At 42.2% G+C, this 72,089-nt stretch overlaps 2 protein-coding genes across 2 annotated transcripts; both read right to left on the minus strand.

Annotated features, from left to right (window-relative positions):
• Nucleotides 1-2,703: 2,703 nt before the first annotated feature.
• On the minus strand, nt 2,704-8,385 carry LOC139464264 (transient receptor potential cation channel subfamily V member 4-like). The gene is made up of 2 exons (XM_071245787.1): nt 8,328-8,385; nt 2,704-6,123 (listed from the first exon to the last, which is right to left on the minus strand). The coding sequence occupies exon 2, from the start codon at nt 6,095-6,097 to the stop codon at nt 3,821-3,823; it is 2,277 nt and encodes a 758-aa protein (XP_071101888.1). The 5' UTR covers nt 6,098-6,123; nt 8,328-8,385; the 3' UTR covers nt 2,704-3,820.
• A 5,939-nt stretch (nt 8,386-14,324) lies between these two features.
• LOC139464265 (uncharacterized) lies at nt 14,325-29,365 on the minus strand. Its single transcript, XM_071245788.1, has 8 exons — nt 29,264-29,365; nt 26,367-26,401; nt 25,088-25,246; nt 22,038-22,190; nt 20,857-21,006; nt 17,754-17,903; nt 16,075-16,224; nt 14,325-14,520 (listed from the first exon to the last, which is right to left on the minus strand). The coding sequence occupies exons 1-8, from the start codon at nt 29,322-29,324 to the stop codon at nt 14,401-14,403; spliced, it is 978 nt and encodes a 325-aa protein (XP_071101889.1). The 5' UTR covers nt 29,325-29,365; the 3' UTR covers nt 14,325-14,400.
• Nucleotides 29,366-72,089: the final 42,724 nt, after the last annotated feature.

The following is a 72,089-nucleotide window of genomic DNA, read 5'->3' on the forward strand; positions in this document are numbered from 1 at the left end:
GATGTTGGAGCAGAGTTCCAAATAGGCACCTGTCCGTTGGGGCGTGGCAGCTAGAGCTGGAGTCGGGCCCGTAGTTTTAAATGTGTATTGGTCCTCATGTGTGCAATTAATTCACATGTCTATTTATTTCTCACAATAAGCTAAATAGGTCTTCAGCAATCCACGCTTGCCGTAAAAGGCGACTATGCTTGTCGTGAAAGGCGACTATGCTTGTCGTGAATGGCGACTATGCTTGTCGTGAAAGGCGACCAACGGGATCGGGTGGTCAGGCTCGCTGACTTGGTTGATGCATGTCATCAATCCCAATTGTGTGGATCGATGCTCGTGAATCAATCACTGGATTGTCTGGTCCAGACTCGATTATTTACAGACCGCCGTCATATAGCTGGAATATTGCTGAGTGCGGCGTTAAACAACCAACCAACCAACCGTACTTCGGCCAGCAGACACTCTGTCACTCCTTTAAGGTGTGAGGCTCTCTCACCAAGCCTCTGTATCACATGGGAGCGCCTAACATAACCTTGCCCATCCTCTTAGACGACTGGGCCACCAGTGCCTCTAATTTACAGACTAAGTGTCGTCATACTCAAAAGTAAGTCCATCTTCATCCCTGATCATTGTGACCCTAATACTTCTTCTTTTTGCCAATTAAGTACTATCGGGAACAATGATAAAAGCAATAGATTTCCAATTTGGGAAATGTCATCAGCATGTCGACAATAAAACATTTATAAAGCTTTATTGAGGCCTTGAATGTTGTAACCCTGATGATGCTCTTTGAAATTTCGTAATAGTGAGTGAGTGAGTATGATTTTACGCCGCTTTTAGAAATATTCCAGCAATATCACGGCGGGGGACACCAGAAATGGGCTTCACACATTGTACCCATGTCGGGAATCAAACCCGGGTCTTCGGCGTGACGAGCGAACGCTTTAACCACTTGGCTACCCGACCGCCCGAAATTTCGTAACAAGAAGATACTCGATGCACCTGAAAAGTTGTGAAATGTAGACACAAAAGGCTGGAGCTTCTGAAATATTGCTCTTCATAAAGGTTTTGGTTTGTTGTTTAACGCCGCACTAAGCAATATTCCAGCTATATGACGGCGGTCTGTAAATAATCGAGTCTGGACAAGACAATCCAGTGATTAATATCATGAACATCGATCCACGCAGTTGGGATCGATGACATGCATCAACCAAGTCAGCGAGCCTGTAATAAATAATAGGCCATATTTCCTGAGTCAATGCACTCATGAATGTCAAGACGTAGTAACAGTTGAATGTCGTAAGTGAGTCACATGCTCTATTCTTGAATCAAGGAAACTGTTTTGTAAGCAGATAAAGAGCTGGGCACAGAGATGTGTACACGACAAGTTACAGAAGGCCCTCGTGTCGCTGTTAAGGTACAGCCATGCCCTGAGGAACAATCAAGTCAGTCCCGGAAGTGAATTCACGATTGTAAACAGCCACAACTGAGGAAGGCAACTCTAAATTACTCGCTGTTCAGGTCACAGCCGAAGGGTGATATTTTACAAGCGCCTCTATCAATTTGCTGCCACTGACAACCATCAGAAATAAAGTTATGGTATCTTTTGCCACATAACACGAGTCTATAAAATATTAGTTTCAGTTTGTGTGACTGAGACGTGCTTCTTTTCAGGCTAATAAACAAACTCTAAAACAAATGCCGTTCCATTTAGTTTAAACAGTTCCCTTTAGTGGTTTTAACAGTGGGTTTTAAATTGACAAGTCTACAACCACATGTAGGAAAGTCAGCGGCCATTTCTCACTTTTCAGTGATGCCAGACTTATAGGTTTCTCCATCCCTGTCTTGCAAACGTAGCGAAAATGAGGGAAGTTCAAAAACAACATCATACATGTTGTATAGCGGGTGCACAGTAAACATTCCATATAGTTCATGGAAGAATATGAAAACTGTCGATTAATGCAACAATATATCAAAGTAATTCTTTTGGTACATAAGTCTTAAGTCAGTTCACACTAGATACTAGTTAAATAATGTGCTGATGCTAATACATACAAGTACATATCACATTAGGTTTCATTTCTGGACAGATCCGGTGTAGAATAGGTCTTCAGCAACCCATGATTGCCGTATAAGTGACTAACGGGATCTGGTGGTCAAACTCGCTGACTTGGTTGGATGTCATCGATCCTAATTGCATGACTCGATGCTCATAATGTCAGTGACTAGATTTTCTGGTCAGACTCCATTATTTACAGACCGCCGTCATACAGCTTGGATATTGCTGAGTGCGGCGTGAAACAAACAAACATACAAACAAACAAGTCATTTCTGGACACATCACCATGTTACTGTTTCAATGACAAACATTTGTATAATATACATGTACATGACCTAAATTGAGGTTTTAGTGATCTATTGTAGTAGTGTCTGAGAAACATTACACTTGTACTTGTATACAATCAACTATAGATTTGGATCAGATGATTTTCTTATCAAAGAATATGTTGGTCGAACGATGACGTTTCCTTCAAATCAAAACCGATTGTGCTTATAACATATAGTGCGTCAAACATGAAAGTACTTCGGCCAGCAGACACTCTGTGACTCCCTTAAGCTGTGAGGCTCTCTCACCAAGCCTCTGTCTCACATGGGAGCGCCAAACATAACCTTGCCCATTCTCTGTTTCTGTTGCATACATTTAAACAAGTTCAATCCTCAGATTTGATTTATTTGCACTTGCATAAACTACATTTCACAGGGTGTTTTCAAGAGTACAGTAAACTATGGATATTACGAACTCAAAGGGACCACTAATTTTAGTTCGTTATAACCGTAGTTCGTTATAAGCATATATACAGCATAACTACAGCAAATAGTCGGGACAAAAAAGTTAGTTCGCTATTTCCGTCAGTTCGTTATAAGCGTGTTCGTTATAAACGTAGTTATGTTCAGGCGATTATTTCCGGTACAGTGAGCTTTCTGCTTTTATGTGATAGTCTGCACACATCACATAATCCTTTGAGGGCTGCAACTTGTTCTGATATATGGCTTTATTAACAAAATAGTGCTGTGCCATGTTTATTACTGCTTTGCAAGGAGTACATATATCAAATGGTATTATGAAAACTATGCCTTCCACGTCAATGACGATAATTCTCTATGGCTTTTGTACAGGTTTCGTTTCTGTTTCATTCAATACATTCAAGACACATATGCAATAGGATTGACATAACACGGAAATGATTGTTTAAGCGCTATCAACATGGCTAATACTCTCAGGTCAAAACATAGTGACGGACATTTTCGTGTCCGATCACACAAAAACATATCATTGACCTTATGAACCGACCCGTGAAGATTCCGGGGTAAAATAGGTCTTCAGCAACCCATGCTTGCCGTAAAAGGTGACTATGCTTGTCGTAAAAGGCGACTAACGGGATCGGGTGGTCAGGCTCGCTGACTTTGCTGATGCATGTCATCGATCCGAATTGCGTGGATCGATGCTCGTGATATCAATCACTGGATTGTCTGGTCCAGACTCGATTATTTACAGATCGCCGTCATATAGCTGTAATATTGCTGAGTGCGGCGTTAAACAACAAACCAACCAACAAACCTTATGAACCTTATATTGGCACGTTCATCTTTTACCAACGAATTAGCAGTAGAAATAACACCTGTGAACTGCCTGCTTCTGTCCTCTTTCCCCCAAGCGAACATGAGTGCTCATGGCATGGTGTGTGGCAAACCCTTGTCTGATATAGACTGTATTATCTACTCTGCCTTGATAAGCTGCAGTTTGCTGTCTGTGGTTTAAATCAACAGCCGCTCACACACTCATTCGTCTAGAAACGAGTTCCTTTTGAATGTTCTCTAAAGTTTTCTGTATCTGTTGTAAGTGTCCTTTAAAGTCGTCATCCAGGGCATCAATTCTTTGAGTCAGCATCTGTTCTAGGGTCATGTGAACCTTTTGTGTAAATCTTGTTTCCTTTTCCAACCTTCGTGGAAACTCCAAATACCACAAACGTCCGCCTTTCTTTTCTACAAACTGTTTCTTTTGGTTATCAAATTTGCCACATCTGATAAGCGCTTTGTTGAAAAGCTTTGTCAGAAAAGGGACAGTTCTTTCAAGTTGAATCGAACGATGGAAGGTTTCAATTCTCCGGGAAAGTTTCAGATTTGTAAGAATGTGCGAATATGACGTATTCATCATGGCAATCAGAATGTTAAGTAGGATAAGAGTAGCGAGAACAATATATACGGTGAAAATGATGATTGGCAGAGCAAGGGAACCTCCAGCTTTCTTCATATTGTTCTCAAAGTTGTTATCAAAAAGCTCACTCATTCCAAACATGAGTCTAAAAACCAAGAACATTGTGTGAAATGGAGTTGGATAAGTTTCAATGATTGGTGCAGAGATCTGAAAAAGCACATGCAAGGCAAACGAAAAACTCAGAAGCACAAAGGCATACACGAACAAGATCTTGTAGACGTCGATCATTATCATCTGTAGGATCATCCTCCAGAAGAATCTGATTGGTTTAAGGCCTTGAGTGAAACTAAGTGTCGTCAACCATCCAATCAGGAGTGTTATGGACAGCGTGTTGTGCATACTGTACAGTTCTAGAGCATAAAATTGATAAAGTAGCGCAGCCACCAATAGAGAATATATGACGTGATGGATTACGGAAAAACACTGAAGCATAAATGTCCCTAGTGCCTGAAATCTAGACCCAGACCACGGGTCCCTTGAACAATGGAACCTATGCAGTAACGCAAGGAGGAAACAGATGGGCTCGAGTGGTGCCACGCTGTAGAAGATGACAGTAGCAGTGTCAAAGGAATGATCACTAGGTGACGTCCGCAGCTTGTCCATGATGACTGTGCTGGAATAGCTGAACAAGGACATGTACAGCGTGTGGAGGAAGATGACTATAAGATATATAAATGTCGTGGTTGAACTGTACACCTTCTCAATCTTCTTCAGAGGTTCAAGATCAAGAACGTGAGCAATGGTTTCATGGGAGTTGTTGTCAAGCAGAAGCTCCAGGCATGACTTTCCTGATGCATCTGATCCTTTAGTTATGGGTGTGACGTTGGTAATGTCATACTGTTGGATGGAAAACGAAGAATGTTTCGTAAAGGTGATTTCCTGTAAGACTAGAAGCTTGTTGATCACTCCAATAGCTCCCACTTCAAACGCCAGAGACATGATGCTTTCTTGTTCTCCGTTTTTCTCCTCCCAGATCAATTTGTTCACTGCTTCTCTCTTGTTTTCAAGGTTTGGGGCTTTTTTTTCCATCATGCTCCATCGTGTCCACCTGTCAACCAGCATAGCAAACACCTGCCCATGTCTTTCAGCCTGTCCTTGGTTGTCAGCTGTTGCCCTTACAAAACAATGCAATACTGTGTCCTTCTGACTGTTCTGAAGACACGGATCTGCTCTCTCTTTCAGCAAGGTTGTTATTGACGTGAGGTGCCCTTGCTTACAAGCCACGTGAAGAGGAGTGTCGCCGTCTTTCTTGTTTTGCACATTGATGTCAAAGTGTTGACTGAACCTCACAATGACCTCTTCCCTGTCTGCTTTTGCTGCATAGTGGAAGATTGTATTTCCATCGTTATCGCAAATATTCAACCCTGGGTTGGATTTTAAGAAGACCTCGATTTTGTCAACCAAACCCAGGCTAGCTGCTTTGGCTAAGGCAGATGCAATGGACTGAATCACTGGGTTAGATTCGCCCTTTGCTGAATCGTGTGGTGTTGCATTGAGAAGAGTTTCCAAAACAGCAATCTGATCTGACATAGTAACAGCAATCTGAAACACATCTTCTTCATGGTTATTGGTATGGGAAACATCAGCCCCATTGTCAATTAGAGGTATCATTATTTTACAGTGTCCAAACCGCGCTGCCATTATAAGAGCTGTGTCACCATGCTCGTCCGTCTCATTAATGTCAGCACCTTTCTCCACTATCCTCAGCAAAGCGGACAGATTACCAGCTTTTGCATGTCTGTGCAGGGGGCGCTCGACGACAGAGATGCCATGTTCAGGCGCTATCCTGATATTAGTGATGTCTAAGGAAGCACCTTGGTTTTCCTCGGCCATTGTCGAAGTCCAGCGATGTTAATATTCTGACAATAAAAAAAAGAATCAATGTAAAAAATGTGAATACAAACACTAAATGTGTAAGTCATGTGGTCTACATATCACCTCTGACTGATGCGGGGCTACGGGTGGCCCAGTCTTCTAATGGGCCGCGATTTGATGTGCAGATCTGCGTCCCTCGGGCAAGCTAGAAACCTATGACAATGGGTTCGAATCCCGGTTCGCGCCGATTATGTTTCAAGGATTGTCAGCACCATACCCGTGCTCCTGGGTTTCACCGAAATGGTAAACTTCTGAGACCTGCATCACTTCGGGCTTTCCTCCAACATTAAGCTGACATGCCGCGATCTTACTTGAATTCTGTTTTAACCCAACTCACTCACTCACTCTGACTGATGCTGTCCGATTGAGCACATGTGTGAAGGTGAGGTGAGGTGAGTTGAGTTGAAATTGGATTGAGCATCTCATTCAAGATTAGTGTGTGTGTGTGTGTGTGTGTGTGAGAGAGAGAGAGAGAGAGAGAGAGAGAGAGAGAGAGAGAGAGAGAGAGAGAGAGAGATTAATGCCGAGTTTATAGTGCTAGCCCACTGAGCTACCAAGCCGCAGTTTAACATGAATACCCCACTCAGACACAGTGTACTGACTCAGTGTCATCTCCTTGTTTTAGCCCCGTAATGCCAAGCGTCAGGCAGGGTATCTTTCGGTATGACGTGGCCGGGCATCGAATCCCCGACCTTCCTCTCTCCGGCAGACGCTCTACCACTAGACCACGGCGGTGGTCTGAGCATGTTTGAAACAATTAAAATGACATGCAAGTAGGCTGCCTATATCTGATTGTGGATGTTTTGAAAGTGCTAAATGTCTCAGATGTACTGTACATGTAGGCTGTCTATATCTCACCATGAATAACACTGTCTATATGAGAGTGAGCATGTTTGGATGTGATGTGTTGTTTGTTCTTTAACGCAGCACTCAGCACTCGGTCTGTGAATAATCGAGTCTGGACCAGACAATCCAGTGATCGACATCATAAGCATCGATCCACGCAATGGGGGTACGATCACCTGCATCAACAAGGTCAGCAAGCCTGACCACCCGATACCGTTAGTCGCCTTTTACGGCAAGCATTGGTTGCTGTTCTATCCCTGATTTTCATGGGCCGAGCACAGTCGGGTTGGAATAGTCCAAAGTGTTATTTGTCTCGGACGGACATGTAGGCTGTCTATACCTCACCATGGGTTATGCTTTCCTTATCGCATTGTGACGTGCATGTATATATGTTGTATTTATCCCACTGTTGCGTATGTAGTGTATATATCACCATTACCAATGCTGTCTTTATCACACTGTGGCGTACATGTATGTTATCTATATCACACTATTGCATATATTGCCTTTATCATATTGTGACGTACATGTACGTGTATGTTATCTGTATCACACTACTGCGTTTATTGTCCATATCACACTGTGACGTATATTGTATATATCTCACTTCAGGGTTTGTTGTCTTTCCCGGAAAATTCGTATTGACGAAGGAAAGCATTCGGAGAATGCAGTGAGCGCTATTGATATGAACATTGTACCTTGTGACCGGTCCCACAGCATTATACAACTATCTTCACTTTATTCATTTTCTAGTTCCTTCAATAAAGTCATATACACATAAATGACACGGTCTCATATACGTGGACCCTCATGCCTCATTGGCAGCAGACCGCCTCCGTGGTCTAGTGGTAGAGCGTCCGCCCGGAGAGCGGAAGGTCAGGGGTTCGATCCCCGGCCGCGTCATACCAAAAGACGTTTAATGATGGTACTTGTTGTTACCCTTGACCTTAAAACAAGGACTGGTCAGTATACTGCGTCTAAGTGGGATATTCATGTTAAACTGCGGCATGGTATCTCAGTGTGCAAGCACTATAAATCGGCATGTCCGGACTAGAACAAGCAGCCACACAAACACACACACGTACATGCACGTCACTATATAAGTGCAATAATCTTGGACGCGACGTGAAACCCCATTTCACCTCACCTCATGTGCAGCAATTTAACACCATGTCCTTGGGGCGTGTTCATCCACGAATGATTAGCGAGCCTAGGGCCAGGTTAAAGATTCAACAACATATATCTTGGATGTTATCAGAAAGTCTGCTGGTCAGATTGAAAATACAAAATGGTATCTCTTTATATTCTCATGAACATGTACTTCGAGAAAAAATGTACTTACCTTCCTTCACAGCCAGTCAGTACCAGTCACATTTAGCACACCCTGTTCAGCCAATCACTGACCACGTGAGTCTCGTTGTAAGCTCATATCACTGTGCTGCACCCCGTTATCGGAGTATGATAATCGTTTCATATAAGGACTTTGTCAATCGCGTACAGGTTAATATGACATTGAGCTTAGAGTTTTTAACGGGCGACGGTATTAGGTCAGTCAGGGGTTAAATTTGAAACCTTCGTGCAGATAATTTACTGTGCATTGTCCACAAAATGGAGTGTGAGCTTGTTTTATTGAATTTTATTGCTTTCATTTTCCTTACCGTTTGCGATACGAAAACTAAATGTTGATATGAATAGCTGAATTACAGTTGGGTTGCCAGGGAATAGGATTGGGCAAAGGTAACAGCTGATGTGGAGATGGTGCACCGGCAGTGTTGTAGTGTGGTGGTGTTGTAGTGTGTGTGTGCTGTTGTGTGAGTGTGGATGTGGTGTTGTAGTGTGAATGTAGTGTGGATGTGGTGTTGTAGTGTGGATGTGGTGTTGTAGTGTGGGTATGTGGTGATGTAGTGTGAATGTGATGTTGTAGTGTGGGTGTGGTGTTGTAGAGTGGATGTGGTGGTGTTGAAGTGTGGATGTGGTGTTGTAGTGTGGATGTGCTGGTGTTGTAGTGTGGATGTGGTGGTGTTGTAGTGCGGATGTGGTGTTGTAGTGTGGATGTGGTGGTGTTGTAGTGTGGATGTGGTGTTGTAGTGTGGGTATGGTGGTGATGTAGTGTGGATGTGATGGTGATTTAGTGTGGATGTGGTGTTGTAGTGTGGATGTGATGATGTAGTGTGGATGTGGTGTTGTAGTGTGGGTATGGTGGTGATGTAGTGTGGATGTGATGGTGATTTAGTGTGGATGTGGTGTTGTAGTGTGGATGTGATGATGTAGTGTGGATGTGGTGTTGTAGTGTGGGTATGTGGTGGTGTTGTAGTGTGGATGTTGTGTTGTAGTGTGGATGTGGTGTTGTAGTGTGGGTATGTGAAGATGTAGTGTGGATGTGATGGTGTTGTAGTGTGGATGTGGTGGTGTTGTAGTGTGGATGTGGTGTTGTAGTGTGGATGTGGTGGTGTTGTAGTGTGGATGTGGTGTTGTAGTGTGGGTATGGTGGTGATGTAGTGTGGATGTGATGGTGATTTAGTGTGGATGTGGTGTTGTAGTGTGGATGTGATGATGTAGTGTGGATGTGGTGTTGTAGTGTGGGTATGTGGTGATGTAGTGTGGATGTGATGGTGTTGTAGTGTGGATGTGGTGTTGTAGTGTGGATGTGGTGGTGTTGTAGTGTGGATGTGGTGTTGTAATGTGGGTATGTGGTGATGTAGTGTGGATGTGGTGGTGTTGTAGAGTGGATGTGATGATGTAGTGTGGATGTGGTGTTGTAGTGTGGGTATGTGGTGATGTAGTGTGGATGTGGTGTTGTAGTGTGGATGTGATGGTGTTGTAGTGTGGATGTGGTGGTGTTGTAGTGTGGATGTGGTGTTGTAGTGTGGATGTAGTGTTGTAGTGTGGGTATGTGGTGATGTAGTGTGGATGTGATGGTGTTGTAGTGTGGATGTGGTGGTGTTGTAGTGTTGATGTTGTGTTGTAGTGTGGATGTGGCGTTGTTGTAGTGTTGATGTTGTGATGTAGTGTGGATGTGCTGGTGTTGTAGTGTGGATGTGATGATGTAGTGTGGATGTGGTGTTGTAGAGTGGATGTGGTGTTGTAGTGTGGATGTGATGATGTAGTGTGGATGTGGTGTTGTAGAGTGGATGTGGTGTTGTAGTGCGGATGTGGTGTTGTAGTGTGGGTATGTGGTGTTGTAGTGTGGATGTGGTGATGAAGTGTGGATGTGGTGATGTAGTGTGGCTGTGGTGTTGTAGGGTGGATGTGGTGTTGTAGTGTGGATGTGGTGTTGTAGTGTGGGTATGTGGTGGTGTTGTAGTGTGGATGTGATGATGTAGTGTGGATGTGATGGTGTTGTAGTGTGGATGTGGTGGTGTTGTAGTGTGGATGTGATGATGTAGTGTGGATGTGATGATGTAGTGTGGATGTGATGATGTAGTGTGGATGTGATGTTGTAGTGTGGTTGTGGTGTTGTAGTGTGGGTATGTGGTGATGTAGTGTGGATGTGATGGTGTTGTAGTGTGGATGTGATGATGTAGTGTGGATGTGGTGTTGTAGTGTGGGTATGTGGTGATGTAGTGTGGATGTGGTTATGTAGTGTGGATGTGATGATGTAGTGTGGGTATGTGGTGGTGTTGTAGTGTGGATGTGATGATGTAGTGTGGATGTGATGATGTAGTGTGGATGTGATGGTGGTGTAGTGTGGATGTGGTGATGTAGTGTGGGTATGTGGTGATGTAGTGTGGATGTGATGGTGATGTAGTGTGGATGTGATGATGTAGTGTGGATGTGATGATGTAGTGTGGGTATGTGGTGATGTAGTGTGGATGTGGTGTTGTAGTGTGGATGTGATGATGTAGTGTGGATGTGATGATGTAGTGTGGATGTGATGATGTAGTGTGGATGTGATGGTGATGTAGTGTGGATGTGATGATGTAGTGTGGGTATGTGGTGATGTAGTGTGGATGTGGTGTTGTAGTGTGGATGTGATGATGTAGTGTGGATGTGATGGTGGTGTAGTGTGGATGTGATGATGTAATGTGGTTGTGGTGTTGTAGTGTGGGTATGTGGTGATGTAGTGTGGATGTGATGGTGTTGTAGTGTGGATGTGATGATGTAGTGTGGATGTGGTGTTGTAGTGTGGGTATGTGGTGATGTAGTGTGGATGTGGTGTTGTAGTGTGGATGTGGTTATGTAGTGTGGGTGTGATGATGTAGTGTGGATGTGATGGTGTTGTAGTGTGGGTATGTGGTGTTGTAGTGTGGGTATGTGGTGATGTAGTGTGGGTATGTGGTGTTGTAGTGTGGATGTGATGATGTAGTGTGGGTATGTGGTGTTGTAGTGTGGATGTGGTGATGTAGTGTGGGTATGTGGTGTTGTAGTGTGGGTATGTGGTGTTGTAGTGTGGGTATGTGGTGATGTAGTGTGGATGTGATGATGTAGTGTGGGTATGTGGTGTTGTAGTGTGGGTATGTGGTGATGTAGTGTGAATGTAGTGTGGATGTGATGATGTAGTGTGGATGTGGTGTTGTAGTGTGGGTATGTGGTGATGTAGTGTGGATGTGATGGTGTTGTAGTGTGGATGTGATGATGTAGTGTGGATGTGGTGTTGTAGTGTGGGTATGTGGTGATGTAGTGTGGATGTGATGGTGTTGTAGTGTGGATGTGATGATGTAGTGTGGATGTGGTGTTGTAGTGTGGGTATGTGGTGATGTAGTGTGGATGTGCTGGTGTTGTAGTGTGGATGTGATGATGTAGTGTGGATGTGATGGTGTTGTAGTGTGGATGTGGTGTTGTAGTGTGGATGTGCTGATGTTGTAGTGTGGATGTGCTGATGTTGTAGTGTGGGTATATGTGGTGATGTAGTGTGGATGTGGTGGTTGTGTTGTAGTGTGGATGTGGTGGTGTTGAGTGGATGCAGTGGGGATGTGCTGTGTGTCCTGTTTATGCAGTATCAATGTCAGGTAATCGGTAAGTAAAGTACTTATCTCAGTAAAGATAAGATGTATGGATGAACAACTGACACCGTTATCAAGCAAGATATATACAGAGTATATGTTTATACAGTAGAGTAGATATCAGATGTAGTTATACAGGAGTGGAGAAGCCTGCTCTGTACACAAAAGGATAGTCAAGATATAACCGACGAAGTCCGTAACAAAGGGATGAAGCCAATAATATAAACAACAGAATTATGAATGATTGGGGTAGTTGATGGTACACCGTGGGTATGTTATCGTCTTGGTCACGGTTTATCGACGGTAGGAGTCTTTTGATGTTGATGACCTCTTGTAGTTTTTTATTTTATTTTGAAGTCTTTGAGGTTGGTGGTGAGGGTTGTGACTCTCTCCCACTGGATGCTGTGGCTTGGGTTGTCACGGATGTGGTCTGATAGAGCTGATTTAGAGTCATCTTTGGAGACTGAGCTTTGATGTTCTTTAATTCGGGTTTTGAGGGGGGAGATTTCTTATGATAATTCTTATCCTTACATATTATACGTAAAAATGAGAAGTGCTTCACTATTGCCAATCTTTATGATATCTCCATTCATAAACCACAATGTAGCTCACCCGGAGGAAAACTGTTTCGACACGACACAGCTTTAATTCATGACCAACTCTCTAATCTGTTCCAGAGGAAGTAAACATTTGATGACACGGTAAGACAGTTGGTACAAGATTATTGCAGCAGGCTAAATACATACAGGACACTACACGTTCACTCTACAACTACAACTAGTTTGCGATAAGGGATCGGTGGGAAAAGGGTGAGATAGTCCTTAATAGCATGTTGGTTGGCTTGTTGTTTTACGCCGCACTCAGCAATTTTCAAGCATCATCCCTGTCAGTGAGCCTGAACACCCGATCCTGTTATTAGCCTTTTACGGCAAGCATGGGTTGGCGTGGAAGTAAGAGCCTTGAAGACAATTCCGTCCCGGAAGGCCTGTGACGTCAGCATCACCAGAATGATCCAGAGAATACTTGATATTGCGATGTTCGACCGGCGAATGATTGAGCGTCGTATTGCTAGTTCAGGAGGCAATTCCCATGGGAGAGTACATTCCATTATCACAGTAACGTTGGCAAAGAAGAAAATATCAGCTCGTTCGGTTTCAAACCTTCTGACATCTGATCAAAAGCGATCAAGGCATAACATATCTTGTGATGAGCTTGCAGTATTTTTTTATGGTGGATGAAACCTGAGTCCAAACAAAATTCTCCTGATTTGGCTCCATCAGACATCCATCTGTTCCCAAACATAAAGAAAGCTTTAGCGGGAACCCATTCCAACGACGTCATAGGAGCTTTGAAGAACTTTATGGACAGTCAAGAGAAAGGCTTCTTCGAAACTGGGATATAACCCCTCCATATCGTTGGCAAAAGTATATCAAAGTGGAAGGGGATTATGTTGAATAAAATTGATAATATTATTGTGTTTGGGTCGAGGGTGTCTGTGAGGGGCTCATGGTTCATCAATCACCCCTCGTCGGTTCCTGGGAACCTATAATCTTGTGCGGAGTGGAGCTGTACAATGACAGATATGACTACTCCCGGGAAGAGGTCTTTAATATGGCCACAGACTATGATCTTCATGTGCAGTTGGACAAAATTGAACAAATGATCAAAGGTTGGTTGGTTGGTTTGTTGTTTTGTTACAGCACTCAGCAATATTCCAGCTATATGTAAATAATCGAGTCTGGACAAGACAATCCAGTGATTAATATCAGGAGCATCGATCCACGCAATTGGGATCGATTACATGCATCAACCAAGTCAGCGAGCCTGACCACACGATCCCGTCAGTAGCCCCTTACGACAAGCACATTCTCCTTTTAAGGCATGCATCGGTTGCTTGAATACCTATTGTACCCTGGGTCCTTACGGGTCTCACTGAATGCAGCCGCCAGGTGTACCAACATTATCCTATTGGTTCTTCCCCTCGTGAAGATCCGAGTGATGGGCGCCAACTTGGTTGATGCATGTCCTGATGAGTAAGAGTAAGAGTTGGTCTTGAAGCCTTGCTTACAATAACATCCGACTAACGGGATCGAGTGGTCAAGCTCGTTGACCTGGTTGGTGCATGTCATCGTATCCAACTTGCGTAGATCTATGTTCATGACCTTAATCATTTGAAATTGTCTTGGTTATTTACAGACCGCAGTCCTACAGATGGAATGTTGCTGAGTGCGGCGTTAAATAACAGACACATAACTGCCCTTCTGTATATGCCTTTTCTTAATGTCTAACGTGTTAATGTCACTTTATTGCGGAGATATTGCAGATGCGACGTCACATTTCCATTTGTCACGACCTGCTCTATCCCGCAATCGGGTGTCCATGTAAAAGGAGTGTGTAAATAGAGGAGTTGTGTTCATGTTTCATTAAATTTATTTCTGTCGTTGACAACGAAGGTGTATGTCCACCCTAGTTCTACTGAGGGCAGTAGGCACAGCCTGGGCAGCCATGGCCGTCAATGTCGAGGGTCGACGTCTTCAAGGGACGGTCACATGGCCCAGGTTCAGCACAACTCACGTCGGGGCACGATGCAAGCTGGATACAAAGAACGGGAAATGTTAATGGTATCTTGCATTTGTCAACATGTATATGTTCCAGATCCCATCTGACCCGTGAAGATTCCGGGGTAGAATAGGTCTTCAGCAACCCATGCTTGCCGTAAAAGGCGACTAACGGGATCGGTGGTCAGGCTCGCTGACTTGGTTGATGCATGTCATCGATCCCAACTGCATGGATCGATGCTGATGATATGAATCACTGGATTGTCTGGTCCAGATTCAATTATTTACAGACCGCCGTCATATAGCTGGAATATCGCTGAGTGCGGCGTTAAACAACAAACCAACCAACCAACCAATCCCCTCTCCCTCTGTATCCCATACATCTCTGGTCAACCGATTGACCCTTAATGATAATAAGTATTCCCCCGCAATATATATGCTGACGTGAAAGGCGACCAAATGGATTGGATGGTCAGGCTCGTTGATTTTGTTTATATCCTGTCCTGTCGTACCCCGACGGCGTCGATCGTTTCTCACAACAATCACTGGACTGTCTGGCTCAGTGAGTGAGTGAGTGAATGAGGTTTAACGCCGCTTTTAACATTATCCCAGTTATATCGCGGCGTGTCAGCTTAATGTGGGAGGAAAGCCCGAAGTGATGCAGGTCTCAGACGTTTACCACGTCGGTGAAATCCACGAGCACGGGTATGGTGCTGACAAACCTAGAAACATAATCGGGGCGAACCGGAATTCGAACCTACAATCATAGGTTTCTGCCGTGCCCAAAGGACGCAACTCTGCACAGCGAATCGCGGCGCCTTAGACGACTGGGCCACTGGGCATCCTCTCTCTTCCGCCCTTTGACCTTGGTTGATTTAACGCAGAGATCTAGTCCGTCAACTAACACAAACTAAATGTACAACTGTCATGTTTCTGAAACGTTTCAGGGACAGATCAGCTGAAGACGTATTCCACACCTGCGCCTAGTCGATGCAAAGCTTACTTATATCAATATCAATGATAGAAGACATGATTTATAGTCTTTCCAGTGTTACCGAAAGGTGGTGTGTTGAACCTCCTGGTGCTAATCCCCATGCTGCTATATATAGTGTCAGAGGCTCAGTCTTGGAGCTCAGTGTTACTTGAGTCTTCGGGAAGTGTCGTAAAATATCCCAAACGTTTCATGTTACTACCGACTGGCACACCACTGTTCGTTGTCCTGAAGCCGCGCTCACGATATTCCAGCTTAATTAATGCGGTCTGTAAATAATTGATTCTCAAATGGACAATTCAGTCATTGACATCATGAACACCGATCCAAGCATTTGAGATACGATGACTAATGGGATCGGGTGGTCAGACTAGCTGACTTGGTTGTTTCATGTCATCGTATCCCAATTGCGTGCATCGATGCTCATGATGTCAATCACTGGATTGTCTGGTCCTGACTCGATTATTTACAGCGAGCCTGACCACCCGATCCCGTTAGTCGCCTTTTACGACAAGGTCAGTAAATGACGCGGGTCAGTGATGACAAGTCATCGCACTATAAGGATCTGGTGATCACGCCAAGTATTCGGGGACTTACTAATCGTTTGACCGGACTTGACTCGGATGGACAGTACGGGCATCCTGGGCATTTGTGTGAGACTCCGGGGATGGTCACTTCGTGGATGGAGTAGGGCGTGTCACACTGGCCAGGGGCGGGGCACTTGAACACAGGGCACTCGAGGTGGACCTTACGGCAGAACAAAAAGTCAAACCTTTAATGAATATTACATGATAAAACAAAACAGTGTTTCTAAACTCATAACACTGTAACTGTATCACAGTGGCTGTGTTAGTAAGTTTTGGTTTGTTTGCTTTGTTTTGTTTGATGTTTTGCGCCGCGCTCGGCAATATTCCAGCCACATGATGTCGGTCTGTAAATATTTGAGTGTTGACAATACAGTGACTGACATCGTGTTCATTGACCTACGGAATAGGATACTATAACATGCATCAAGTCAGCGAGCCAGACCATCCGACCCATTTCGTCGCCTCAAGGTCGACCAGCATAGTTTTGTGGAGACCAATACTGACAAGGAATCCCCACGGCGTATAATTGATGTTTTGAGGAAATCCAAAGTGACTTGATCATTATCTTCAAAAGTTTAATGTCAAACGAAGTGTGGGGTTATTCTTATCTTGTCCCATCTTATAAAAAATAGACCCGTGAAGATCCGGAGTAGAATAATAGGTCTTCAGCAACCCATGCCTGCCATAAAAGGCGACTATGCTTGTCTTAAGAGGCGACTGACGGGATCGGGTGGTCAGGCTCTCTAACTTGGTTGATGTATGTCATCGTATCCCAATTGGGTGGGTCGATGCTCATGATGTTAATCACTGGATTGTCTGGTCCAGACTCGATTATTTACAGACCGCCGTCATATGGCTAGAATATTGCTGGCATCATTGGGTGGCCCTACAGCTGGAGAACTGAGATAACAACGAGTGAGTGAGTGAGTTGTGTTTAACGCCGCTTTTAACAGTATTCCAGTTATATCACGGCGTGTCAGCTTAATGTGGGAGGAAAGCCCGAAGTGATGCAGGTCTTAGACCTTTACCACTTCGGTGAAACCCACGAGCACGGGTATGGTGCTGACAAACCTAGAAACATAATCGGGGCGAACCGGGATTCGAACCCACAATTATAGGTTTCTGGCGTGCCTAAGGGACGCAACTCTGCACAGCGAATCGCGGCGCCTTAGACGACTGGGCCACCCGTGCCCCCAGATAACAACGAACAAACAACACGTGCTAAGTCATCTGACAAGACGCAAATAAGCAGAGATATAATTAAAAAGTTATTCGAATAAATATTATCACTGAACATTTCCAAAGTAAGTCATTAGATAATCGAATCTTGTTCAGTATATCAATTAAATATGTCACACTGTGTCATATACAAAAATGCGACTATGCTTGTAACAGTCAACTAACGGGATCGGGTAGTCAGGCTCGCTGACTTGGTTGAAGCATGTCATCGACCCAAATTGATGCTCGTGATATCAATCACTTGAATACTGCTTAGTGAGCGTAAAACAACAAAGCAACCAAAATGTTTTCAGGACGCGATTTTTCACAGTAGCTAATATAAAGGAAACAAAGGTACATGGCCTTGACTTGAACTTACATCGATCCGGTGGTTCATTAATCCAGAAATGTGCTAAATACTCGTATTGGTACAGTCTGGATTAACGAGACATTGATTATTCCACGGCCTACCTGTCTGGCAGCCTGCGTGGATATGTTCCAGTACACACACATCTGACACCCACGGCACACCTTGCCCTCGTAGGTGAAGTGAGTCCACTCAAACCTGGCACAGTTCGGGAAAGGCGGTGGGCAGGGTAGATGGGGGCAACTTGGACGCGTCTGTAAAATATTAAGGTTGCATAAAAAAAGATTTCTCGGGCACATGCTTGTCACAACTGAGGAGGGAGGAACCCTTCATGTTTTTTTTCCACCATGAAACCAACAAACACAACTGGGCAAACATCGAACTCGGCCCTTTAATTCAAGGTCAAGTGTCAAGCATTGTATTGTTTGGATAACAGAGTATGCTTCATACAACGCGGGGAATTTGAAAAGAATTTTTGTCTGGCAATAACAAATATTGATGCGTAGGATTTAGTGAGTGTGTGAGTGAGTTGGGTTTAACGCCGGTTTTAACAGTATTCCAGTTATATCACGGCGTGTCAGCTTAATGTGGGAGGAAAGCCCGAAGTGATGCAGGTCTCAGACGTTTACCACTTCGGTGAAACCCACGAGCACGGGTATGGTGCTGACAAACCTAGAAACATAATCGGGGCGAACCGGGATTCGAACCCACAATCATAGGTTTCTGGCGTGTCTGAGGGACGCAACTCTGCACAGCGAATCGCGGCGCCTTAGACGACTGGGTCACCCGTGCCCGCTGCGTAGGATTTAAAATGACGCACCGGTGCGGGAGAATGTCAAGGTCTGTTTGTCCATTGTCCGTCTCAGAAACAATTCAACCAATGAGGCTGAAGTACCAAATACTTGTTCCCACCAATGACGACACCCCAGTTTGTTCAAGTTTGGTCTAATCCGATTTTCAATATGGCCGCCACGACAACTAAATTTATATTAAAAACATTTTTTTCGGCCATTCTCGGTCACCTTGACGAAACTACTGAATTCTCCTGAACTGCATTACCTCGCATTATGAACCTCATCTCCTCAGAAACCAATGGACCAATGAAATTGCATATGATTCTTCTCACCATGCTTAAGAGGTTCGAATCTGATTTCAATATGAAACGTCAAGTATGGCCATTACATGTACATGTGGGGCGGTCGGGTGGCCTTGTGGTTAAAGCGTTCGCTCGTCACGCCGAAGACCCGGGTTCGATTCCCGACATGGGTACAATGTATAAAGCCCATTTCTGGTATCCCCCGGCGTGATATTGCTGGAATATTGCCAAAACCGGCGTAAAACCATACTAACTCTCTCACTCACATGGTCATGTTTGTACAAACTGTAATGACATTTGATATGTGTTTAGTTTGTATGTTTGTTGTTTAACGCTGCACTCAGCAATATTCCAGCTACATGACGGCGGTTTGTTAATCGAGTCTGGACCGGACAAACCAGTCATTGACATCATGAGCATCGATCCACGAAATTTGGATCGATGACATGCATAAACCAAGTCACCGAACCTGACGACCCTATCCCGTTAGTCGCCTCTTACGACAAGCATAGTCGCCTCTAAGACAGGCATGGGCAGCTGAGGACCTAATCTACCCTGTATCTTCACTGGCCCCACACAATTGGGATACGATGACATGCATCAACCAAGTCAGACAGCCTGACCACCGAACCCGTTAGTCGCCTCTTACGGCAAGCATGGTCACCTTTAACGGCAAGCATGGGTTGCTGAAGACCTATTCTTTCCCGTATCTTCTGGGGGTTTGTGGGTGTCTGAATAGTGTCAACTAATAAAGCTGCGAAATCCTAACTAATTGTATTTACTTAACCCCACTTTTACTATCCGACTATCTACCCAGGATCTTCACGGGTTTGTGAGAAAGTGAGCTGGATTTTAACGCCACTTTGAACAGTAGGCAAGTAACATCACGGCGTGTCAGCCTAATGTGGGAGAAAAGCCCGAAGTGATGCACCTCTCAGACGTTTAAAGCTTTACTGAAAGCCCAAAACCACGGGGAAGGTGCTGACAAACCTAGAAACCTAATCTAGGCGAACTGGGTTTCGAACCCACAATCATAGCTTTCTGCTGTGCCTACATGAAGCAACTCTGGACAGATAATTGCGGCTCTTCAGGCGACTGGGCCACCCGTGCCCCCGCATGTGTCTGTGTCTGTGTCTGCATGTATCTTCATGCGTGTTTCTGAGATACATTCCGCTTTTATGTATATTTCACCCACCTTCCACAATTGATGAGTGAATGGTATGGTTTTACGCAGCTTTGAATAAGTCATATTTCGCCAAACATAAGGGATTCACACATGACGGAAATCGTCGTTATAAGCGAACGCTTATCCATGCCACTGGCCACACTCCGTTCACACAGGTGTACATTTATGTTGGATTTCTGTGCTCAGGCTAAAATACAAACATTTCCACCAAACTACCTCTGCTCCGATGTAAAGTATTTTAGCGGAACATTTAAAGTTTGTTATAGTTATGTTTGTTTTATTATGGACGCAAACCCAAAGCCTATTTCCCTCATGTTAGTTCTGTGTTTAGCTTCCATCTCAGAACACCGACATCCTCATGGAGTCCACCTGTCCTTAAGCTTCACTTTGATGTCAACAGACTTAATCGGGGTTGACAATAATTTTCACATCAAACCGTTCCCGATTTTTTGAAGTCTTGGAATGGAGATATCCTGCCTCAGAGGGCTATTGCTTTGTCCATGATAGCTAACATGATAGCAAGACATCGGACAAAAACCTTGCCTTTTTACGAAAATGAACTGATCGCCAACGGTGTAATTGTAATTACTTCCGACCATGGTTTTCTACTGTTTTCAAAGTTATAGAAATGTTTAGTTATTGCCATTCATTTTCAAACATTCATGCTGAGTTTGGCTAATAATCCGCGTTAAACAAAAAAAAAGAGTCTTAGAAAATATTAACAATCAAAGAGTTCAAAAGGTTAAGTCTTTGAACACAAAAAAGATCAGAAAATGAAATGTTTCATTCTTCTATGAATGCTAGGTTTTCTTTATTGCATTAAATGTAAAATCGGATTTGAGGTCGCATTCAAGATTACTGCACTTATGCAGCGACGTGCACACGTGCGCGCATGTGGGTCTGCTTGTTCTGGTTTAGTACTTACGTCAGAGGCAGCATCGTCTGTCGTGGTGCTGGTACCGTTGACACAGAACTGACATCCCTTGCACAGCTTGCCGTGGTACCAGAAATGACTCCACACCTTGTGGGTGCAGTTGCCAGGGAATGGGCAGGGGAGATGTGGACATTTCACATCCTGTAACAGATATTGCCATGCCCACTGTCTGGTGTTGGTGATTCTGATGCAGAACACACTGTCATCTCTTATATATTTGTCACTGTATTCTTAATATAATATTAAATTATTGAGGGGCACCAAACAATGTGACGTTAACTGTGAGTATGCAAAGGGATTATCGCATGTTTATGAAAACCTGTCCGATTCCGATTCTATTTTAAGTCCTCGACTGTGTTTGGGGTTCCCTTTTAACCTCTCACAAAGAAGTGTTGGATTGTCCACCCCGTGGCTGATGGAACTGTCCTTGTACCTTTGACGAATGTATTTTACAGGGATCATTTAAATCATGTAACATTCTAGTTTATCTCAGTGTTTACCACATATCTCTAGGCTGATCAACCGTGACAGAGCAGCCTGCCATGTTAAGTATAGTTTCAATTAACCAAATGCTTGTTTCATGACAAGTAGTCATAAGACAGACATATTTCATTACTTAATTAAGTACGTCTCTAATACAAAACCTAATAATGAACCACTTTAAAATACACCGAACAATCCCTTGGGGATTCTGGGTGATGATATAGGTACAGCAACCCATGCTTGGCGAGAGAGGCGAATAAATGGATCGGGTTTACCCGCTGACTTGGTTCATTTCATGTTATCGTATTTCAATTGCGTGAATCGATATAACACTTTTCAAGCCTCTTAAAGGAATATATTCAAAGTTTACAATTTATGTCCCCGAAATCGAGTGTTGCACACAGTTAATGTACAGCTGGGGCGGTCGGGTAGCGTATTGGTTAAAGCGTTCGCTCGTCACGCCGAAGACACAGGTTCGATTCCCGACATGGGTAAAATGTGTGAAGCCCATTTCTGGTGTCCCCCGCCGTGATATTGCTGGAATATTGCTAAAAGCGTTATAAAAACCATACTCACCCACTCATGTACATTTCCCCTGCGGCGATTCGAGTCAGATCATATACACGCCTCCGTCATTTGGCTGGAATATTGCTGAGGGGCGTTAAACAAAAATATAAAAAAACACGTACCTTAGCAGCACTGTCAGTGAGACCTGTTTCGGTATCCTCCGGTATACAGTTCTGACAACCCTTGCAAAACATTCCGTGATACCAGAAGAAGCTCCAGGCTTTACGTGTGCAGTTGGCGGGAAGTGGGCAAGGTAGATGGGGACACTTCACGTCCTATAACGTAGATGCACAAAATCATATATACAGATTAGCCGTGTGTGTTATCGTATTGCAACTGTCATATACTTCGCGCAACTATTGAAGAATCACCGGTTTTATATTGGACTGAAAACACGATTGCCACACATAATTTGGTAAAACAATGAGTGTATTATTTCCAAATTTATTACAAACGAGCATATGAGACAGTCCCTTTGGTTTGGCACCGCTGCCATATTCTCCCAATAACATTCTGAAGGTGCTGCCACCTGACATTGACTATATTACCCGTATGGAGCATCTGGCATGATGTACAGTGCTTAGAAATAGACTCATTGTTGCAAGTGCCTGTTATAAAACTGTACCGTTGATGAGGTTTGGAAACGATCAGTCCATCCCTCCAGTTGAAAGTGCAGATAATGACAATTGGTTGTGTTCGAGTGTTTTGTGACCATGAACATTTTGTTGGCATCAACTTTACCATTCATATCCATGTGGACGACCCTTTAATAGTTAGGTTGAGTATACTATCTTGAACCATTCACCTGGAAGGTGGGCTTTCTGGACCAGCAGAGCTAGTGAGATTCTACTGCGTACACCCGTCATGTTTCCTGGGCAGTAGCACGATGACAGCATAAGCGTCACCTAGTGAGTGAGTGAGTTGGGTTTAACGCCGCTTTTAACAGTATTCCAGTTATATCACGGCGTGTCAGCTTAATGTGGGAGGAAAGCCCGAAGTGATGCAGGTTTCAGACGTTTACCACTTCGGTGAAACCCAAGAGCACTGGTATGGTGCTGACAAACCTAGAAACATAATCGGGGCGAACCGGGATTCGAACCCACAATCATAGGTTTCTGGCGTTCCCAAGGGTCGCAACTCTGCAGAGCAAATCGCGGCGCCTTAGACGACTGGGCCTCCCGTGCCCCCAGCATCACCTAGTTGGTCAGTATACAACATAAATGTACCTGTGTCAAGGTGTCTGTGCGATCTGATCCGTGGACGATGACACAGTACTGGCAACCCTTGCAAAACTTGCCATGATACCAGAAGAAGCTCCAAGCTGTGCGTGAGCAGTTGGTGCGAGGTGGAGGGGGACAAGGCAGTCGGGGACACTTCACGTCCTGTTCCATAGTACATACAGATATCGATGTACAGCTTAAGTTGGACAACCAAGTGGGTATAACTAAATTACATGCAATAAAAGTAACTATTGGTTATACCTACTTGGGTTGTCAATCCAGATTTGAAGAGGTCGTATTAAGACGATGTCGTATTGGCCATTCTCGATATACTCATGAATATTTGTTAAAAGGTGAGGGTCCTCCATTCTGCATCCCTTGTGATGAAAGAATCACAGCCAAGCATAACCTGCTTGACTGTATTGAATTTTCCATCACAAGGGATAACTATTTCGAAGTTTCTTCTTTTTTAGCACGTAAGTTCTCATTTTTTTTTTTTTTTTTTTTAAAGAAATAGAATTATTAAATAAATTTTGAGATATATGTTTTGTAATTAATAAATATTTTAGAATTGGTATAGAGAAACTTGTTAACTGAGATTGTTGGTGGCTTTACCCTTGATGGGGGTTGAAGTAGTGTAAAATGATTGTCCCCCAAGGGTATATCAGACCTCGTCATTCAAAGTAATTGTTTTTCCACCACAATTTTAATCGAAGTATATATGTTCATTTAACTTTGGCTAAATTTGTCATTAATCGCCAACAGCGGAAGGGATGATGTAAATCCGACTGGGGTCCATGCAGGTAGCAAAAGTACTGTAAGTCCCCAGGGACCCTGACATGGTGATCTACCTTCAGCTGCTGGCGATCTATAGCTCTTTTTCATATTGTACCGTTACTTAAGTGATATCATTTTACAGTTTTAAATATTTATCTGTGATATTCTAGTAATTTTACTGTCCATCGATGACAGGTTTTCATTTAGTTTAAATATATTTATTTATAAAAAATCTATAATTTCTCGTCAGGATATGGCTGAAATATTGCTCAAACTCACAATTTGTGGATTTGAATACCTCAGGGGACACTTCAGGGGACACTTAATCACTAATAGTGACCAAAATTAAATTTGAAAAAGAGAAATACCGTAAAACGGACGATAAAAAAACGACAAACCAAGTCGTCATCCAAACTAAACAATTCGCAACTGAGTGGATTCTCCATGTTTGTTTGTTTGCACTCGGCAATATTCCAGCTTTATGACGGCGGTCTGTAAATACTCGAGTCTGCGCAAGACAATCCAGTTATTGATATCAACGCAATTGGGATCAATGTCATGCATCAACCAAGTCAGCGAGTCTGACCATCTGATCCAGTCAGTCGCCTTTTACGGCAAGCATGGGTTGCAGAAGACCTATTCTACCCCGGATCTTCACGGGTCCCGTCATCAACACTAAAGATGACTTTGTCACGAAGCAGTGGGGCGAGGTCACAAATAATCAAAATGTGTACAAATTCATTCAGATATTGCAGGTAGACTTAAGCACTAGAGAGGGAGAGGAGACAACTTCGAGCCAACTAGAATTGTTTAAACAATAAACAATCAAAACAAATACTTGGACATTTTTTTCATATGTGCCTTGTAACTGATCCTTGGCTGTTTGTGTGTTTTGTGTTTTGTCTTGTTTAACGCTGCACTCAGCAATAGGCTTTAGTGTGGGGCAGCACCGAAGCCCAAGAAACTCTCAGTCAAGCTGCAGAAACCCATCAAACTGCACTCCGAGATCGACGTTGCTTAACGTAGCGTCACCTGAGCATCAATGCATGCAATTTCAATACGATGTCACGCATCAACCAAGTCAGCTAGCCTGACTACCCGATCCCGTTAGTCGCCTCTTACGACAAGCATAATCAATAACTACACGTAGATACAAACGTTCAAGATGAATTTACCTCATCTAAACTACCAAAGGTCTTTGCGCTGGTACCGTTGACACAGAACTGACATCCCTTGCAGAGCTTTCCGTGGTACCAGAAATGACTCCATACCTTGTGGGTGCAGTTTCCAGGCAACGGGCAGGGGAGATGAGGGCATTTAACATCCTCGAGTTCCTGAAAGGTATCATGAGTTAGATTATGTGAAATCAACGAGCGAGTGAGCGATTTGGTTGGTTGGTTTTGATTAACGTCGCACTCAGCAATATTTCAGCTATATGACGGCAATCTGTAAATAATCGAGTCTGGGCCAGTCAATCCAGTGATTGACATCATGAGCATCGATCCACGGAGTTGGGATACGATGACATGCATCAACAAAGTCAGCGAGCCTGACCACCCGATCCCGTTAGTCGCCTTTTACAACAAGCATAGTCACCTTTTACGGCAAGCATGGGTTGCTGAAGACCTTTTCTACCCCGGAATCTTAACGGGTCGCGAGTGAGCGAGTTCACATGCAACGTCGCATCGTCATTATTACAACCATTATTACGAGACCAAGTTGATAATTATATTCACAAAGTGAGTCATAAAGGAAAAGCTATATTTAAAAACAAATTTTATCAAACATATTTGGACATTACAATATCATTTATACAACATAAATCACTGGCTATAGGCCACCAGTAACCAAAGCCGGACCACCTTGAAGTCGACGAAACAGAATATAAGGGACGGGAAGAAGTCATTGCAACTATTAGGGGTTGTGGGGATGGCCAAGTGGTTTATGGTATGATTGCAGTTAGTCGTGCAGAGTTGCGTACCTTAGCTGTGTGAGGGTCCGCTGGTCTTGGTGTTACTAAAATACTTGCCAAAAGCCGCGAGCAAAACATGATGAAAACATAAGGTAATCGAGAATGATTACTCTCTGGCGTTGACGTTTTAAATATGTGTTTGCGTGTTTGTTGTTTAACGCCGCACCTAGCTATAGTCCACCTTTTGGCGGCGGTCTGTGTAAATAAGCGAGTCTGGACCAGACAATCCAGTGATTGACATCATGACCATTGATCCACGCAAATGGGATCGATGACATGCATCAACCAAGTCAGCGAGCCTGACCACCCGATCCCGTGTGTCGCCTCTTACGACAAGCATAGTCAAATTTTACGGCAAGCATGGGTTGCTGGAGGTCTATTCTTCCCGGAATCTTCACGGGTCCGTTTTATATATAGAAATCTACGTACATGTACATGGATTATGTACATGTAACGAGAAACAATAAGAAACAGATATACACCTTTGTTGTAGTGGTTTCTTCTGTAGCCTGACCCTCTGAAAATTAAGAAATATATTCATTTGTATTGAATCAATCGAACATTCTTTAAAATGTTCAAGTTAAATCTAATAGATGTCGATAAGTTTGACAAAAGTGAATAAATAAGAGGCATGTAATTATTTCTTTGGTCATATTTGTCTCGTCGGTTCACTAAATGGTTGGTTGTTGGTTTGTTGTTTAACGCCGCACTAGCGAATATTCCAGCTATATGACGGCGGTCTGTAAGTAATTGAGTCTGGAGCAGACAATCCAGTGATTGACATCAAGAGCATCGATCCATGCAGTCGGGATCGATGACATGCATCAACCAAGTTAGCGATCCTTACCACCCGATCCCGTTAGTCGCCTTTTACGGCAGACATAGTCGCCTTTAACGGCATGCATGGGTTGCTGAAGACCTATTCTACCCCGGATCTTCACGGGTCCCGACGGTGTTGGACGTTGTTCTAAATATCGTTGTTCCTAATATCAAGTAGCTAGCGTGTTGTCAATAAAAATCAGGGTGATTGGCAGATAGGTGACTGCAATTGGCTATATTTAGCGGTGAACCAGGCAAACACTACATCTGCATGTTGTTTTTCTTTCAGTTCGTGCTGGTTTGGTTGTTTATTTGTTGTTTAACGCCGCACTCAGCAATATTCCAGCTGTATGGTGGCGGTCTGTAAAAAAATCAAGACTGGTCCAGACAATCCAATTATTGACATCATGAGTATCGATCCTGACCACCCGATCCCATCAGTCGCCTCTTACTAAAGGCTACTATGCTAACAGGAACGGATGGTCAGGCTCGCTGACTTGGTTGATACATGTCATCGATCTCAAATGCGTGGATCGATGCACATGATGTCAATCACTGGATTGTCTGGTCCAGGCTCGATTATTTTACAGACCGCCGTCATATAGCTGAGTGCGGCGTTAAACAACAAGCAAACAAAAATCTTACGACAAGCATAGTCGCCTTTTGTGGCAAACATGGGTTCCTGAAGACCTATTCTACCCCGGATCTCCAGGGGTCAGTTCGTGCTGGTGAGTGAGTGAGTTTAAGTTTAACTTCACATGGGTAATGTTTCAGCCATATCGTGACTGGTGATGAACGTACGCAGCACATGCAGCTAAATACAGCCGTTATTCAGTCGGATTGTAACCACACTGTAAGTATTATTCGTTTTGGTTGGAATGGCTACTTTTCACTTTGAAAGTATTAGAACACATAAAGCTATCGTCGTTAAATGATCATCACGATATTTCGTGATTCGCTTTCAAGTGGCGAGGACTAATCCGGACAAATGTCGGTTTTACAGCGCTTTCACTTTGAGATCTACGGAATCATTTTAGGGGCATTTGTTTTTCTTTGTTGAAATTTTAAGTTAGATTCTTGAAATTTCAACATAATTTCAAGAATCTAAGTTGAAATTTTAACTTAGTATCTTGAAATTTCAAGAATCTAAGTTGAAATTTTAACTAAGTATCTTGAAATTTCAAGAAAAAAAGAAGGAAAGAAATGGCCCTATGAGGCTTCCGTAGAGATCTCCGTGCAGACGCTCTCTATCTACTTTACGAAGCGGACGCGGTCAGATAGAAAAGGGATCAGTTCCAATGTCATAAGGAGTATCAACTGCGGTGTAGTTTACAAACAATTTCAGAGGTTTGGTTTCAGGTTTCAATAGCCTAAAGTGGGCGTGCATTATAACTTCAGTTTAGCAATACGAACGTGATTCCGTATAGCAATACGAACGATCACGTATCATGAGATTTGTTTGTTTGTTTGTTTGTTGATTAACGCCGCACTCAGCACCAGTGATTTACATCATGATCGTCGATCCATGCAATCTGGATCGATGACATGCACTAACCAAGTCAGCGAGCCGACCACCCGATCCCTTAAGTCGCCTTTTACGACAAGCATAGTCACCTTTTTACGGCAAGCATGGGTTGCTGAAGACCTATCCTACCCTGGAATCTTCACGGGTCCGTATCATGAGAATACGATATTCACAATGAAGGAGATACGATGTTCACAATGAAGTTTCATCTGACTATTTTGTCTTCCACCTTCAGATTGTTATCAACCATCATCATTTTGTGTAAAGTGAAAACTCGCTAGTCCTGACGTAACCGTTCTTGTCGCCTAGATTTACCCCCCCCCCAAAAAAAAAAAAAAAAAAAAACAACAACAAAAACAAACGGATAAAATATTTCGTTCGTTGAATATGTTGAATACCGTCGCACTCAGCAATATCTCAAAAGATGGCGGGACCGTGAAGATTCGGGAAGGAATAGGTCTTCATGCAGCAACCCATGCTTGCCCCAAAAAGAGACTATCCTTGTCATAAGAGGCGACTAAAGGGATCGGGTGATCAGGCTCGCTGACTTGGTTGATGCATGTCGTCGTATCCCAATTGCATGGATCGATGCTCATGATATTCATTGGATTGTCTGGTCCATACTCGATTATTTACAGACCGCCGTCTTATAGCTGGAATAATGCTGAGTGCGGCGTTAAACAACAAACCAACCAACCAACTTTATGCATAAATTTAAATATGAAACAGATGAGGCGGTCTCACTGCTAGCTCAGGTGGGTAAATCAGTGGAAGGGACCTATTCACGGGTCTCATGTCGAAGTAGAAGCTGAAGGATAACAAATCCCGTATAACTGACACTGACCTACATGGAGCTGTTGACGGTCTAACCCTAAATACATGGGATTGGCTTGCACGAAACAACAGATGGTACATAGCTAAAGAAAAGCAACCCGCCCGAACCTGAAGTCCTTCCAAATAATATCTCAACACATTACTCCTGTCTATTTGTTTTGTCGATTACTAAATCGATGTATTTGGTTTGATAAGACCTACCTGTGTGTTGCGCAGAAAAGGACAAGACGATTACCACCACCAAGACGCCATGGAACAACATCGTCGTCGGTGATAAGGTTAAGTGACCCAGTTGTAGTGTTTACTGAAGGACAGATTACTTGTGTGTGTGTTTACGTTACACGATCCTGTGAGTACACAAAACCCTGACATTATTGCAAGCGATGTTTAAGGCGTACGAACGAATGTATGCAACTACCATATGTGAGCGGACCCGTGAAGATTCCGGGGTAAAATAGGCCTTCAGCAACCCATGCTTGCCGTAAGAGGTGACTATACTTGTCGTTAAAGGCGACTAACGGGATCGGGTGGTCAGGCTCGCTGACTTTGTTGATGTATGTCATCGATCCCAATTCCGTGGATCGATGCTCATGATATTAATCACTGGATTGTGTGGTCCAGACTCGATTTTTACATACCGTCGTCATATTGCTGGAATATTGCTGAGTGTGGCGTTAAACAACAAACTAACCAACCAACCAATATGAGAGTGAGTGTGGAACACCACTTTGAACAGCATTTCAGTACCGTCATGACGCGCCCTTTAAGAAAAGTAGGGGAATATACATGTTATGGTCGGTCATCATCGATCGGTTATGAAAGATTAGCGTCGACAAATTACGGCCAGATTTTTCGGAACCAAACCCTGAACGCCCAACACACCCGACGCGTGGACCCTGCAATTCTTCCGTGCACATTGGGAGGGTTTAACACTTCAGTGAAAGGTCGTCAAATCGCTCGGAGCCATTAGTATTGTTGATTCTTATTATCCACATTAACACGTAAGCCCTCTACTCTTACTTTAAGGCAGTGTTTGTTAGCAGTGGCCCGTTCCACAAAGTGATCTGATCGTAACTCCCATATTTAACTGGGACTTACGACTACGATCGCTTTGTGGAACGGGCCTAGACTGGACATCGTCGTCAATAACGCGATTAACGCCTCTGGGCGATTGGCATGCTTCAAACCAGTAGAACTCACCGAGATATACCAATATGGTCACTGTGCCTCAGTCTGAGATTAACAGACTTTGGAAAAGGTTTCTGCAGACATAAATTGTTAATGACTGGCCACAGGGCAACCTTGGTCAACCTGAGTGAGTGAGTGAGTTGGGTCTAACGCCGCTTTTAACATTATTCCAGTTATACCATGGCGTGTCAGCTTAATGTGGGAGGAAAGCCCGACGTGATGCAGGTCTAAGACGTTTACCACTTCGGTGAAACCCACGAGCACGGGTATAGTGCTGACAAACCTAGAAACATAATCGGGGCGAACCGGGATTCGAACACACTATCATAGGTGTCTGGCGTGCCCAAGGGACGCGACTCAGCACAGCACAGCACACCCGTGCCCCCTGGCCAACAAGACAAACCAAGAATCGAGTAATGCTACCATCACACCAAAGTCGTTCTATCCCGTTCTACCCCTTTCTAAACAAAATCCTAGAACGGGCTGTGATCACAGTAGAACGCTAGTACGTCCATAAGCAGTCCTCAATACGTCTATCTCGTTCTTAGCCAATCTGCAGTCCGTTTGTATCCAGTTCAGATCGTGTAAAAGTGCCCGTTCACCTCATCCCGACAATGTTTCGAAGCAGTTCGCGCACGTCAGTAGCCGTTCTCAACCCGTTGTACCTCGTTCACAATACGTCCAAGCCAGTTCTAACTAATTCTCAGCCCGACCAACTCGTTCGCAGTACGTCCTCATCTCGTCGCAAGTGCGTGTGTATTCGCGTCCTGACCCGACTCCTATGGATACCGAGCGCGTTGTAGCCAGTAATCAGGGCTTCAGCTCAGGGCTCCGATCTGTACACATCCTCCTAAGAGAAGTCGACCCGGTCGGTGTGCACACGTTCTGAAAATTATGTCCGACTGCACCGCGTCACTCGTCTGTGGTAGATTCGAAGTACGGCAATTCTGTTCGTAATACGTCTTTCTCGTTTTGAGTACGTTGTCAATCCGACTAATTGCAGAACGGGATGGACGGGATAAAATTGTGAGCTGATTCAAAAACCAGGCTGAAAGAGTGAGTAGGTTAAAATTTGACGTTGCATCGGCATTATTTTAGCCATATAACGACAAGAACAAGTCGATAGATTCACTATTGAGTCATTTATGCAAAGTTATATTGAAATACACACTTCATCAAACATACTGGGGCATAACAATATTATTCAAACAGTTTTAAACACGGGGTGAGGGAGTTAAGTTTAACGTCAAATCGGCATTATTTCAGCCTTATCGTGACGAGACGAAAGTTGACACTGATACTATATATAAACTGTATAAAAATCTGTCATCCAAGGGCGGTATAATAACCAGAATATCACAGCATTACGTAAAACTAGTTTGAGAGCATGTAAAAATAAATTAACATTCAAAAACATAATATAAAAACCGTCAACTGAAGGTATTCAACCGCACTAGGGACTATTGGGACATATTAAAACATGGGCTATAGGCTACCAATAACCAAAGTTATGCCACCTAGCTGGGGATCATAGGGACTTACGGCCTCATCAGCGACCCTGACCACCTGATCCCGTTAGTCGCCTCTTAGTGGCATTATACGTCACTTATACATGGACCAAGTACAACCCATGCTTGCGGTAAAAGGCGAGTTTCCTTTTCGTAAGTGGCGACAAACGGGATCGGGTGGTCAGGCTCGCTGACTTGGTTGATGCATGTCCATCTATCCCAATTGTGTGAATCGATGCTCATGATGTCAATCACTGGATTGTCTGGTCTACACTCGATTATTTACAGACCGCTGTCATATAGCTGGAATATTGCTGAGTGCGGCGTTAAACAACAAATACACAAACAAACATGAACCAAGTTCTGTGATGCTCTCATTGAATGTGTAAATGCTGCCCGAGGGTTCTCGGTAGGAACAGTCGAAACCGGTTATGTCGGGCCGTCCAACTGGGAAAACAGTTGGCCGAGACAGAATAAGTTTCTTCCTCTTGTGTTTTCCTCTTTTCTATTTCACTCACTGACTTAACCAGCTCTGATGTCTCTTCAATTCAAAGTTAAGTCTGTTAATTGCGTTCGTTATATGCACAGATGGTTTTCAGATCCTCCAAGGGATTAAGTGATGTATGAATTCAACTAGGAATGATTCTTAAATGTTGGTTGGTTGGTTGGTTTCTTGATATACGCCGCACTCAGCTATATTCCAGCCATATGACGGCGGTCTGTATATAAAAAATCGTGTCTGGACCAGACAACCCAGTGATAAATATCATCCGCGCAGTTGGGATCGATGACATGCATCAACCAAGTCAGCGAGCCTGACCACCCGATCTCGTTAGTCGCCTCTTACGGGCAAGCATAAGTTGCTGAAGACCTATTCTACCCCGAATCTTTATGATTGATATCATGAGCACCGATCCACGCAATTGGGATCGATGACATGCTTCAACCAAGTCAGCGAGCCTGACCACCCGATCCCGTTAGTCGCCTCTTACGACAAGCATAGTCGCCTTTTACGGCAAGCATGGGATGCTGAAGACCTATTCTACCCCGGATCTTCACGGGTCGAGTGACTGCCATCTGATAAAAGTGTCGTCAGACGACACATGTAGATATTATTTCAAAATGCCTTGTAAAATATGCATTTCCCAGGTGATGGATGACAAAGTGCAGAAAAGTTAGAGGATAACAACGTTTTTATTACTGTATAATAAAGTAATTGTTACCCATAAACTGTTTCAAAATTGGCAACTGAAATAAAATATGTCCCTTCCTGTGAAAGGTTAGAAGGTTGAATTTCACATATGATCTGCTGACAGTGAGTCAATGATCTGCTGACAGTGAGTCAATGATCTGCTGACAGTGAGTCAATGATCTGCTGACAGTGAGTCAATGATCTGCTGACAGTGAGTCAATGATCTGCTGACAGTGAGTCATTTGTCTCTAATATATAAAACTGAATATTGACTCAAGTCCTCAATTTAATTTGAATACTTACCACATAAAGTTAAGTAAAACACGAACAAGAACCAACACTCTGGTGACAAGTCATGTTAAAATGTCAGAATATGTTATAACATAATGGTAACTAAATTTTCTAATCAACAATACTGGACATTTGACGAACGATCAACGCTCCTTGTATCGGATATCTAACTTTTGTGTACGTCTAGCAATTTGTTGCATTCAAATTTAGCCCAAACTAGTTTGGAATTATAATATCTGGAAATTGTTTCCTCATCATCAGCGGTGATACTCATATTGATATGGAGCTGTTGGAGAGAATCGCCCACTGCACAATCAGTACTGTGAAAGTGATTATCCGCTTAATGACCTGGTTATATGATCCTTACTTAATCTAACGTCTGAATCTTCCCGCTGATATTAAAGGTTACACATGACCATGGACTAAGATTTAGATTACTGCTAATCTTTCGATTTACACTTCTGACAGAATTCCATATGGCAAAATGTACAACCACATTTAGGAGTCTGTTGTCTGGCTGAGAAAGAGCTAGTAAATGAAGACTTAGGGTTCATGAATGTTTGTTGTTTAACGCCGCACTCAGCAGTTTAACGTCACCCTTTATGGCAAGCATGGGTTGCTTAGGACATACGTACCAAGTGATTGTACATGAACACGTAAAGATTCCGGAGTAGAATAGGTTTTCAGCAACCCATGCTTGCCGTAAAAGGTGACTATGCTTGTCGTAAAGGCGACTAACGGGATCAGGTGGTCAGGCTCGCTGACTTTGTTGATGCATGTCATCTATCCCAATTGCGTGGGTCGATGCTCATGATATCATTCACTGGATCGTCTGGTTCAGACTCGATTTTTTTACGGACCGCCGTAAAAAAAAACAGTAAAAAAAACCCCTCTGCACCCCTGGATCGACGCACGCTATTCTCCCTAAAAGGGAAACAATGGCTCACTTACTTCTAACTGTCATTGACGATGGCGTATTTCCGTTAAAAAAAACCTAAAGAGATGTGTATGGACCACCGATGCAAAAGAATCGAGTCATTGACAGGAATTGAAGGTGATTACTCTCGGAGATGTTTTCTGGAAGTATATCTCCCAGCGGATGTCTGCACCCGACAGCAGCGCTTCCCGTCTCCTGCATCGTCTCATCAAACCCACTCAGCTGAACAACTGCCTTGTTCGTCCTGTGATTGGTTTCTGTGCCATTTTAGGGTGACAAGTGCGACACCCCAGGAGAGGGATTATAAGGATCGCTCATGGAGTACATACACTTCACTTAACAATCATCTGCATTGGCATATTCGTTATTGGTTCACATTCTTCCAATTCTGTCGCCTATTTTTTTACCGACCGGTAGTGACAGACCCCACGACGATAGGACTTCCCGTAAGCTTCCCTTGCTTTTCGTAAGAGAAAACTAACCTTATCGGGTGGTCAGACTCGCTGACTTGGTTGATGTATGCCATCGTAGAATAGGTCATCAGCAACCCATGCTTCCCGTAAAAGGCAACTGTACTTGACGTACGAGGCGACTAACGGGATCGGGTGGTCAGGCTCGCTGTCTTGGTTAATACATGTCATCGTATCCCAATTATTTACAGACCGCCATCATATAGCTGGAATATTGCTGTGTGCGGCGTTACACCACCAATAACAACCAACCCAATTGCGTAGATCGACTGTATTGTCTGGCCCAGACTCGATTACTTACAGACCTACGCCATATAGTTTAAATATTGCAAACAAAGCAAGGATAGAATAGGTGTTCAGCAACCCATGCTTGCCCTAAAAGGAGATTATGCTTGTCGTAAGAGGCGACTAACGGGATCGGGTGGTCATACTCGGCACGTTATCGTATTTCAATTGCATGGGTCGATGCTCATGATATCAATCACTTGATTGTATGGTCCAGACTCGATTATTTACAGACCGCCGTCATACATCTGGAATAGTGCTGAGCAACAAACTAACGAAACAAAAAGCAAACAAACAGTGAAGCTGGTTCAGACCTGGTCCCCATGGAGGAAACAAACAGACATTTCCTGTAGGCCTCTAGTAGGTACATTGTACACAGACCACGACGGTCAGGATGCGATCATGCCGATCTCCACATTGAGAAGATACGGGCCTGACTGACTGTGTTGATTTTTCCATCACAAGGGATAACTATTTCAAGGTTAAATCTATGAAGGATCTTTTTAACACTATTAGTTCTCGTTTAATTATTGTTTTTTTAAAAGAAATTGAATTGTCACATAAATTTTGATTAATATGTTGGGTATATAATATAGTGTTTTTATAATTGGCAGAATAAATGTGATAAACGAGATTGTTAGTGGCTGTATCCGCGAAGGGGGAGTTGAAGTAGTGTAAAATTATTGTCCCCCTTATTTCGGCCACGTCTTTAATAGTAGTTTATATGTTCGTTTAACTTTGGCTAACTTTGGCCAACAGCTGAAGGGATGATGTAAATCCGGCTGGGGTCCATGCAGGTATCAAAAGTACTGTAAATCCCCATGGATCCTAGCATGGTGATTTACCTTCAGCTGCTGGCATCTCTAGCCCATTTCTAAGACGTGCATCACTTTGGGCTTTCTCCCCCACATGCAACTGATCGAGACACTGGGGCGTTCAGCCAAAGTCGTTCACTCATTCTAAATTAAGTCCAAAACACAGGTCAGAATCCCATTCCAACAACAAAGCTATGTTATATTAAAATTTTAACAAAGAATTAAATAACAGGCTGACGGCAATAACATTTGCCATTCGAAGCATTATAGACATCATTAGAGGTGGTTGGGTAGCCAAGAGGTTTAAGCGTTCGCTCGTTACGACGAAGACCCGGTTTCGACTCCCCACATGGGTACAATGTGTGAAGCCCATATCGGATGTCCACCGCACTGATATTGCTGGAATATTGCTGGAATATTGCTGAAACTATACTCACTCAGTATTGCTCGTTATCCCGTTTCATCCCCTACTTGACCTCTCTCCCCACCAAGACCCGTGGAGATCCGGGATAGAATAGGTCTTCAGCAACCCATGCTTGCCGTAAAAGGCGACCAAGCTTGTCGTAAGAGGCGACTAACGGGATCGGGTGGTCAGGCTCGCTGACTTGGTTGAAGCATGTCATCGATCCCAATTACGTGGATCGGTGCTCATGATATCAGTCATAAAGATCCGGGGTAGAATAGGTCTTCAGCAACCTATGCTTTCCGTAAAAAGCGACTATCCTTGTCGTAAAAGGAGACTAACGGGATCGGATGGTCAGACTCGCTGACTTGGTTGATGCACGTCATCGATCCCATGTGCGTGGATCAATGCTCCTGGTGTCACTCACTGGATTGTCTGGTCCAGACTCGATAATTTACAGACCGCCGTCATATAACTGGAATATTGCTTTATTGCTGTCCCGAATTTGTCAGTTTCAAATCTTCCATTCACAATATGTATCTTTAGAATTGAACACATTTTCAAAAGAGTTTTTCTAAAGTTATTTTGTAATTTAGCACATGAATATATATATCCATCTCAAATTGTGTAAAAAAATCTACTAAGTAATTATTACTTTCAACATGGTGCACGTGAATAACATCTTTCTCCACAAAGTCCCGCGTCACACCTGTTCTACTGTTCATGTACAGTGGATCTTGGGTAGAATAGGTCTTCAGCAACCCATTCTTGTCGTAAGAGGCAACTAACGGTGGTGGTCAGACTCGCTGACTTGGTTGATGCATGTCATCATATCCAAAATACGTGGATCGATGCTCATGATGTCGACCACTGGATTGTCTGGTCCAGACTCGATTATTTACAGACCGCAGTCATATAGCTCGAATATTGCTGAGTTCGGCGTTAAACAACAAACAAACAAATCCAAGTGCAATGATAGAAACAGGGTACTCTTCCGGTGTACTCAATAAATAACACAGCAAATCTCTATCCCATTGTGTCTATCTTTGTTATCATACCAGGCCGGTCTCTCCGGCTGAATATATGTAAACACACATAATGTAGCACTACTGAAACCAAACATACTTTTATCCAACAGAATAGTAATAGCATGTTCTCTGTGTCGAACATCAATAACATATCTTAGCAGTGAATATTTTATCAAGAATATTCCTTGGACCTTTTTGTGGCTGGTAAAAAACGTTTATATTCTTATATATTATAATTATATATTATTTTATAATTTTCTATTGACTATGTTTCATATAAAGCAACAATGTCATTTTCAGATACAAAAGAAACAAAGCCAATGTCGGACAGTTTGTTGGTTAAATCTTCTATATTCCTTGCAATGTAAGATATGCTTTTGCATAACCTTCGACCCTGACGTCAGCACCCGCCCCTATCCACAGCTGACGATGTTCCACTTGAGTCGCGATCTGCGACTGGAGCCGACAACTGATGCTCATCACCTTCCAGAGTAGTAGCTGGCATGTCCTCAATAACGAGTCTGCCGTTCTTATAACAGTCCCTCTTGTTCTCAGATCTGAGCAAAGTCAGTTTCTCACGTTGTCGCTTATTACGAATAATTGCAAGAAACCGAGCAAAAACAATTAAAAACGTGAAAATAGCAAAAAGTATCCTATATTTCCAATCAAACATTGTTTTTAAGAATATTTTACATTAAGGGTCGCGGTTGTTACTCTTAATGTATTTTTTTTACATTAATTTAAGAGTTAACACGTAACTCTCTTAATGAAAATATTTTTACATTAAGAGTAATTTTTATATTAAGGGTTGTAACAAAGCATTGTTTGCTGAAGGCCTACTCTACTCCGGATCTTCACGGGTCCTTAATTACGACACGAACAGTAGCCTTTTTACGGCAAGCATGGTGTGCTGAAGACCTGTTCTACCCCGGATCTACGTAGTGATATTTGTATTCCGTCCAAACCTACTCTTCGGGACAGTTTTTAACAACTTGCGGAGATGAATAGGATTTATTGTTGATAAAACAAAATATTTCTTAAAGTGATTATTTCAGATATTAGTCGTGAAAAACTATCAGTTTATTGCTTTTGATGTGGTGGCTGGGGAGAACGATCGATGAATATCAATGAGACACCTCGGGGTCACCCAGGTTAATATAGATCCCATACCGTAGCCCATATCTACGGAAGCCTTTTAGTGCCATTTGTCTTTTTAATTTTTTCGATAGTATCTTGAAATTTCAACTTAGTATCTTGAAATTTCAAGATAGTATCGAAATTTTTTTAAAAAACAAATGGCCCTAAAAGGCTTCCGTACATATCCTCCTTTTTCAGAAACTCTATGCTCAGAAATTGAGATTGGAACTGCCAAACATATCCTGGCAGTGAAGGGACGCAACTCTCCCCAGGAAAGGGCAACGCCATTTCAAACTGGACCACCCAAGCCCCCGTTGTCTCACAGGGAACAGTATATGAGAAACGTCATGGGAACGTTTCACCTGGGACGCTAAGGTGATGTGAGCTAGCTTTCACGACAAGTTGGTGGCGCATCGTAGAAGATGGTCACTTGGTAGGAGTTCAAATGCCTATCTCCCAGTTCACAATTTAACCACCATTCTCTCTACCCAGGTGACAGTTTGATGAATGAAGCTATCACGAATGAAATTGATAAAAGAGACCCTACTGTTTTACGATCGATTGTAACTGACCCTGGAAGAGAAGTCTACACGATAACGACGTGGTGTAATTTTTCACAACATTCACCGGTGTCGTAATTCGAGGATTCCCAACTGATGGAACTGAGTGTGTTTAAATTGAATATTCCTTTTGTTGAACCTATTTTATTAAAAATATCATTTGTGTGGAGGAGAATAACTGAAACAGTTAAACTAATGCCTTATACATGTCCACTCTTAATACTCATGAAAACATATGTTCCAAGTAAAAGGTCGTTTTAAACAGTCCTCCGATTCTATTTTAATAGTTTTTTGTTGTTGATTTGTTTGTCAGTTTGATTCTTTAACGCCGTATTTGGCTATATTCCAGCTATATGACTGCGGTCTGTAAACAATCGTGTCTGGACCAGACAATCCAGTGATTGGCGTCATGAGCATCGATCCACGCAATTGGGATACGATAAGATGTTTCAACCAAGACAGCGAGCCTGACCACCCGATCCCGTTAGTCGCCTCTTACGACAAGTATAGTCGCCTTTTACTGCAAGCATGGGTTGCTGAATACCTATTCTAACCCGTACCTTCACGGGTCTGGTTTTTTTTTTAACGCTGCAATCATCTACATTATATCAACATTATATCTACATTAGACCGCGGTCTTTAAAATAATCGAGTGCGATCGCACGCGATCGGCCTAGTCACCAGACCTGGCCACCTAATTCCTTCATTCGCTCAGACTACTACCACAAGCATAGGCTGCTGGGGACTGGTCCTAATGCACATGGCGATTAATTAATGTAACGATGCGCCACGATCCTGAAGCTCACCTTGGCCTCTGAACAAACGTGAATAGGTCTTCAGCAACCCAGAGCTTGACGTTAGTGACGACAAACGGTATCGGGTGGTCAGGCTCACTAACGTGGTTGATACATGTCATCGTATCTCAAATATATGGATCGATCGATCGATATATGTTATACTCAGTTTTGCATAACTCTTACATTTTTAGTTTGTATGTAAGTTAACTGTTTGTCAGTTACTGGATTGTCTGGTCCAGACTCGATTATTTACAGACCGCCGTCATAAAGCTGGAATATTGCTGAATGTGACGCTAAACAAAGCGAGCAAAAATAACAAATGATAGGAATTATTAAAGTTACAAACTCTTAACTATGAAACTCCATCCCATGGTAGTAACAAGATATTTCGAATCATGCACGTACGACACACTGGTTAATGACATTCGTCAGCACTCGCCCCTTTCCGTAACCTGCAAGAAGACTCGTCCCCCTATCGATGACTGTTATGTGCGAAAATACGACAAACCAATCAGAGTGCGCGTATGATTTCAAGTACTTCGTCAAAGAATCCCTCAGAAATAATTGTTGATTTTACATATGTCTTGCATCTAAAAATATACCCAAAACACAGTTAAATGTGTTCAATCATACTGTATAATTCCGCACGTCCCGATGTGCTTTAAAAGGCATCTGAAATATATATAATATATGGTGAAATATATGTGAACCATTACGCAACGTATTGACAATTGTTTTAGTTATGCCCGTTTGCGCTAAGACGGAACCCGGTCTCAAAAATGGCCACGAGAAGGTCAGGACTCGCTATTCGGCTTGTCCCGGAATAACACGAGTTGGTCACGAATGTGGTTAATGATTCCCCTGAAGGCAACCTAGTCCATCTTATAACGGTGTTCTGTGTGATTATGCTACAACTATTACTGTAATATGTCCGGAATGAAAAGTTATGTTGACATACAGGTGGGTAATCGTCACTTTATCTTGCAGACTTGTGAGCTACCTAATTATCTCACTTTTCCATGCTTGAGTTCATGAAAGAAAGATTTCTCGAGCTCCGAGCATAGGTAACATGGCCAACTTCCCAGCAGCAAATAAATAGGGATAGAATTTCACCTCTTCTGCCACTGCATCTACTAAAAGAGTATGAAACATGCAGGCTCAACATCTCCACCTCCTAAATGACCTTCATACCTAATATGAATATGATCGTTGACACGCAATCAACCAGACCAATCAACTAGACCCGTGAAGATTCCGGGGTAGAATAGGTCTTCAGCAGTCCATGCTTGCCGTAAAAGGTGACTATGCTTGTCATAAAAGGTGACTAACGGGATCGGGTGGTCAGGCTCGCTGACTTGGTTGATACATGTCATCGATCCCATTTGGGTGGATCGATGTTCATGATATCAATCACTGGATTGTCTGGTCCAGGCTCGATTATTTACAGACCGCCGCCATAAAACTGAGTGCAACAAACCAACCAACCCGAAAGCCGCCTGGGAACCCAAAACAAACAGATTAATTCAAAGAAACTCCCATTGACCTTGAAATATATGGTGAACGTCAACATATTTATCCATTGTTTGTGGACTTCCTAACGAAACCGTTTGATAAAATATGAAGCTCATACGTGTCGTAAGAGGCGACTAACGGGATCGGGTGGTCAGACTCGCTTACTTGGTTGATATCAAGAAAAAAACCATGATGTCATGAATTCAAATTTGTGATTTAAACTTATTCTATGGAATCAATAAATGAATTACTGATGTCATAAAATAAGGAATAAATAGTGAAAAACGGCGCCTAATATAGTGTTCCTTTTTTGTTGTATTGAGTAACGCGATTGTATCAGTTGCATAGGTTATACCAATATTTCTTTCATCTATGAAAAACTGTTTTAAGATGTCAACTTAGGAATAACTATTAACTGTAACCAATGAAATATAACACCACCCTGATCTGCGTTTATTTATCTCCTGTTCGTTACCATAGTTACCATATGTCTATTTTTAAGTATATATACCAATACTAGAACGTTGCACTGATCATCTCGTCGCTATATGACTAAAATAATGCCGAGGCGACGTTAAATGTTAACTCACTCACTCACTTGTACTGATAACGGTATGACACATCATCTTAACACATTTACATGCATGTGCTGTATATACAACGATACTTTGACACTATAGAACAGGTAAATGGTACCTCGATTGTTGCTGTATAACTGTTCACTCCTTGTTTTCAGGCGTGCCATTCAAACAAATAAAAGAGAGAGAAAGAGAGAGAACAGTTTATTTTCATGACACGTTTTATCCCCCCCCCAAAAAAAACCCACAAAAAAACAACAAAAACAACAACAAAAAACAACCACAAAAAACTAAAAACAAAAAACAAATACCCCCCCAAAAAAAAAAAAACAAACAACAAAACAAAACAAAAACAAAAACAAACAATATAAAATAAATGCGTACTATAATTCAGCTGAAACTTATCACATTCCCACCGGCAATGGGGGAGTCTGGCCATAGTTGACAGTTACAGGCAGAGATATCTAGCAATTCTTTTCATGTAGACGCAGACGCTTGCAGCTTCAGAATCTATTCTCCAGGTGACAGAAATGGCGAGTGCATGTGTGCCGGCTTACTAGATGCACGAGCAGGTGCATGTGTGTCGGCTTACTAGATGCTCGAGCAGAGCAGGTGCATGTGTGTTGGCTTGCTAGATGCTCGAGCAGGTGTATGCGTGTCGGCTTACTAGATGCTCGAGCAGGTGCATGTGTGTCGGCTTACTAGATGCTCGAGCAGGTGTATGTGTGTCGGCTTACTAGATGCTCGAGCAGGTGTATGCGTGTCGGCTTACTAGATGCTCGAGCAGGTGCATGTGTGTCAGCTTACTAGATGCCCGAGCAGGTGTATTTGTGTCGGCTTACTAGATGCTCGAGCAGGTGCATGTGTGTTGGCTTACTAGATGCTTGAGCAGGTGCAGGTGCATTTACTTTTGAATGCGAGTAATATTTGTCTCCTCACTTCTCAGCTTAAAACGACGGAAGCGTAGTAGGGCCACGGTGAATTTTTTTGTCCAATTATCTCCTACGTAAGAATAATTATCTTCTACGTAGGACTTAATACCTCCTACGTAGGACTTACTATCGCCTTAGTTAGGACTTAGTTTGGCCTAGAATTACTATCTCCTACGTACGACTTAGCATAGACTAGGATAACTATCTCCTACGTAGGACTTAGCATCTCCTACGTAGGAGATAGGAGCTCGCGTGTGTTCGAACCAAGAATGTAGTAGAAGTAACCAATGATCAGGATTCTTTCTTGTTGCTTATCAAGGCACCAATTCATCTCGCATGAGTTTTTGTTTTATGTATGTGTGCCCAGTGTATCCACAACTAATTAGAATGTTTCATATCTGCAAAAATATATCCAAGTCAGGTATTTGCCAATCAAACAGTTAGGTAATTGCCCATAACAAATAATGATTTGCTAAATTGCGTCAGTGCGATTTATCAACACATGTATAACGCTTGTTCACGCTTGGTGTGGCAGATTGAAATTGAACATTATGATAGCGCCAGCAGGGATTATAGAGGCCATAGACCCGTAAAGATATTCAGTATACCATGCTTGCCGCAAAAGGCGATAATGCTTGTCATAAGAGTCGACTAGCGGGATCGGGTGGTCAGGTGGCAATCATGCATGATATCATATCCTAATTGCGTGGGTCAATCACTGGATTGCCTGGCCCAGACTCGATTATTTACAGACCGCCGTCATATAGCTGGAATATTGCCGAGTGCAGCGTTAAACAACAAACAAAGACAAAAATTAGTTGCTTATCAGGCCACAGACTGTCGCACGTGAAGATCACACATATTTATTTAAGTTAATTGGCAGCAGGGTAGATTATTTACAATTTACAGCAATAAAGTGCATATATGTGTTCAGCAAAATTCAACTAGATATATAATAATTTTATAACACACTTATTGTTGTACTACTTAACAAACTTGAATTTAAAGACATTTGGATTATTGTGGTAACATCTAGGTAACAAATCTATCGCTGTAATCCACGAGCAGAGTTATGGTGCTGTAAAATCTAAATACATATTCAGGGGCGGCCAGTTTTGACTTACTCAGTGAATTAATGTGAGTTTATTCTCAGACATGTTTAAAGTGATTGGCCCTACATTTGAGGTTTATTCATCTTTCATTCACATGATAACAGGTAATCCCGTTTAGTTCCTTTTTGATCTTCATAGTATTTTAATAGGTTATCACGATTAGTTACTTGTTTCATTCAAAAAAGGTAAGCCATACAAATTTAAGATTAGTTTTCAATTAAGTTAAACCACGCTCAAATATTCAGTTCCAATGCGCAACAGTCTGAGTGCGATAATTTCATCAAGTTCACACACTAGGCCGTGAACAACCTTGAAGGCAGTAATTGCGGTGCAGATGAATATGTGAGATTTATATCTTCGGGGCAGGAATGTCACATGAAACTATCTATATTAATGGATTCTTTCCCTTCACAGGCGGAAAGAGGTTATTTCAAGTCAGACGATCTTCGTCAGTCGTGCTTCAGTACAGGACTTGCCCCAGCTACGATGGTCACAGCATTATCACCTGATACATGAAGGTATATAGTCAAGCTTGGGTTAGGTACAACACGATACATCAAGGTATATAATATCAAGTTATGATTATTTAGGAGACGATCCACGTTATCAGGCTACGTGTACGATGGATTGGTTGGTTTGTTTGTTCCCGATCCCGTAAGTCGCCTTTTACGTTTCTTGTTTACCGCCGCACTCACCAATATTTCAGCTATATGACGGCGGTCTGTAAATAATCGAGTCTAGACCAGACAATCCAGTGATTGATATCATGAGCATTGATCCACGCAATGGATCAATGATATGCATCAACCAATTCCACCTATTCTACCCCGGACCTTCACGATTCCGTTGGCACGTAACCTGCCAAGTAACATAAACTATACACATATACCGTTTTCCCTGGTTATAACGACAGCGGAAAATATGGTATTATAACCAGGGATGCTTTATAACCAGGATTGTATTATAACCAGGGTGGCATTATAACCAGGATGGCATTACAACCAGGGTGGCATTATAACCAGGGTGGCATTATAACCAGGATGGCAATACAACCAGGGTGGCATTATAATCAGGGTGGCATTATAACCAGGATGGCATTAAAACCAGGGTGGCATTACAACCAGGGATGAATTATAACCAGGGTGGCATTATAATTAGGATGACATTACAACCAGGGTGGCATTATAACCAGGGGCCATTATAATTAGGATGACATTACAACCAGGGTGGCATTATAACCAGGATGGCATTACAACCAGGATGGCATTACAACCAGGTTGGCATTATAACCAGGGTGACATTATAACCAGGATGGCATTACAACCAGCGTGGCATTATAACCAGGGATGACATTACAACCAGGGTGGCATTATAACCAGGATGGCATTACAACCAGGGTGGCATTATAACTAGGGAGGCATTATAACCAGGGTGACATTATAACCAGGAATGCATTATAACCAGGATGGCATTATAACCAGGGAGGCATTATAACCAGGGTGACATTATAACCAGGGGGCATTATAATTAGGAAGACATTACAACCAGGGTGGCATTATAACCAGGATGGCATTACAACCAGGATGGCATTATAACCAGGATGGCATTACAACCAGGGTGGCATTATAACCAGGGTGGCATTATAACCAGGATGACATTACAACCAGGGTGGTATAATAACCAGGGTGGCATTATAACCAGGATGACATAACCAGGATGGCATTATAACCAGGATGGCATCATAACCAGGGTGGCATGATAACCAGGATGATATAACCAGGATGTCAATGTAACCAGGATGGTATTATAACCAGGGAGGCATTATAACCAGGGATCCATTATAACCAGGATGACATAACCAGGATGGTATTATAACCAGGGAGGCATTATAACCAGGGATCCATTATACCCAGGGAGGCAGTATAACCAGGATGACATAACCAGGATGGCATTATAACCAGGATGGCATTATAACCGGGGAGGCATCATAATCAGGGTGGCATGATAACCAGGATGATATAACCAGGATGGCATTGTAACCAGGATGGTATTATAACCAGGGAGGCATTATAACCAGGATGGCATTATAACTAGGGTGGCATTATAACCAGGATGACATAACCAGGATTGCATTAAACCAGGATGGTATTATAACCAGGGAGGCATTATAACCATGGTGGCATTATAACCAGGATGATATAACCAGGGTGGCATTATAACCAGGATGGTATTATAACCAGGGAGGCATTATAACCAGGATGGTATTATAACCAGGATGGCATTATAACTAGGGTAGCAATATAACCAGGATGGTATTATAACCATTATCAAGGATGGTCTACGTCATTTGGCGCAATAACATCAACGAGTATGGACGTGTTCGATGAAAAGGGAACGTTTGATTCGTTGTTTGAAGAACTTTTTGCGAATGCAGATTTTGAAGTTCCCAGTCTAACCCAGTTGACATCTATTCCAACCCAAGAGCTTGTGAAAATTGAACGAAACGATGGCCGTTTTATGGCGCCCTTTTCCTCTGACGACATCAAATAGGAGCAGAAAGGTGCTATTCCAAAGAAAACTAGACATAATAACCAGTGGGCCATTAATGTTTGGAAAGACTGGGTACATTATAGAAATCAGCAAAGTACAACTCTTATAGAGTACGGTGTGATTCCAGAAGATATTTCCGCGTTAAACAATCGAGATTTTGATTTCTGCATGCAGCGTTTCATTCTTGAAACTCGGAGGAAAGACAAGTCGCCGTATCCCCCTAACACATTGACCCTGATTGTCTCAGCAATACAGAGATATCTTCGACAGGATTGTAGCAGACCTGATATAAACTATTTCAAAGATGACGACCCTACGTTTTCCGACTTCCGTAAGACGTTGGACGCTCAGATGAAAACGTTAACGGCAAAAGGCGTCGGTGTGGATAAGAAACGCTGTGATCCCGTCACTGAAGACGATGAGCGTAAAATGTGGGAATCTGGTGTTTTTTCATTCGATACAGCGGAAGGGCTCAGTAACGCCGTATTTATCTACAACGGAAAAACTTTCGCTTTCCGAGGATATCAGGAACATAAAAACTGTGAAGCTGATCAGTTTGAAGTGAAACAAGATCCCGACGGAAATAAGTACGTGAAGTATTTATTTACCTTGTGTTTCCAAAAATGTGCGACTTAAACATCGCCGAATTGACATCGAACCTATCATTCATTATGTCTTGTGAAACTGTATGACAAGTACTTGTCACTGATTCCGAGAAAAGGACCCCTGTACCGGAAACCGCATGAGCCAAAACATGGCCTCCCGAGATTCAGTGTTAGTTCCAAGTGAGAATTTACCAGCGTGAACAGTTTGGTATCCTACAAGATATCAGCAACAAGCTCGGACCCCGTGTCATACTGAAAACTTGCAGCGAAACAAAAAAAACAACGAAACTGACACGTCCCGGAGTTTCGACACAAACAAATCGATGGTCGAATCTCCATGCACTGCTAAAAACTGTTGTTCTCTCAATTCCCGAATGTGTTAAAAGTGTGGTTATTTGCAAGGGTAAGAAAAAGTTAACCATTGACATTTAAAGAAAGTAAACATGACTTTGTGTGTTCATTTATTATCAACAGGCTAAGTTGTTGTTTTTCTCATATTCGTGTTCGGGAGTCGAGTCACGTGGAGTTGGATGTCAATAAACATATGAAAATATTGTTGTTTTCCTTTGACCAATGAAAGCCTGTGTGGGCGTGTCATGAAGAGGCATTTAGCCTTGAGTTCTTAATCATTAAGTATCTATTTTGTCAGGAGAATCCGACCGTCTGATTGGTTAAAATGTAGGTTGAGTTCTTAGCATGTTAACGCGCAAATCGTTTTCCTCCTTGGTGGTACAGCCGTTTTCATCTTGATGATGTAATTATCACATCTGGAGCGTTAAAGTCTTCTCTCAAGTTTGATGCCATGCGTTTCATAGCCTCAGGAGATTTACACGAATGAGCAGTTTGTAGTTTTAATGCAAAACAACCCACCTACATGTATCGTGTATCACAAAGCCGCATCGATTTCAGAAATAAATCATTTAACAATTGAATGCAATGTTCACGTTTCCCTCTCCCCAAAATACAAAGCTATTTTGTAGGATTTCATAAGCCATTTCCTGCTGACAATCGTTCACTTTCAACGATTTGTTTCATTTCAACTTCTCTCAATCAATCTTTATTTCACATACTTAAAGGTCACAGGCCTAAAGAACATTGCGAATTGTCCAGTAATGAGTGTCTTGTATTACAAACAGACCTTTATCCAACATATTTTCTAAAGTTCATAGCGTGAAACATATACATTGATAGGTTTCGCAAATGTATAACTTTTTCTGTATAAATGAGTATACTAAAGTTTAATAGAGGATGAGAGTTGCTGAACATATTACGTTGTAGCTAGGAATATGTAGGGCAAACAAAACGTCTCTCCTCTCCTAATCACATGAACATTACACACTAAAATACAGGACTATTACCTTCTCCAGAGGCACGTGTTCTACAGTCAGAGAACTAATGACTACCAGTCTTTTTAAAACCCAACAGTTAATTTGATACTATTTCGCTGTTAAAAGCATTTACCTCGTTAAATTAGTTTTTTGGACACCACTCGCAACGAGTTACATGGTTAATGAAGACATTTTGACATGTGGTTCCCCATCATAGACTCTCTCTGATACTATTGTGAATACGAAAATAACTCGTTGTGATATGCGATACACTATGTAACATGTGACACAAGATCCGTTAAGTCGTAAAAGTTTAAATTCAGAAAACGGAAATGTTAAAAGAAAACCAAATCATTTCAAGCATCAAAAGAAATATTTGTTAAGAGCAGCATGTGCTAATGTATCACTATCAAAACGTAATGATACCATTTTATGTTTGTTTGTTTGTTGTTTAACGCCGCACACAACAATATTCCAGCCATACGAAGGCGGTCTATAAATAATCGAGACTAGACAATCCAGTGATTGATATCATTGTTGGTTGGTTTGTTGTTTAACGCCGCACTCAGTGATTCCGAATGTTTAACATCGTCTATGTTTCTATTCAGTGGGATACACGTTTGAAACGGAAGGCTTTCCATAGCCCGTGAGAAGTACTGCCGTACAATCGAGGCCATCTGGTCGACATGCCATAGTTTTCCTCTGTTCATTTAACAATTTTTGAATTGCGACCTTTGTCGAAAGAATTGTGTAGTTTAGAACTCGCCAGTTTTAAGCAAGTGCCGTGGAGCTCCAGAAAGCGGCTTATGATTGGATAATGTTGAGTTTCGGTTAGTCATTTAATAGGTCAGTTTAAGTTCGCGAAAGGTATTTCTGACGTTATCTGTAATGAGATGTCCTCAGATCTTTGGTGTAGAGTTAGCGAGCACCAAGATCTGATTTTAATGAGATTGCCCGACGGCGTGGATCGTTCCTCGTAAAAGAAATCACTGGATTCAGACTCGACTATTTACAGGCAGCGGTCAAATAGCTGGACTATTGATCAGTGGGGCATTATACAACAAACGCAAGGTTTGATATTCATGTCTAGAATCCTCAGGTTAACTCTATATCTTTCATGTAATATTCCACCATCAGTCTGATCTCAAGTTCGCCTGTTACTCAAGTTTCACGCCTCTTTCAGTAATATTTCAGACCAATCACGACGAACGACAAAACAATGCACTTCCCACACTAGATCTATGAAGAAACGTTTATCATTACTTTTTGTTTCAGTTTCGGCGGATGATCGATCTGTTTATTCTCTGTCGTTGACGTTTATATGTTTCACATCAAACGACGTCTCGCGTTCCGATTGCAACCTAATATGTTCGAAGAATTGCAACATCCGTATCGGAATTCGATGCATCTATCGGATTATATGCATTTTGTATACTTCTTTTTCGATAATATCAACCAATAAGGACTACCTAAACAACTTCGTGCAATAACTTTAACATATTTCATATGTGTGTAGGAAGAAAAAAAACCTATGGAAACGTTTTCGTACCATAATTCAAGATTAATAATTTGCGCACAACATTTTATAAGTTGTGTCTTTTCCTGATGTGTTTTTTGAAGCAAAGATATGCCTCACTGATTACATTTCATAATTGCTTTTCTTAGTAACATTTGCAAATGTAATAGTTATGTATTTATGTTATTTCAGATGTAAATCAGAATGTCACAGCATGGATTGTTCCATGGTGCTGGTACTAGTTCTGTCTCCCGGAGTCCCTCTGTCCTGTTTAGCTGTGAAACGATCTTACTCATTTTTTTGGAATATCATAACCTGCAGTATGTTTGATCCCTTTTAAATTTTCACCATCGTGTTTAAATTTGGATCATTGTAGTTAAACTTAGTTCATACAAATGTATGATGATGTTGTTGAAGTAGGGGGGCACGGGTGGCCCAGTCGTCTACGGCGCCGCGATTCGCTGTGCAGAGTTGCGTCGCTTGGGCACGCCAGAAACCTATCATTGTGGGTTCGAATCCCGGTTCGCCCCGATTATGTTTCTAGGTTTGTCAGCACCATACCCGTGCTCGTGGGTTTCACCGAAGTGGTAAATGTCTGAGACCTGCATCATTTCGGGCTTTCCTCCCACATTAAGCTGATACGCCGCGATATAACTGTAACACTGTTAAAAGCGGCGTTAAACCCAACTCACTCACTACAATTGTTGAAGTAAGTTATAAATGTCAACAACATGTATACATATTAAACAAAGAATGAATATTTTTGTTATATATTTATGCCAGTATTTATATTCTAAAAGTAATATGACCCAAAACGTGAAAATGATTTTCTAACTATCCGATTTTTCTCTTCAGATGCAACACCATGGATTGCAGCGGTCAATGTGTGATTTGTAAAGAAACATTAATTGATGGAAGGCCAGTTGTGGTTTTACGTGAAGAAGGCTTTGATAAACACAGCAAGTGAACAACGAGATGAGCCTGTAACTGTCAGTGATCTTGTGTTAAAAATGAAAGGTTTTGGTTGCAGTGAAGACTCTGAAGAATACGGTATGTACATGAACAATAAGCTGAAAGAACACTTTGGCAATGGAATCATCATAACCAACGTGAATGGCAGAAACGATGTCATGGCATTCATCACTACAGCTTAATCTATCCTGTCCTTTCCGTGAAGGTTTAAAAGCTTACAGACTCGGATGAAGAGAAACTCAGGCTTTTTCAGACAACAGCAAACCTCGTAAAAAAGGACATCAAAGCTGTTAACAGGAAAGAAATATCCAACACCTGATGCAATTGGTTCTCTTGAAAAAAACTAAGATTTTGTTGCAGAATCACTGCGCCTATTTTTAAGATGTATATTTTCAGAGAAGTGCAGAAGTGAAAATTGCATCAGTGGGGCAGACCATCGTCCAAGCTGCCAAACCAAGGGCCATCATTGCTCCTCTTCCGCCGTGATATAACTGGAATAATGTTAAAAGCGGCGTGAAACCGAACTCACTCACTCACTCACTCACTCATTGCTCCTCTTAAATTGGATTAGCGAGCTGTGCAAATGAACCACCATTTTGCATCCAAGTTTTTAATTGACTCATTGAACAGTCATGGATTCTCCTAATCATACTCTGAAGTGAAGAGTGAGTGAGTGAGTTGTGTTTAACGCCGCTTTTAACAGTATTCCAGTTATCTCACGGCGTGTCAGTTTTAATGTGGGAGGAAAGCCCGAAGTGATGCAGGTTTCAGACGTTTACCACTTCGGTAAAACCCACGAGCAACTGTATGGTGCTGACAAACCTAGAAACATAATCGGGGCGAACCGGGATTCGAACCCACAATCATAGGTTTCTGGCGTGGCCAAGGGACGCAACTCTGCACAGCGAATCGCGGCGCCTTAGACGACTGGGCCACCCGTGCCCCCTCTGAAGTGATGAAATTTCAAACTTCTGCAGCACAAACTCAAGGCACAGACATACCCGGCATTGCTGATGGACACTTCATTCAGTATGTAGCGGATAATGCAGATCATTGCGCTTCTACATTAGATGGATCTTACACCTTCCGTGGCATGCGTATCATAGCGGCAGTAACTCCTGGGACCAACCGACCTACATGTATACCCAGATGTTACAACTTCAGATGATGTGTCAGTTGGAAAGATTGATGTTCACTTCTTTCGGTCAACAATTAACGGTCTTGCCACCCTTGTTTAAGATGCAATCAAGGATGATTTGGTTGGTTTGTTGTTTAACGCCACACTCAGCAATAGTCCAGCTATATGACGGCGGTCTGTAAATAATCGAGTCTTGACCAGACAATCCTGTGATTAATATCATGAGCATCGATCCACGCAATTGTGATCGATGACATTAACCAACCAAGTCAGCGAGCCTGACCACCCGATTCCGTTTGTCGCCTTTTACGACAAGCATAGTCACCTTTTACGGCAAGCATGGGTTGCTGAAGACCTATTCTACCCCGGAATCTTCACGGGTCAGATACGATTTTGAAGATCTTCACGGGTCCTATATCATGAGCATCGATCCCCGCAATTGGGATCGATGACATGCTTCAACCAAGTCAGCGAGCCAAACCACCCGATCCCGATGGTCGCCTCTTATGACAAGCATAGTCACCATTTACGGCAAGCATTGGTTGCTGAAGACCTATTCTACCGAGGATCTTCACAGGTCTGATCAAGGATGATTATGAAGATCCATCATGGAATTTAGATGTTCTGTGGAAAGTATCAAGGCCACTGCGAACACCAAGGATTGGATGGTCAGGCATGATGCAGACTGTGTGTGAAAGTTGGTTGGTTGGTTTGTTGTTTAACGCCGCACTCAGCTATTAATATTCCAGCTATATGACGGCGGTCTGTAAATAATCGAGTCTGGACCAGACAATCAAGTGATTAATATCATGAGCATCGATCCACGCAATTGGGATCGATGACATGCATCAACCAAGTCGGCGAGCCTGACCACCCGATCCCGTTAGTCGCCTTTACAGGCAATAACAATCTCAGTTCACAATTATACACTACAAAGTTAAGAAACAACTATGTACATCAAATTTTATTTATGAGTTCAATTTCTTTTAAAAAGCCAATAATTATAAGCATGACATTTATATTGAGTTCAAGCCGTTATCTTTAATATCAGACAAATTTTGAAACGACCCGTGAAGATTCCGGGGTAGAATAGGTCTTCAGCAACCCATGCTTGCCGTAAAAGGTGACTATGCTTGTCGTAAAAGGCGACTAACGGGATCGAGTGGTCAGGCTCGCTGACTTGGTTGATTAATGTCATCAATCCCAATTGCGTGGATTGATGCTCATGATATTAATCACTGGATTGTCTGGTCCAGACTCAACTATTTACAGACCGCCGTCAAATAGCTGGACTATTGCTGAGTGCGGCGTTCAAACCAAGTTTGAAAAACAGACTTCAGATATGCGTTTCTTTTTTTGGCCAGTATATTAAAAAGATCCTGAGATGATGATTTGAAATAGTTATCCCTTGTGATGGCAAAATCAATACAGTCAAGTAGGACATGCTTGACTGTGATTCTCTCATCACAAGGAATATATTTCAATAAATATTCGTTAGTATATCTACCGTGGCCAATACGACATCTTCGTAAAATGACCTCTTCAAATCTGAACTGTCAACCCAAGTAGGTGTAACCGATATTTGGTTTAATTTCATGGTATCTTTTTGATACCTCCTTAGGTGTCCCACTTCTGTTGCATTAGATCTCTGATGTAACATCTAATAACAAGTTTGATATTGCTGAGGTATATCAGAAGTGGTGTCACAGATTTGTTGAGAGCTGCTTTTAACAGCAGCATCGGCCATTGTGTTATCACTGATTCCAACATGGCTTGGTAACCAACAGAAAACGATGTCGTATTTGCCAGTAGCAAGATCATTAAACAATTCAACAATTTCTATTAAAAGTGGTGAGTGGAAGACAAGTTTTTAATAGCTTGAATGCATGAAAGAGAGTCTGAAAAAATAATGAACTGTTTATGTTTTTTTTCGCTATGGATGTATCTTAAGAGCTGTTAAAATAGCATTTGCTTCTGCTGTACGAATAGAACATTTATCTGGTAATCTGGTTGCGATAGTTCTGGATCCAATGATGGTGGCGCAGTTGTGCGATTCCGACTATATCATGAGCATGTGTTTATGAATCACTATCAAATAGTGATGATACCAGGTGTTTGCGAAAAGTTGAGCGTATCCTGCCCCACCGTTGGCGCCCGTTACAAACACAGGCAAAGACAAGTCAATTGTTCACCTGAATCACATGGGAAAATATGGTACAAGTTAAAATAGGGAATTCAATTGGACATCATTTGATGCGTCAGATTTGGAAATGTCCTCCACATGTCTACCATACAACCTTTTGAAAACTTAACTGAGGCATTGAATGTTGTAACCTTGATAAAAAAACCTTCGGAGCAAGAGTAGTATGACACTATTTGAAATCTTGGTAGAGAGAGAAATGTAAACACCAAAGGCTGGAGCTGCTTGAATATTGCTGGACATGCAGGGAAAGTTGACAAAGAAAAGGAATGTGTCGGTGATGAGGTAAAATGGTCAGTTTGGTACCAGAATTGTTCCTGCTGTTACTAAGATGTCTTTATTTGCTATGTCGTAAGATTTTACTTCAGGATGATAACGATCAAATTTGACATGTCTCAATAAGCAAATTGTAGCGATTCTGAAATTTGGTGTATCTTATCACTGGTATATGACTATTAGCCAAATGTGGAGTTGCGAAGTAAAACCAGGGAGTAATTTGTTCTTTTAAGGAAAATGCCCCTATAAAAGACAGAGCTTAATGTCACAGCTTCCAATTATCTTGTGATTGGTAGAGAACTTAAATAAAAATATTCATCGGAAACTCGATCTTCACCATGCAATTGACTTTTTCTACAAGAGAGTAAAAAACGTTTGAATCTTTCCGGCAAGGAGATGTTGTTTCAGATAGTTTTTTCAATGTAGAGGTTTTTATAATACGTTTTTGAAATCGATCTGTTTTGTCATGGGCAACTTTTTTTCTTTCTTTTTAACATAAAGTCAATGATCCAACATTACATCAAACTAGAAACAATTGCACCTGAGCACTCCAAATGTGATTATTACAATATTGTATAGATAAAAACGCTTACCGGTATATCATCGACCCATGAAGATCCGTGGTAGAGTAGGTCTACAGCAACCCATGCTTGCTGTAAAAGGCGACTATGCTTGTCGAAAGAGGCGACTAACGGGATCGGGTGGTCAGTATCGCTGACTTGGTTGATGCATGTCATCGATCCCACATTGCGAGGATTGATGCTCACGATATCAATCTGGTTGTCTGGTCCAGACTCGATTATTTACAGACCGCCGTCATATAGCTGGAATATTGCTGAGTGCGGCGTTAAGCAAAAAACAAACAAACAAACAAAGCTCATACCATCAACTGTGAAAACGTGGTTATCATGCACTGGATCGTGCATAAGATGTCCAGGGGAACAATGATTCCGCAACAACCAAACTTCGGCATGTTAAGATCTAGCAAATATGCCGATACCTCTTGCTTGTGGATCCTCTATGACTTTGCTTGCCATCGTACAAAAATCCGATGATGTTTCGCTGTCCCAGAATTGATTTTTGGCATATATGACACCTTTGTGTTACAGCAAGATCGTAGCGAGGTATTGTTCCATCTTTTATTAGCAACTACTAACACCCCTCCTGCACTAGCGTTCTGGGGCAGTGTGCACATTAGAACTATATTACAATGTGTAATAGCTGCCAGTAGATGTCGGATAGTAAAAGTGGGGTTAAGTAAATACAATTAGTTAAGATTTCGCAGCTTTATTAGTTGACACTATTCAGACACCCACAAACCCCCAGAAGATACGGGGAAGAATAGATCTTCAGCAACCCATGCTTACCGTCGAAAGGCGACTATGCTTGTCGTAAGAGGCGACTAACGGGATCGGGTGGTCAGGCTTGCTGACTTGGTTGACGCATGTCATCGTATCCCAACTGCGTGGATCGATGCTCATGACGTCAACTACTGGATTGTCTAGTCCAGACTCGATTATTTATAGACCGCCGTCATATAGCTGGAATATTGCTGAGTGCGGAGGTAAACAAGGAGGTTGGTTGATTTGTTGTGGACCAGACAATCCAGTCATTGACATCATGAGTATCGATCCACGCAACTACGCAAATGGGATACGATGACATACATCAACCAAGTCAGCGAGCCTGACCACCCAATCGTGATAGTGACCTCTCACGACATGCAGAGACGCATCTTTAGACAAGCTTGGGCTGCTGAGGACCTCTTCTACCCCGGATCTTCAAGTCTAAGCAATAACCAATGCAGTCAGGTACTACCAAGTCACCACCCGACCCATTTTACCTGCCTCTCACGACCAGTATCCGGAATTCCCAGGGGCAGTTCTCTTTTGACCTTGAGCTTGTATTATTCTGACATAATCTTTATCGGAATTTGCGTTTCATATCAGCGCTTGCTGTGGCTAATCCGATGATTGTTATCATTCTACGTTCACGATGTTATATCATATATTTGCAATTCTAACATGAAATTGAAAAAAGAAACCCACTTGGTCCTGTCAGGTTTCAAATAACAATAACCACTTCTGACTGCAACATATCAGCGCGGAAGCTTTGTTCCTAGAAGAGAACTTCTTTTTCAAATCAATGTATTGGGCATTTTGAAATTATGGTTTACAAAGTTCAGAGTTACGGTTGCTACACTCTCTAAACTAGGAGAATGTATTTGAAGTTTTACACAGATCTTGAAAAAGTCGTCGCCTTTCTGTAGGTGATATGGACGTCATATCTTTCGTGTCACAAGAAGCGGTATGTTGCCATAATGTAGTCGTGCCGTACAGAACTAAACTTGTAAATAAAGTGACAAAACCCTTTCCATATCAAATAGAAAATTTCTGCATAAAGCAGAGTCGATTAAACAATTCCGATTAAAGCATGTGTTTGTGATTCAATATCAGATATAATACCAGGTGTTAGCGATAAGGTAAGCGTATCCTGCCCCAACGGTGGCACCCGTCTCAAACAAATACAAAGGCAAGTCAAATGTTCACCCGAACAAATATGGGAACAATTGGTACAAGTCAAAATAGGAATTGTGTCGGACATCAGTTTTGGCACTGATGCGTGAAATTAGGAAATGTCCTCCACATGTCTACCATAAAACCTTTTGAGAGCTTTACTGAGGCCTTGGGTGTTGTAACCTTGATCAAACAACTGAGGAAGAGTCGTATGACGTTCTTTGAAATCTTGGTAGAAAGAGCACGCTCGATTGTATCTCAAAAGCTGCGAAATGTAAACACCAAAGGCTGGAGCTACTGGAATATTGCTCGACATGAAGGGAAAGTTGACTTTTGGAAAGCGGAAGTGATCCCTCGTATCATACAGTCTTGTCGAGAGTGGTTTGTCACTCTGAATCTTTAAGCATAGATCTAAATATCTGAATATGTAAGGCTGACTTAATTTTGCTAAGGGGTGCCCACTTCCTATTGGCTTTCGAAGCAGCTTAGCGGAAACACTTCTGGTCCCTTCAATCTATGCGAGTAGTAAGTGAGCATGGTTTTACGCCGCTTTTAGCAATATTCCAGCCATATTACGGCGGTCGACACGTTACAGGCATCACACATTTAACCCATGTTGGGGAATCGAGACCAGGCCGCCGCCGCCCCAAATATATACGATTAAAGTATGTTGATGTTCGATCACAATACCATACCATACTTTTTATATTTTAAAGGATAATATCAGTGTTGCCTCAATTCACATCGACAACTCCTTCATAACATTGTACTGGACCCACGCCGTTTTCGCGTAACAACTCGTCATGATGAACTGGAGGTAAACAGCCTACTGTGTTTACGGTTCGTTTCCAAGTTCAGTTTTGCGCTGATGAATCTACAGGTAACATGATACTACATTAAAACACAGCAAGTTTATCTCTTAGTTACAAAATAATGTATCGTATCCCAATTATGTGGATCGATGATCATGATATCAATCACTGGATTGTCTGGTCCAGACTCCATTATGCACAGACCGCCGTCATATAGCTGAAATACTGCAGAGTGCGGCGTTAAACAACAAGTGAGTGAGTTAAAATTTAACGTCGCAACGGCATTATTTCAGCCATAGAGCGACGAGACTAAGTTTAATATGTTAACAATTGAGTCATTTATGCAATGTAATATTTAAAATCAATTCATGAAACATACTTGAGCATGCATACTATATTTCAAAACAATTTCTGAAACATTTTTTTGCATAATATCATACAGTTTAAAACACGGGCTATAGGCCAGCAGTAACCAAAGCTAGGCCATCTCGCTGGGGGTCATGGGGAATTACAGTACCTCGGCTTCCTGCATGATACCCTAGCAGGATTTAAGTCATCCCTTAAGCTACTGGTGGTTGTGCACTATGCTAGCCAATATTGAAAAATAACCATCAATGAGTTGGCTTAAAAAACACTGGTTGATGATAGTAACATCGATTATGATAGGATTACGTGCCACACACGGGGACAATATTTTTACGCTACGTTAAGCTCCTGGACAGAGCCTTTAATAATGTCAGTTGCTAATAGCATCACACCAAATTTAACAAGTATTTGTCACAAAGTGACGAAATGTCCCCCGCCGCCTTATGCGATATGTGTTTTTTTTCCCAAATATTTTATTCCTTTTGAATAATATTATTTTCTGTGTTAGATACCTCCATGGAACTATTTGTCGTACCATTAGAAATAATGACCTAAATTCCTGCAAATCAAATCGGCTCATGGCTGCTCATATAGAGACATGTCTGTCATATTTGCATAACAACATGACACAGAAAAAAAAGAAGGCCGAATTCTCTTATTGTTTTTCATAGGACACAATAAACATCATATTAGTTACAAAACCATAATCATACTCCATAACAAGTTCATGCATAACTGTTACATCTTCACCCACACCAGAAAGTGGTCTGTGAAGTATACTGGTACTGGGTCTGTAGGTTCCACACAGGTGCTGTTTGTGAATATCAGATCTAACTGACCGCCCTGAATGTGAGTACTTCTATGAGTTCCTTGAACAAGATGAAGATTAAACTTCATCAGCATGTCACACCGCTTAGTATGATTGTTCATATTGAAGTCTCCAGTCAAAACAGTAACATCATCTCTCCATGGAAGTTGACAAAGAGCTTCTTCCAGCAGATGGAGAAAGTTTCTCATTGCACCTGGGTCCAACTCCAAAAGCCAATATCATCAAACATGAAGGAATCCAGAAATTAGTTCTTGAGATATCGCAGCAACACTGTTTTCCATCTCGAATAACAGATTTCCCTGCTGTTACCTTGAACATTAAGTTACGGTCACCAAAATCGACTGGTGTCTGCGGAGTCTGTAAATACACCATAGTACCAAATATAAAGAGAATCCAGCGATTACTTCTTGAGATATTGCGGCAACACCGTTTTCCAACTCCAAAAGCATATTTGCCTGCTGTGACCTTGAAAATTGGGTCAAGGTCACCAAAACCGACTGATGTCTGCGGAGTCTGTATATACACCATACATGTAGTTCCAAATATGAAGACAATCCAGTGTTTAGTTCTTAAGATATCGCGGCAACAAACAGGTGGGACATACGGACGTACGTACATGTACGGAGGGTCGTGAATACTATGTCCCCCGCTCCGCGCTTTCGCGCGGCGGGGGACAAAAACAAGCTATTAATTATTCACATACATGTACATTTTTAAACCAATTCCTTTCAAAGAGCTGATAAGATGCCCGCTGGCACGGGAAAAGATATCTGTCAGATTTACGCTTTGATACTGTGAATCCCTTGCAACTGCAAAGTCCACACAGTCAAGCAATATATGCTTCACGGTGAACCTTTCATCACAAGGGATACACTTAGGAGGTTCGTCCTCATCTGTCTTAAGCAGATATTCGTGGGTAAACCGACTGTGGCCAATACGACATCGTCGTAAAACGAACTCAGATGTGGAGATAAAGGTTTGTCAAGGGCTACTTTAGCTGCAGCATCGGCTTCTGAGTTACCTGTTATGCCTACATGACTTGGTAACCAGCAAACCAGCAAAAGACGATGTCACATTGGCCAGTAGAAAGATCATTATAGAGATCTAAAGTGTCAAGTGTAATAGCATGACATGGTGAGACACTTTTCAGTGCCTGAAAGGGGTTAAACAACGAACATAGAGTAGTTCATGCGCCCATGGATAGTAAAAGTAGATGCTAGTTGAGACTTAAGACTTGAGAATCTGAGCACACAAAAATGGAAACTGATCCCCTTTACACCTATTTTGCGTTGTGAAATGTGATATTATATATAATGAGATCCATCCGTCCCTTTCCCCTGAGTAAGGGGCGACTAAGGGGATCGGGTGGTCAGGCTCGCTGACTTGGTTGATGCATGGCATCGATCCCAAATGCGTGGATCGATGCTCATGATATTAATCACTGGATTGTCTTGTCCAGACTCAAATATTTACAGACCGCCGTCATATAGCTGGAATATTGCTGAGTGCGGCGTTAAACAACAAACCAAACTTTTCACATGAAACAATTTAAACTTCTATTACGATGAAATGTCGTATCGGTTTCCCATCATTATTCATGGTAATATCTTTGTTCTGCATATTAATAAAAAATAAGGATAAAAATGTATTCTTTATATCCATTTCACCTGGGGCCAAACGTTTGATTAAACAATAAAACGAACGTTAGTTGATATCGTAACCTGGTTGCAAATGTCTTTCACTAAAGGTCATCAGAGACTTGTACATGTAGAAAAGAGTATAAGAGACAATTACTGAGATATTTGGACATTTCATGCAACAAACCTTTTTCTTGATGATCGCTTATGTAAATGTTTTTGTTTGTTGTTTAACACCGAACTCAGCAATATTCCAGCTATATGACGGCGGCCTGTAAATAATCGAGTCTGGACCAGACAATCCAGTGATTGATATCATAAGCTTTGGTTCACGCATTTGGGATCGATGACATGTATCAACCAAGTCAGAGAGCCTGACCACCCGATCCCGTTAGTCGCCTTTTACGACAAGCATAGTCGCCTTTTACGGCAAGTATGGGTTGCTGAAGACCTATTCCTAACCCGGAATCTTCACGGGTCTTATGTAAATGTAGAACTCGGGAGAACATGAAGTCTGATAATCCGACGACACAGATTCAATTCTGCCTAAAAAGCAGGTTAGCGGTCGATTAACCGCCGTCATATCGCTGAACTATTGCTCAGTGCGGTTGGTTGGTTGGTTGGTTGTTTAACGCCGCACTCAGCAATACCCAGCTATGTGATGGCAGTCTGTAAATAATCAAGTCTGGACCAGACAATCCAGTGATTAATATGAGCATCGATCCACGCAAATTGGATCGATGACATGCATTAACCAAGTCAGCGAGCATGACCACCCGATCCCGTTGGTCGCCTCTTACGACGCCGCGTTAAACAACAGTCACAGCGTTAAACAACACCGATAATATATAAACATGCTTATATATTATATATATATATATATATATATATATATATATATATATATATATATAAGCATGTTTATGAATCACAATAAAAAATTATGATGAAAGGGAAACCATTGAACGCATAGTCAAGTATCGATTAGGTTGGTACTAGGAAACCCATAATCTCATAATAGATATTCAAAGTCGTATCTGCTGAAACAGAAGTAGAATCAACAACTTGAGTGAGTATGGTTTTACGCAGCTTTTATCCAGCAATATCACGGCGGGGAACACCATAAATGAGCATCACACATTATACCCATGTCGGGAATTGAACCCGGGTCTTCGGCGAGACGAGCGAACGCTTTAACCCCTAGGCTAACGGGCCGCCCCTCAACAACTTGAGCAATGGAGTTTGATTTATAAATGTATCAAAATCCGTTTTAAACAAATCACAGGCTGAGAATATATTTTCGTTTAGCTTATGAGAACCCCTTTATTTAAAACCACAATGTTATATATTATTGAAGATAACACTATTTCGAATGAGAGGCTGTTTTCCATGATTTATACCCAATTTAATGCTGACCGTTATCAAACATTTTTACACCATAATGGATATAAAACGACTATATAATTGTAGGCTTTTGACTTGTCAGTCGTTTCTTATTCAGAATAGGGAAAGCATCAGACAATCCTTGCATCAGATGTACAGGTTTTAACGGTAGAACATGTAAAGTAAGACACATTACATACATCAACTTTCTTTTGTGTTTGTTGTGTTTGTCAGCAATATTCCAGCTATATATGACGGCGGTCTGTAAATAATCGATTCTGGACCAGACAATCCAGTGGTTGACGTCATGAGTATCGATCTACGCAATTGGGACACGATGACATGCATCAACCAAGTCAGCAGGCGTGACCACCCGACCCCGTTGGTCGCCTCTTACGACAAGCTAATATAGCAGATTCGGGACGATTGTCTGCATACTCACCTACATAATCGCCAGATGCAGACTTTCCGTTGAATAGGGAATTACATCGGGTACCATTTTGGTCACTGGTGTGTCAAATCTGGCCATGGTCCCCCCCATGTCTACCATAAAACGTTTGAAAGCTTTGCCTTGCAGGATTTGAACCCTGGTCAAACAACGTCCAGTGAAATCTTCATGGAATGAGCATGCTCGATTGTATCTTTAAAGTTGTGAAATGTGACACCAAAGGCTGGAGCAGCTAGAATATTGCGCAACAGGAGGGGGAAGTTGAAGTCATCTCTTGTGTTGTGTCGAGTTTTCTCTCACTCTGAATCGTTATGAATAGATCTAAATATGAAACAGTAAGGCTGTTGTAATGCTCTCTGTTATTTCTCGTTCAGGTGCGTAAATCGGTGGACGGGAATTAGCTCTTTGTCAATCTTTGAACCATATAATATCATTGATATGCCTGAAGCTATGTTTTGATTTTGTCCATCCGAGCAGAAATGCCGATTCATGTGCATGAAGAAACCATCCTATATATCATAAATGTCATTACTCTGCATCCCTCTGTTGTGGATGTGTGTTTGTTTGTTTGTTTGTTTGTTGTTTAACTCCGCACTCAGGAATATCCCAGCTTTATGACAGCGGTCTGTAAATAATCGAGCCTGGACCAGACAATCCAGTAGTTGACGTCATGAGCATCGATCCACGCAATTGGGATACGATGACATGCGTCAACTAAGTCAGCTAACCTGACCACCCGATCCCGTTAGTCGCCTCTTACGACAAGCAAATATTGCAGATTCGGGAAATTTGTCTGCATACTCACCTACATAATCGCCAGATTCAGACTTTCCTTTGAAAGACTGTGACTAATGTCTCCATCTATTAGTACGCCCGACAACATGTTACTTTTTGGCGCCAAGTGAATACGTTGTCAGTTTATGTGAACTATTGATTGCTTTAAGACGCACGATTCCTGCGTTTTATAATCCGCGCATTGTAATACCATGGCGTTCCATGTGTTTTTGTTGTTGTTTATTTCCTAGTTAAACGCGGCACTCACCATACATGTCTATTTGACGGCGGTCTGTAAGTACTCGAGTCTGGACCAGACAATCCAGTGCATGGTAAGTACATGTATTTAATCACAAGTTTTTTATTAGATCTATCTGATGGCAGATTAAATCTAGTTATTGACATCATGAGCATCAATCCACGCAATACGGATACGAAGATATGCATCAACCAAGTCAGTGAGCTATTCTAGTCCGGATCTTCACGGACACATTGGCTCTGTTCAAACAGGGACTAAGGATGTTTATCAAAAGCAATACGTTCCTGCTCGAAAAACTATCCAGATTAACATGTTGATTCTCTGATTTTCTCAGCATTATTAATAATTGCTGTTCCACCTTACACTGGGTTTTTTCCAAAGATCAACAAGTCTCTACTTTCCAAACGTTTGTCAAACCTGCGGAAATAATCAACTTTATTCCCTCATGTGACATCGGCAGTTTATCAAACCAACTAGGCTGCTTCTCGATAGTATCAGATTTCCAGTTCAATCAGTGATTGAAATGTCCATTTCCTCTACAGCTGCATCATCTTGGGAATACACAATCCCACTCAAAGACATTCATTTCTCCTTTGCAGAACTACAGACTTTTGCTGCAGGAATATTCTGTTGTGTCATAAATAAGACAGTTCTCCTACAAGAAGAAAGGGGGAGAGGGGGTGTCATTTCTTTCCTATACCCCTACCCAACCCCACGACTCCAAAGTGAGTGAGTGAGTGAGTGAGTGAGGTTTTACGCCGCTTTTAGCAATATTCCAGCAATATCACGGCGGGGGACACCAGAAATGGGCTTCACACATTGTACCCATGTCGGGAATCGAACCCGGGTCTTCGGCGTGACAAGCGAACGCTTTAACCACTAGGCTACCCGACCGCCCCCGACTCCAAAGTGAAACAGTCCAACAAGCTGTAAGTCATCGCCTGTTTCGCTGCAAAGAATTCGGGTTTTTCCCAAAGCAAAACGTAGTTGGATTCAATGATATGCAATTTGCCTCAAGATTATTAAAATAGGATCCAATCTAACTTTTCGAGAAAAGTGAGTGAGTGAGTTAACATTTAACGTCACATCGGCAGTATTTCAGCCATATCGTGACGAGAACTGACATAAAATACAAATATTTGAATGGAATAAATATCTGTCATCGAAGGACAGTAAAAATAACTAGAGTATCACAGTTTTGATTTTAAAACTAGTTGAGAACATCAAAAAGAATACATTTTCAATCAAAAATACAATATAAAAATGGGCTATAGATCACCAGCAACCAAAGGTAGGCCACCTTACTGGGGACCGTGGGGACTTACAATACTTTTGCTACCTGCACGACTCCCCAGCAGGATTTACACCATCACTTCAGCCGCTGGTGATGATATGCAATTTAGCCAAAACTTAAAATAAACAAATAGTGTTGATAGGCGATTCATGAGTGGGATCAATTCAGGTCACGAAAAGCGACCTATTTGGCACTTAATATATACTCAACAACAAATGCGGCGTTAAACAACAAACCAACCAACCGAAATCTTGTGACACCAATATTTGGTATTTTTCCAACAAGTAAAGTTTGGTTTTCAATATTGTAGTACATGTATGGAATCAAGTCACTAAAACGCAACTGCTGCAGAAAAGCATGCATTCCATGCAAAAGTTGACTAATCTTATATGCAAGCCCCATGCATTTCACTACCCTAGAATGGGTATAAAAACATGTGCGTTAACGGGATTCCATATGCATTGTTCAGCATCGTGCTGACAACAACCACTCAAAAAAAAAAAAAAATTACGCAATTATTCAACATTACGAAATGCCACGCATGTCCGAAAATGAGCGTCTGCGAGCCATTCGTATGCTTGAGGCAGGGTCGAGTCAACGTGATGTTTAACATCAACAGAAACGCTATTTGGTGTTTATGGCAATGTTGGCAACAGACGAGACCATCCTCGAAGTAGCAGGCCACGCGTAACCAATAATCGACAAGACAACTAGATTCCAACAACACACCTACGAAATCGATTCCAGCCAGCAACAGTGACTGCAAGAAGCATCCCTGGCCTTCGACGAATATCTTCACAAACCGTACATCGTCGCCGCCGATGTGCAGGGTTTTTCGCCAGACGACCCGCCGGACTACAGTGGCGCAGACAGCGTCAAGTTCTATTCACTGACGAGTCTCGGTTTTCACCTCAGTCACAGCGATGGACGGATTCGAGTGTACCGACGTCTAAGTGAACGTTACGTCAATCATTGTGTCATGGAAGAAGATCGGTTCTGGGGCGGCAGCTTTGTGGTATGGGGTGGGATTACAGTAAGACAGAGGACCCGTTTGATAGTAGTAGAGGGAAATCTCAATGGACAGCGCTGCCGCGACGATATCATAAGCCCTGGTGTTCTACCGTTTTTTGCGTTGTCATGGCCCAGGAATTACCTTTCAACATGACAACGCCCGGCCTTATATTCTCTTCACCAAAACAACGTGAATGCCATCCCCTGGCCGGCTCGCTCCCCCGATCTCTCACCAATCGAGCATATTTGGGATGAGACGAATCGGCGCCTTCGACGTCAACCACGTGTTCCACAGACACTCCAGGAACTTCGAAACATGCTCTAGCAGATATGGACAGATATCCCACAGGACTTTGTGCGACGCCTGGTCCATTTCATAATACGAAGATGTGTTGCTTGCAAGGGGGTATGGCTGTTCACTCACGTCATCTTTAGAATTTTCACGATCACGGGAAGTATTAAAGTGGAGAAAAAATGAACTAAAGAAAGAAGGGCGTGGCAACTTACCAAGGAGAGCCGACCCGATTGGTGATGAAGAGATCGAGTCGCTGTGGCAGTCCGGACCCTTTGGAATCAGTAATAATAATATACTGTCTATTATGACTCTAACACAATCCATTTCGGGTTAAGAGGTGTCAATGATCGCTACTACATGTGTTGGGGGGGCATCACATTGATTTTTGTTTTTGTTTTTTTGTTTGTTGTTTAATACCGCACTCTGCAATATTCCAGCTATATGACGGCGATCTGTAAATAATCCATCTGGACCAGACAATCCAGTGATTGACATCATGAACATCGATCCACGCAATTGGAATCGATGACATGTATCAACCAAGTCAGCGAGCCTGACCACCCGATCCCGTTAGTCGCCTTTTTTACGACAAGCATGGGTTGCTGAAGACCTATTCTAACCCGGAATCTTCACGGGTCGGACATCACATTGCATGTTGATGGAGACGATCACGAATATCTTGAATTGTCCATGAGTCAAGAATAGAATAGGTTTGGTGAGAATCCTCATGATTGTCGCGACGTAAGGCCCAAAATGTGGTCTAATGTTGCTGATCCCTCTCGGTGCCCTGTGCAGGTGTATAAGTTGTATGCCTCCATGATAGCGTGTATGATATATTCGTATAGAAAAAAATCACACCCTTCTATATACATAGAGACAAGGAGTGACACCAGCCATCCTGGTTCTTATTCAACAATTCGTATTCGGTTCGAATCACAGCTCGATATCGCATGAAATATGAATGTCACTTATTTCAACCTATTGGCACCTGCTAAACAAACCATAGGCTATACAATCATGTTCATCTGTGGTCACCTTTCCTCGTATTTATTTTAAACAACTATCAGCTGTCAGCTCTACGCTACGCCGCTGTGGTGAATAAAAAAAAGGTGGCCGGAAATTACGGCGCTCCACGGGCTTGAACTCAGCAAACGTTTCTGATAGGTTAAAATGTGTATCATAATATTAGCACATGGTGAAGGGAGGGAAATTCAAGACCGTTAATGATAATCTGTTCGAAATGTTTAATTATGCTGTAGATTGCCTTGTCAACCCCAACATTTTGCAATCAGGCTTACCATTGACGGTTTTGAATTTCCCTCCCTGTGTGCTAATATTTCGATCCACTATTTTATATTTTAGCCAATCAGAAACGTTTGTCGAGTTCAAGCCCTTGTAGCGCCGTTATTTCCGGCCGACTTTTTCTTGTTCACCTTGGCGGCGAAGCTTAGGGTTTAGATTTGATGGTTGTTTTAAAATAAATACGAGGTAAGGTGATGACCATAGATAACCACGAGGCTTGTTTAACAAGTTCCAATAGGTTGAAATATTTGACATTCATATTTCAGGCGATATCGAGCTATGATTCGAACTGAGTGCGAAATCACTCCTTGTCTTTTTGTATACAGAGGGGTGTGATGTTTTTTCTATACGAATATATCATGTTATACACGCTATCATCGAGTTCCTGTGGCCTAAAAATGGCGATCAGTGGTTTTTCCGCTATCGTATTGGCAAAAACAAACTTTCCTCTCATGAAAAACATGTCTCCAAACATCGAAACGACTCACAAATCACTCTGCGCGCACACACCTTGTGCAAAAGTTCCGCCAAATCAAATAATGCAGATAACTGGCCACAAAAAACATCCATTCTGTGAACAATTACTGCCATATTAATCCTGACCAGCACAAGCAAATATCCAACATCATTTCACGAAACACTCCATCCCACACTGTGACATCCCATCTTGTTTATGAAACTCCCGTCATGCAGAGCGGCCCCTCGCGTAATGTTCAAATCGACAGTAGACAACACAGTCGGCGGTCTCAAATAATACATGTTTCTGGTGGTGTCAACTCTATGTTTGCTGGCAACATTACTGGTGGAAACATAACGATTAATCTCGTTAAACCTCCAAGCCCGGTCCCATTCAAAAGACGCCGGATTGTCATCGAGAGTGAACGTGACACCGACTAATGCATCTACTCTGACCTCTCAGCCGCGAGACATTCTTCAAGTGAGAGAGCGGTTTGATTTGAAACTATATATAAGTGAAGTTACACCAGATATATTGATTTGGTTTGGTTTGGTTTGTTGTTTAACGCCGCACTCAGCAATATTCCAGCTATATGACGGCGGTCTGTAAATAATCGAGTCTGGACCAGACAATCCAGTGATTGATATCATGAGCATCGATCCACGCAATTGGGATCGATGACATGCATCAACAAAGTCAGCGAGCCTGACCACCAGATCCCGTTAGTCGCCTTTGACGATAAGCATAGTCACCTTTTACGGCAAGCATGGGTTGCAGAAGACCTATTCTACCCCGGATCTTCACGCAAAAAATGTAAAAAGGATAAATAGAATTTATCACTCGTGTTTTTTAATAAGTGAAATGTCAACCTCGTCCCGTTAATTATTGCCTAAAAGGGAAGAAAAAATGTGGAAATGATAAAAAGAATTCATCACTCGTGTTTTTAGAATATGGAAAATATCAACCTCGTCCCGTTAATCGCCAAAGGCTCGGCAAATACCGATTAACTAAGACTCGGTTGATATTTCCCATAATACAAACAACACTCGTAATAAGTCCTCTGTTTATCAACTGTCAGAGGGAACATTGATACGTCAAACACAAATTAAGACCAGTAATTATATATCGGAGTTCGTCCGTCCGTCGGTTTGCTTCTCAAAGGGTATACATTTTCTCAAAAACAATTTAAGTCAGAGAAATGAAAATTTACACACTGATGTTACTGGTTATGATCTCAAATGACATCGAAAATTGGTGTGGTAAATTCATTTTTTTACAGAGCTATGGCCCTTCCTTCGTGCTTTTCAACACAGCATATACTGCGTGAAATAGGACAAGTTTTCTCACAAACTACTGAAGTTACATGAATGAAAGTTTGCATGTTTATCTAAGAGATACTTGTCAAGCTTGCGTTCGAAAATTAGACGCGTCAATTATTTCTTTGCAGAGTTATGGCCCTTGCTCCTTGCTTTTTAACTTAGTGCATCGTGTGAGCAATGGTGGCAGGATCTCTCAGAAACTACTGAAGTTACATGACGGAAAGTTAGCACGCTTTATCTAAAAAATACCTGTCAAGACAGAGTTTTCGAAAATTGGTCCCGTAAATTATTTTTTTACAGAGTTACGGCTCTAAACCCATGTTGTATTACTATGCTCAAAGTGTCTAGTGTCATGTACATAGTCTTTTTCCAAAAACCACTGCAGATAGCTTACTTCATAGATACTTATCAAGACTGATTTTTTTCCAGGGAAGGGGGCCTTCTTCTTTTCTGATGACACAAAGCGGCCCAAATGCTATGCTCTTATTGAGGCCTTATAGGATTCTCTTTATAGTTTATATTCACTACTACATGAACAAACAGAATTCTAATGTGCCCCATGGGTATGTGTGTGTGTGTGTGTGTGTGTGTGTGCGTGTGTGTGTGTGTGTGTGTGTTTGGGGTGGATGTTGATAACGCTGTTTACTTGTTTATTTAATATAAAGACGTTAACGAGACAGAAGAACCATTTTCGGTTTTATCTGACGAACCAGATTCCATCGGGCTTAAAAGGCAAAATCATAAATATTGGATCAATGAAAATCATTGATGACACCAAGTGTTTGCTCAACCGTGAGCCCCAGCCCCCCGCGCAATTTGCGGAAGAATGTGAGTGTTTGTTTCTTGTCTGACACCGCACAGGAAGGTTACCAATTACGAGATATGTTTTGTTCGTATGTTGTTTAGCGCCGAACTCAACAATACTCCTGCTATATATCGGTGGTCAGTATATCATCAAGTCTTGACCAGACAGTCCAATGCATGGTAAGTACATATATTTGTTCACACGGAGAAAAACAAGGTGTTTTATAAGATCTGTCTGATGGCTGCTATCAACTATCGTGTCTGCACATATGGTGCTTACGGTGGCACAGTATCGCATCGTTACTGGATGCGTGTCAAGGATACGGCAACTGAACTATTTACAAGGTCGTTTATTTACACCACACGCCATCCCTTCGTCGATAGCGGCATGCTACAATACCTGTCCCGCAGCACGCTGTGTATTGTAACCATAGAGCTGAATTGACGTTTCTGTACTGTCTTATCTCCAACTACTTTGAGACCGTAGTTCTTCAGCTACATCTACTAATCCAGTAACGTTTAATTAAATCTTTGAACCTAATTTGCTTAGTTTTAAAAGTATATTGCAACAATGTATATTTGAGGCAGACAATGTCGTCCCTTTTCAACAGTCTGAAGCTTCAATAATGCAATTTGTCAAATGAATTTCATTCTCAAGTGGTCCAATATGGTGAAACGCTGTTAGTCCAGCATCTTTTTGTCAGGAGCTCCCCGTCTTCTGGAGACAGATCCTGAAAGTTTCTCTCTAGATAATTTGTAGTCTGAACATCATCCGCAAGAAATCCAGTAGCTTATGTAATATATACATATATGGCGCCCATGCTAATTATGGCAACAATAAAAGTGAATAATTTGGTAAAAGTAGACTGCAGCTTTGTCGGCAGAGTAAAACTAATACAATTTACAACCTTCAAATACATTTTATGCTTACGTTCTGAAAACAACTTTGAAAAATACGATTACAACGCCACACAATCAGGATTATACCGGAGACGGTTTCGCCGGCCCCCGCCTAAGTCAACAATCGTGCCTCAGTGTGCACTTGATCATGTAGTTGAAGACAACGTCCATGAATATCAGAGATTCGCTCATGTGGATGAAGCAGACATTGGTAGTTATCCGAATGACAATGACAATGAAAACAAGCGTAAGAGAACTGAACAGAACTCAAACAATGAAAACCTACCTGTGTAATTAAACGAACACAGAGTCTGTCAATTCGCGAAATTTCCCAAATGAACTAAACAACAGTTCATGCAAATTCGTGATAGGTTAAGAATGGTTAATGAGTCGGAATATGAGCCGCATCCTATTTCGGACAAGCATTGACAGGGCGCTCCACAAAGCTATCTGTGGCTACACATTGGGGGATTCACTCGCATTTACGATATTCACCGCCTGGAGAAGGAAACATATCCAATAGAGCTGATCCAATATCCAGAAGCTAAGAGTGAGTGAGTGAGTGGGTATGGTTTTACGCCGCTTTTAGCAATATTCCAGCAATATCACGGCGGGGGACACCAGAAATGGGCATCACACATTTTACCCATGTCGGGAATCGAACCTGGGTCTTTGGCGTGACGAGCGAACGCTTTAACCATTAGGTTACCCGACCGCCCCCCAGAAGCTAAGAGATTTGCCAGCTGGATTACGACGCACCTGTGTCCAGTGGTGACTGGTTTTCATGTTTCTTTGTTTGTTTAACGCCACACTCCCCAATATTCCAGCTATATGACGGCGGTACGTCAATAATCGATTCTGGACCAGACAGTCCAGTGTTAAACATCATGAACATCGACCCACGCAATTGGGATACGATGACATGCATCAACAATGACAGGAAGCCTGACCACCCGACCCCGTTTCGCCTATAACGGCAAGCATGGGTTGCTGAAGACCTATTCTACCCCGGATCTTCACGGGTCTGGTTGTCATGTATCTATAACATTAGTTACCTTTGAAAACATCACCGTAACTCCTCTCAGTTCATGAGTTATTCTCAATCACTTTAGTGTTCTGGACAGATTCGTGTGTATACATGTCACCGTAATATAGCTGGAATATTTCTGAGTGCTGTGATAAACACACGACAAAGAAAACAGTTCGGTGACAGCTGAATAGAGGCATATTGCTTACAGTCCCTAGCTTAAGGAGACACCACCTGCATTCAATGCGATTCTGTGTGGGGCAT

The sequence above is a fragment of the Haliotis cracherodii genome, unplaced genomic scaffold (genome assembly GCF_022045235.1).
Source record: "Haliotis cracherodii isolate W230 unplaced genomic scaffold, xgHalCrac1.p SCAF_17, whole genome shotgun sequence".
In the NCBI taxonomy this organism is placed as follows: domain Eukaryota; kingdom Metazoa; phylum Mollusca; class Gastropoda; order Lepetellida; family Haliotidae; genus Haliotis; species Haliotis cracherodii.

Excerpts from the sequence above, each read along its gene's own strand:
- LOC139464264 (XM_071245787.1), bottom strand. The coding sequence starts at position 6,097 with ATGGCCGAGGAAAACCAAGGTGCTTCCTTAGACATCACTAATATCAGG.
- LOC139464265 (XM_071245788.1), bottom strand. The coding sequence starts at position 29,324 with ATGTTGTTCCATGGCGTCTTGGTGGTGGTAATCGTCTTGTCCTTTTCT. Across the intron at positions 17,904-20,856 it reads CAGACGATGCTGCCTCTGAC|ACGCGTCCAAGTTGCCCCCA; the intron begins GTAAGTACTAAA and ends AATATTTTACAG. Across the intron at positions 16,225-17,753 it reads CCACGCAGGCTGCCAGACAG|GTCCACCTCGAGTGCCCTGT; the intron begins GTAGGCCGTGGA and ends TTCTGCCGTAAG.